Genomic DNA, 72,089 nt, shown 5'->3' with positions numbered 1-72,089 from the left:
TAATCGTTGTCAGGTCCTTCAGTCCGGACCAGATGTCAGCATCAGCAGTCGCTCCAGACTGCCCTGCATCACCGCCAGCGGGTGGGCTCGGAATTCTGAGCCTTTTCCTCGCACCCCCAGTTGCGGGAGAATGTGAAGGAGGAGATGTTGACAGGTCGCGTTCCGCTTGACTTGACAATTTTCTCACCAGCAGGTCTTTCAACCCCAGCAGACTTGTGTCTGCCGGAAAGAGAGATCCAAGGTAGGCTTTAAATCTAGGATCGAGCACGGTGGCCAAAATGTAGTGCTCTGATTTCAACAGATTGACCACCCGTGAATCCTTGTTAAGCGAATTAAGGGCTCCATCCACAAGTCCCACATGCCTAGCGGAATCGCTCCGTGTTAGCTCCTCCTTCAATGTCTCCAGCTTCTTCTGCAAAAGCCTGATGAGGGGAATGACCTGACTCAGGCTGGCAGTGTCTGAACTGACTTCACGTGTGGCAAGTTCAAAGGGCATCAGAACCTTGCACAACGTTGAAATCATTCTCCACTGCGCTTGAGACAGGTGCATTCCACCTCCTATATCGTGCTCAATTGTATAGGCTTGAATGGCCTTTTGCTGCTCCTCCAACCTCTGAAGCATATAGAGGGTTGAATTCCACCTCGTTACCACTTCTTGCTTCAGATGATGGCAGGGCAGGTTCAGTAGTTTTTGGTGGTGCTCCAGTCTTCTGTACGTGGTGCCTGTACGCCGAAAGTGTCCCGCAATTTTTCTGGCCACCGACAGCATCTCTTGCACGCCCCTGTCGTTTTTTAAAAAATTCTGCACCACCAAATTCAAGGTATGTGCAAAACATGGGACGTGCTGGAATTTGCCCATATTTAATGCACACACAATATTGCTGGCGTTGTCCGATGCCACAAATCCACAGGAGAGTCCAATTGGGGTAAGCCATTCCGCGATGATCTTCCTCAGTTGCCGTAAGAGGTTTTCAGCTGTGTGCGTATTCTGGAAACCGGTGATACAAAGCGTAGCCTGCCTAGGAAAGAGTTGGCGTTTGCGAGATGCTGCTACTGGTGCCGCCGCTGCTGTTCTTGCGGCGGGAGTCCATACATCTACCCAGTGGGCTGTCACAGTCATATAGTCCTGAGTCTGCCCTGCTCCACTTGTCCACATGTCCGTGGTTAAGTGGACATTGGGTACAACTGCATTTTTTAGGACACTGGTGAGTCTTTTTCTGACGTCCGTGTACATTCTCGGTATCGCCTGCCTAGAGAAGTGGAACCTAGATGGTATTTGGTAACGGGGGCACACTGCCTCAATAAATTGTCTAGTTCCCTGTGAACTAACGGCGGATACCGGACGCACGTCTAACACCAACATAGTTGTCAAGGCCTCAGTTATCCGCTTTGCAGCAGGATGACTGCTGTGATATTTCATCTTCCTCGCAAAGGACTGTTGAACAGTCAATTGCTTACTGGAAGTAGTACAAGTGGGCTTACAACTTCCCCTCTGGGATGACCATCGACTCCCAGCAGCAACAACAGCAGCGCCAGCAGCAGTAGGCGTTACACGCAAGGATGCATCGGAGGAATCCCAGGCAGGAGAGGACTCGTCAGAATTGCCAGTGACATTGCCTGCAGGACTATTGGCATTCCTGGGGAAGGAGGAAATTGACACTGAGGGAGTTGGTGGGGTGGTTTGCGTGAGCTTGGTTACAAGAGGAAGGGATTTACTGGTCAGTGGACTGCTTCCGCTTTCACCCAAAGTTTTTGAACTTGTCACTGACTTATTATGAATGCGCTGCAGGTGACGTATAAGGGAGGATGTTCCGAGGTGGTTAACGTCCTTACCCCTACTTATTACAGCTTGACAAAGGGAACACACGGCTTGACACCTGTTGTCCGCATTTCTGTTGAAATAGTTCCACACCGAAGAGCTGATTTTTTTGGTATTTTCACCAAGCATGTCAACGGCCATATTCCTCCCACGGACAACAGGTGTCTCCCCGGGTGCCTGACTTAAACAAACCACCTCACCATCAGAATCCTCCTGGTCAATTTCCTCCCCAGCGCCAGCAACACCCATATCCTCCTCATCCTGGTGTACTTCAACACTGACATCTTCAATCTGACTATCAGGAACTGGACTGCGGGTGCTCCTTCCAGCACTTGCAGGGGGCGTGCAAATAGTGGAAGGCGCATGCTCTTCACGTCCAGTGTTGGGAAGGTCAGGCATCGCAACCGACACAATTGGACTCTCCTTGTGGATTTGGGATTTCGAAGAACGCACAGTTCTTTGCGGTGCTACTGCTTTTGCCAGCTTGAGTCTTTTCATTTTTCTAGCGAGAGGCTGAGTGCCTCCATCCTCATGTGAAGCTGAACCACTAGCCATGAACATAGGCCAGGGCCTCAGCCGTTCCTTGCCACTCCGTGTGGTAAATGGCATATTGGCAAGTTTACGCTTCTCCTCCGACAATTTTATTTTAGGTTTTGGAGTCCTTTTTTTACTGATATTTGGTGTTTTGGATTTGACATGCTCTGTACTATGACATTGGGCATCGGCCTTGGCAGACGACGTTGCTGGCATTTCATCGTCTCGGCCATGACTAGTGGCAGCAGCTTCAGCACGAGGTGGAAGTGGATCTTGATCTTTCCCTAATTTTGGAACCTCAACATTTTTGTTCTCCATATTTTAATAGGCACAACTAAAAGGCACCTCAGGTAAACAATGGAGATGGATGGATACTAGTATACAATTATGGACGGACTGCCGAGTGCCGACACAGAGGTAGCTACAGCCGTGAACTACCGTACTGTGTCTGCTGCTAATATAGACTGGTTGATAAAGAGATGTCGTAGTATGTATGTATGAAGAAGAAAGAAAAAAAAACCACGGTTAGGTGGTATACAATTATGGACGGACTGCCGAGTGCCGACACAGAGGTAGCCACAGCCGTGAACTACCGTACTGTACTGTGTCTGCTGCTAATATAGACTGGTTGATAAAGAGATGTCGTAGTATGTATGTATGAAGAAGAAAGAAAAAAAAACCACGGGTAGGTGGTATACAATTATGGACGGACTGCCGAGTGCCGACACAGAGGTAGCCACAGCCGTGAACTACCGTACTGTACTGTGTCTGCTGCTAATATAGACTGGTTGATAAAGAGATGTAGTAGTATGTATGTATAAAGAAGAAAGAAAAAAAAACCACGGGTAGGTGGTATACAATTATGGACGGACTGCCGAGTGCCGACACAGAGGTAGCCACAGCCGTGAACTACCGTACTGTACTGTGTCTGCTGCTAATATAGACTGGTTGATAAAGAGATGTCGTAGTATGTATGTATGAAGAAGAAAGAAAAAAAACCACGGTTAGGTGGTATACAATTATGGACGGACTGCCGAGTGCCGACACAGAGGTAGCCACAGCCGTGAACTACCGTACTGTACTGTGTCTGCTGCTAATATAGACTGGTTGATAAAGAGATGTAGTAGTATGTATGTATAAAGAAGAAAGAAAAAAAAACCACGGGTAGGTGGTATACAATTATGGATGGACTGCCGAGTGCCGACACAGAGGTAGCTACAGCCGTGAACTACCGTACTGTGTCTGCTGCGACTGGATGATAAATAATGATATAAAAAATATATATATATCACTACTGCAGCCGGACAGGTATATATATTATATAATGACGGACCTGCTGGACACTGTCTGTCAGCAGAATGAGTTTTTTATAGAATAAAAAAAAAAACACCACACAAGTGAAGTCACACGACGAGTGTTTAACTTTTTCAGGCAATCACAATATAGTATACTACTAACTATACTGGTGGTCAGTGTGGTCAGGTCACTGGTCAGTCACACTGGCAGTGGCACTCCTGCAGCAAAAGTGTGCACTGTTTAATTTTAATATAATATGTACTCCTGGCTCCTGCTATAACCTATAACTGGCACTGCAGTGCTCCCCAGTCTCCCCCACAATTATAAGCTGTGTGAGCTGAGCACAGTCAGATATATAATATATACATAGATGATGCAGCACACTGGGCTGAGCAGTGCACACAGATATGGTATGTGACTGTCTTGTACTCCTGGCTCCTGCTATAACCTATAACTGGCACTGCAGTGCTCCCCAGTCTCCCCCACAATTATAAGCTGTGTGAGCTGAGCACAGTCAGATATATATACATAGATGATGCAGGCATGCAGCACACTGGGCTGAGCAGTGCACACAGATATGGTATGTGACTGAGTCACTGTGTGTACCGTTTTTTTCAGGCAGAGAACGGATATATTAAATAAAACAACTGCACTGCTGGTGGTCACTGTGGTCAGTCACTAAACTCTGCACTCTCTTCTACAGTATCAGCCTCAGGTCAATCTCTCTCTCTCTCTCCTAATCTAAATGGAGAGGACGCCAGCCACGTCCTCTCCCTATCAATCTCAATGCACGTGTGAAAATGGCGGCGACGCGCGGCTCCTTATATAGAATCCGAGTCTCGCGAGAATCCGACAGCGTCATGATGACGTTCGGGCGCGCTCGGGTTAACCGAGCAAGGCGGGAAGATCCGAGTCGCTCGGACCCGTGAAAAAAAACATGAAGTTCGTGCGGGTTCGGATTCAGAGAAACCGAACCCGCTCATCTCTAGTAATAACTAGACAGTCGTGCAGGTATAAAGGTTGACAGATGAAAGTCGGGAGGCTCTTGTCACTCACTGCTCGTGAATAGATGCTGTGTGCATGCGAACAACATCTATTCACAGGAGACAGAGGGGCTGGGAGCATGCCAGCAGCACTCAGTGATTAAAATAGGAGACGTGGCTTACGATTATGATTGAATCCTGTGAGGCCGCATCCGCTATTTGGGTGTGCACAGCTTTGGGAGGTATGTTTGAGTGCTCAATATTTACAAGTATCATTATGTAACCGTTCTTACTAGAGCTTAGTGGGCTCAGATCTCAGAGATCCGAACACCCCCCCTCCCCCGAACTTCTCAATCCGAGCCGGGAACTGAGTCCGGCTCGGGACTTCCCGCCAAACTCGTATCCCAGAAAGAGGCAAAATGTCATCATCACACTGTCAGATTCAGGCGGGTTTTGGATTCCATATAAGGAGCCACACGTCGCCGCCATTTTCACTCCGGACTTGGAGAGTGAGAGAGACAGACCTTTGTCTCACTGTGGGTGGTGGCATCGGGGGGGGATCAGTGTGTGCTCTTCAGGGGCGCTTTCCTTTGTGCTGTTAGGGGTGCTGTCCTGTCACTGTGGTGTCCTGTGCTGTTAGGGGTGCTGTAGCTGTACATGGGTGTTGCTGTCCTGTCACTGTGATGCAAAGGAGCACTGTCTTGAATGCTGTAAAAAATACAGGGGTGTTGTAAAGGTACACTGGCCCTGTCTTGTATGCTGTAAAGTTACAGGGGTGCTGTGAAAATAAAGGTACACTGGCATTGTCTTGTATGCTGTAAAATTACAGGGGTGCTGTGAAAATAAAGGTACACTGGCCCTGTCTTGTATGCTGTAAAGTTACAAGGGTGCTGTGAAAACAAATGTACACTGGCCCTGTCTTGTATGCTGTAAAATGCAGGAGTGCTGTGAAAATAAATGTACACTGGCTCTGTACTGTATGCAGTAAAAATACAGGGGTGCTATTGTTAAAATAAAGATACAGTGGGGGGGGGGGGGGCCTGGACGCTGCTCTGAGTGGATGTGTGGCACTAGAGCTCCAGACACTAAAAGATCAAAACTTGCCCATTCCTGCTGCTCCCTGTGCCTATATTACCTCTGCTGGCTCTACTCACAGCTCTGGGCAGCAATCCGAGTCCAGGAGACCCCGCCGGGTGCCCCTTCTGGCCGAATTACGATTGAGGCCTTCGCCTGGCTCTGAAGCCGGGGCCTCGAGTTAGCCGCCTCCCCGAAAACGAGCTCCGGGACCGGAGAGAGGCCGAAACGGGACTCCTGGCAGCCCCCCCCCCCGCCATCTGAACTCCCTCCCACAACATCTCCTACCTGCATTTGGCCCTCTGGCACCATCAGGCATGGGAGAGAGCCCTCTCTGCCTGCTGCAGCTGCATTTTCTTTAGAGGATCTCCTGCCTGTGCTCCCGGCGGCGGCCATCTTGGTACACCCGAACTGTGAGTACCTGATACCACACTGCACCAGACCTTGCCCTGAGGCCAGCGTTCCTCATTATTTGCACCTGCCGGCCTCTCACCCCGCCAGTGTGCTTGTGTGCTCACCCTCCTGTGACCATCCGCAGCTGCGCGCTCAGATAGTGCACTGCCTGTCCGGTGGTCCCTCTAAACCCCAGTACTGAGGCCCTTAGCTACAGCGCCTACCAGCCGGAAACACATAGCCGCTGTGGGGGTCTGGAGGCTGCTCCTCTCAATCCCTGCTGCCGCTGGTACTGGTGGTGGTGTGTCCCCGCTACCTTCCCCTCCCTACCATTGTGCCATTGGAACCGGATACTCTGCCCCGCTACTCGCGGTCCTCCTGTCCCTGCCGGAGTCTGCATACTTATTACCGCCCCCCGGGGAGTTCGGGGAAGGTAGACGACTGCCCATACCGGTTGCACCTCCCAAGCATTAACGGAGGACCGGAAGCTGGAGAGTGCTGTCCGTCCTTCGTCTCCTACCCTCACGGTGGACGCCTTCACCTCTATAGCAGTGTCGCTCCATACGGATTTCACTCATCAGCATCCCTGACCACACTTTCAAGCTATCTGCCCTACGGCCTTATCGGCTCCTGAAGCAGAAATTTCCATGATGTGAGTGCTGCACACTCCCTCCACCGCCACTTCTGCATCCTTAATCAACATGTACCATTTGCCATTGTGACTGAGTGCTCCTGTTTCACGTATACCCTCTGATTGATCCCGGTTCCGTTCGTACGCCTCCTCTTTGCTATTTGACAGTGTTCCTGACGACGAGAAATGCCTCCTAAAAAGAACAAGTACCTTGTGCCTCCCAAAATCTCCTTCCCCCCCAGAAGCCCCTTCAAATCTCCCCTCTACAGAGCGTCTCTTCACCGACCACTGTGCCGGATCCTGTGATGTCGGGAGTCCTGTCATCCGCTCTCACAGTCTCCGGAGTTGATTGTGAATCTGATGCTCCTCTGACCGTAAGGTCCCTCTGCCAGATCCTGTCTGCTTCCAAGTCTGAGCTCTCTAAAGACCTAACCTCGGCCATCCGTGAGGTCAAGACCGAGCTAGTGGCGATAGGGGACAGGACTGACCACTTGGAACGTAAAGTGGAAGAGCTTGTCGCATCCCATAACGAACTGATCTCCTCCCATGATCTCCAACAACAGGAGCTGGACCAATTTAAGTCAAAGCTAGCGGATATGGAGGACAGATTGCGACAAAATAACATCAAGATTAGGGGCATACTTGACTCTGTTACCAACTCCGAACTGGAGTCTTATGCCACTGCCCTATTCAAGAAAGCCCTCTCTGCTGCGGACTCTGCAGAACTTTTGATAGACCGCATCCACCGCCACCCCAGACCACGCTCTGTTTCGTCCGATTTACCTAAAGATACCCTCCTTCGAGTGCATTTCTTCCCCATTAAGGAACGCATCATGAGAGCTGCTAGAGAATCCAAAAACTCGGACACCCTAGGAAGCCTTCAGATATTTCAAGATTTCTCTGCTCACCATTGCAAAGAGGCATGCCTTTGCCCCTATTACCCTCGCCCTCAGGTCCCATGACATCGTGTACCGTTGGGGATTCCCTGTTAAATTGATAATCACCTACGAGGAATCCACTTACGTCATCTCCTCCCTTGACGCGGGGGTCAAATTGTTATCGGACTGGGACATCACAGTTCGGAAGCCGTCTGTGCCGACCCGCGCCACTGCTATCCGCCTGGACTGGTCAAACCCCTGAGCCCTGGGATCGCTAAGCTGGGTCTTTCAAATTTTCTTTAGCCCTCCGAGGCTATAGCCCTCCTCCCGTGCAAGATGAAAATTTAGTATTAATTACTTAATACAGGTTCTGGCGCTAAGACTTGTGCTGGTTCTCTAAGCTGCTACCAGGGTGAGAGATAGTCAGTCTCTCATATACTGAAAATACCAAAAAGAAAAGAAATATGATAGCGCTAACAATTTTAACTGAACACAGGTGTTTTCTTAAAAATATATCACATTTATTTGTTAATATTCAATATATAGTCATAAATGACTTAGCACATATAAAACCATATGTTTAAAAAGCCTCTTATAGCCAGTCTCTAGCCCACGACAATTGATGTTGATCAAGCACACCTTTTTGTGTTATTAGAGTCCCTGTGACCGGTCACAATATCAACAGGATCCTTTATACTGGTTTACAGACGTGTCCAATTTTATGGTATAGTTACCAATATTTCTGTGGATTAGCCGGGTATCCCACCTAGCGAAGGTCCAGAGGCTTATCTCCGTTCCGACACAGATGTATGATGGTTCTCCCTGTATTAATTTTCCACATCCATAGATGAAATGGGTCCAAAGGGACAACGTCTGACAAGGTGTCCTGATGGTGGCTTCGAATTGTCAAGGTGTAGACTGGTCTCCTAACGCGTTTCGCTGGCGTCTTGGCAGCTTTCTCAAAGGTGCTTATACTGGGCTTGTATGGCTCTTATATAGGGATATCAATTATCCACATAAACAACACCTGTTAAACTTTTATTGTAATCATGATCACAAAATAATCATATAAATACATCCATAGCAGCAGTAAGGCAAACAAACCTCCATGGTATTAATCTACATAAAAAACGAGGTGGATAAAGGACTAAAAAAGCAATTTTTTCCAACTGTCAGAGAAATTCCGATCACATGACCTATATCACATGGTATGACTCTTAATGACCATCGTGAATCCTATTGGTCAGAGCTATAAACAAATCAGTTGTCATAGTGATTGCTGATTTCCCCTCCCATCACGTGTATCTGCTGTCTAACGTCTCAGCTGTTCCCACTATTCGCTGTCATTGTTACTACCTAATAAGGACTTCCGTTTTTCGCGTCATCATACCACGTGACCTAACGCGGACTTCCGGGTTTGCCGCGTCACCAGATCACGGAGGCATGATAGATCTTTTACTTTTTCCCTTACAGTGACGTGTCGTATGAGCCGATCACGTGACTACGGGAGCTTAATGGCTCAATACTGAAGCTATTCGCTTCTCTCTGACCGTACGGAAAACGTCACTGTTTTGGGATCACATGATTTTGTTTACTTTTTCTTAAACGAACAGTAGCTTCACTTATATACCATTATCTCTTTTTTTTCCCTTCTAATAGATCAATTGCGTTTTTTTATTTCTTCTAGATAATTAAAGATTAATTAATGTAAATAAGAAAAAACAATCTTTTCTACAACATAAATGGTTCATAGTCATAAAAAACAAAAAATTAAAAAATTAATAAAAAATATGTATATAAAATAAATATAATAAAATAAAACAAAGAGGAGGAATATGCATAGGGATTGGATGGCAGTACTATGCCACACCTAGATCTTAGTTGAACAATTCGGGATTGAGGACAATGAAGGGAGATATATACATATATTTATGTCTGCATCATCATATACAAGCACATAATTTAGTATACCAATAAGCCAGAGCTATAATACATATAGGATCGTAGTTCGTACTGGTGATAAAAAAGGAGGAGGGGACGGAACAGGTCGGTATAAATCATAATATTGAATTCAACTCCAAAGCCTCATTTAGACCTTGAGGATGGAGTGAATTCAATTTAAAAGTCCAAAACACCTCTTGTTTACATAATTTACCAAACCTGTCTCCACCTCTTTCAGTTTGAATAATATGTTCGAGACCAATTAATTTTAATGTACTAGGATCTCCTTGATGGTAATCCAAGAAGTGTCTGGGTATACTATGATCTATCTTTTTATTTAAAATATTCCGACGGTGTTCCATGAATCTAATTTTTAGACTCCGTGTTGTTCTACCAATATATCTTAAATTACACCCACATTCTAGAAGGTAAATGACCCAACTTGTATCACAATTGATGAAGCTTTTTATTTCGCAGGTGTTCCCTTCCTTATCTATGTCTATAATTTTTGTTCGGTTCTTCACATGTTTACATGTTGTACACCGAGTTTTTCCACATTTAAAGAAACCATTGGGTTTTATGGACATCCAATCCCCTTCTGATTTTCTTTCATCTTTTTTTGATTGATTTTTCAACATGTTTGAACAAATGATTACTGAAACAAAATGTAAGAAATTTCAAAGAGATTTGGAGGATTATAGGAAAGGAGAAGTATATACGTTCAGTAAACAGAGGTTTATTAATAGGAACCAGAGAAATGGTAGATCTAGGATACCTTCAGTGAAAGAGAAAAAATGGAGGTATGAGAACCATTCAAAGTCACCTGCTGATATACAACGGCCAATAGGACAAAAATTCACCTCTAATCGTATACCACATTCAGAGGTAGATGATAGGAGGAGTCCAAATCGGCTAGAAAGATTTTCTAAACATCTAGCCGAAGCACAATCAGGAGCACGACCCAAAACATTCAATAAATTTGAAGAAAGAAGAGGAGAGAATAGAGAGGTTTTTTTAGATCAAAGAACAGCCAGGCAGAGGGAAAGGTTCCCAAGCAGAGAAAAGATACCCATTACACCAAAAAGAGGACGCAATTTAAGTGCAGAGGAAAGAGAGGGGGAAAAAAGGAGAAACGTAAGAGATTGAAAGGTTCAATTAAAAAATTAACTACTAATGTAATTTTCAACCTCTCATCTAGACCATTATCACAAAATGAGGTGTCTCTTCTGAACAAGGGCCTAAAATTTTCACCCACCACGGATCCAAATATTTTCGATCTGTTTGTGGAGTTAAATAGATACATTAGGTCCTTGTGCAGAAAACGATATTTCGCCAAAAAGACACTAGACAGGAATAACGATCCGGCAACTCCCATTCTTTTAGACTCTACAGATGAACCAGCTATACTAATGCTGATGGAGCTACAGAATGAGAGTACTAATTCCCCGGACATGACAACTAAAAAGATTTTTGACATAAATAAGTCCCTTTTTAAACGCAGGTCTGAATTTTTTCCCATAAATCATAAAAGTAGCTGCATTGAAAGTTTCTATAAATCTACTTTGGAGGACTTCAAAAAGATCTGTGGTAAAAATGAGAGTAAGATTAAGAAAAATCAAAATCTCAATAAATGGGAAAAAAAAGCACTAAATAATCTATTAAAAGATACTTCTCTTGTAGTGAAACAAGCCGATAAAGGCGGGAGTATAATTATACAGAATAGGGATGACTATATAAAAGAAGCCCTACGTCAATTAGAGGACAAGAAATTCTATGGAAAGTTATCTAAAGACCCTACGACAAATTATAAATTGGAGCTGCAATTATTACTAGAGAGGGCACAAGTGGAGGAAGTTATTTCTAAGGAGGAATTTATGTTTTTATTCCCACACCACCCGGTCACACCCATTTATTATCACCTTCCAAAAATCCACAAATCCCTCACAGCACCCCCTGGTCGCCCTATAATTTCAGGAATTAATTCCCTCACGTCCAATTTGTCTTTTTACGTTGATAGTCACCTGCAACCACGTGTGCCTCTGTTAAGATCCCATATCCGGGATACAACCCATTTTCTGAAACTTATTCAGTCTGTAGTGTGGAAACCGACTTACGCTTTCCTTACCCTGGACGTTCAGAGTCTATACACCAATATCCCACATACACTAGGGATAGAGGCTATTCAACAACAGTTAATGAGAGATGGAGATCTAACAGAGGCACACAGAAATTTCATAATAGACTGTATCACTTTTATCCTTAAGCACAATTACTTTCTGTTTTTGGATTGTTATTATTTACAGGTGATGGGTACGGCCATGGGGACCAGGTTTGCGCCGAGCTACGCCAACCTATATATGGGCTGGGTCGAAGACCAGCTCATTTGGGGGGGGGACCTCGGCGCACACCTGGTCCTCTATGGCCGATACATTGATGATTTATTTTTCATTTGGGATGGGGATTCTGTCACAGCTTCACAATTTGTCACTTCACTGAATGAAAACACCTTTAATTTATCTTTTACTCACACCTTCGATAGGAATAAAGTCAACTACTTGGACCTTATGTTGGAAATTGTGGATAACAAAATACAAACTACCAACTATATAAAAGAAACTAGCAGCAATGCTTATTTACATTTCAGTAGTGCACATTTTGCACCTTGGAAGGAGAACATCCCTAAGGGACAGCTGTTACGTATCAAACGCAACTGTTCCAAAAGGGAACTCTTTTCAGATCAAGCAGAGTCCATGATTGAATCATTCCATTCACGAGGATATCCTAAAAAATTACTTCTAAGAGCTTATGATGAAGTAAAAAAAGTAGATAGAGAATCTTTAATAAACAATGAGAAAAAGAAATTGAATACGTTCTCTAGCGATCTGGCATTTATTTCTAAATTTAATAATAAGTCAAGAGAAATCAAAGAGGCATTTAATCGTAATTATACCATCTTAAAACAAGACCCATTGTTAAAAAATGAACTCCCTCTTCATCCAAAGGTGATCTTTAAGAAGAATAGATCCCTTAAAACCATTTTAGCCCCAAGCATGTTGAAAAATCAATCAAAAAAAGATGAAAGAAAATCAGAAGGGGATTGGATGTCCATAAAACCCAATGGTTTCTTTAAATGTGGAAAAACTCGGTGTACAACATGTAAACATGTGAAGAACCGAACAAAAATTATAGACATAGATAAGGAAGGGAACACCTGCGAAATAAAAAGCTTCATCAATTGTGATACAAGTTGGGTCATTTACCTTCTAGAATGTGGGTGTAATTTAAGATATATTGGTAGAACAACACGGAGTCTAAAAATTAGATTCATGGAACACCGTCGGAATATTTTAAATAAAAAGATAGATCATAGTATACCCAGACACTTCTTGGATTACCATCAAGGAGATCCTAGTACATTAAAATTAATTGGTCTCGAACATATTATTCAAACTGAAAGAGGTGGAGACAGGTTTGGTAAATTATGTAAACAAGAGGTGTTTTGGACTTTTAAATTGAATTCACTCCATCCTCAAGGTCTAAATGAGGCTTTGGAGTTGAATTCAATATTATGATTTATACCGACCTGTTCCGTCCCCTCCTCCTTTTTTATCACCAGTACGAACTACGATCCTATATGTATTATAGCTCTGGCTTATTGGTATACTAAATTATGTGCTTGTATATGATGATGCAGACATAAATATATGTATATATCTCCCTTCATTGTCCTCAATCCCGAATTGTTCAACTAAGATCTAGGTGTGGCATAGTACTGCCATCCAATCCCTATGCATATTCCTCCTCTTTGTTTTATTTTATTATATTTATTTTATATACATATTTTTTATTAATTTTTTAATTTTTTGTTTTTTATGACTATGAACCATTTATGTTGTAGAAAAGATTGTTTTTTCTTATTTACATTAATTAATCTTTAATTATCTAGAAGAAATAAAAAAACGCAATTGATCTATTAGAAGGGAAAAAAAAGAGATAATGGTATATAAGTGAAGCTACTGTTCGTTTAAGAAAAAGTAAACAAAATCATGTGATCCCAAAACAGTGACGTTTTCCGTACGGTCAGAGAGAAGCGAATAGCTTCAGTATTGAGCCATTAAGCTCCCGTAGTCACGTGATCGGCTCATACGACACGTCACTGTAAGGGAAAAAGTAAAAGATCTATCATGCCTCCGTGATCTGGTGACGCGGCAAACCCGGAAGTCCGCGTTAGGTCACGTGGTATGATGACGCGAAAAACGGAAGTCCTTATTAGGTAGTAACAATGACAGCGAATAGTGGGAACAGCTGAGACGTTAGACAGCAGATACACGTGATGGGAGGGGAAATCAGCAATCACTATGACAACTGATTTGTTTATAGCTCTGACCAATAGGATTCACGATGGTCATTAAGAGTCATACCATGTGATATAGGTCATGTGATCGGAATTTCTCTGACAGTTGGAAAAAATTGCTTTTTTAGTCCTTTATCCACCTCGTTTTTTATGTAGATTAATACCATGGAGGTTTGTTTGCCTTACTGCTGCTATGGATGTATTTATATGATTATTTTGTGATCATGATTACAATAAAAGTTTAACAGGTGTTGTTTATGTGGATAATTGATATCCCTATATAAGAGCCATACAAGCCCAGTATAAGCACCTTTGAGAAAGCTGCCAAGACGCCAGCGAAACGCGTTAGGAGACCAGTCTACACCTTGACAATTCGAAGCCACCATCAGGACACCTTGTCAGACGTTGTCCCTTTGGACCCATTTCATCTATGGATGTGGAAAATTAATACAGGGAGAACCATCATACATCTGTGTCGGAACGGAGATAAGCCTCTGGACCTTCGCTAGGTGGGATACCCGGCTAATCCACAGAAATATTGGTAACTATACCATAAAATTGGACACGTCTGTAAACCAGTATAAAGGATCCTGTTGATATTGTGACCGGTCACAGGGACTCTAATAACACAAAAAGGTGTGCTTGATCAACATCAATTGTCGTGGGCTAGAGACTGGCTATAAGAGGCTTTTTAAACATATGGTTTTATATGTGCTAAGTCATTTATGACTATATATTGAATATTAACAAATAAATGTGATATATTTTTAAGAAAACACCTGTGTTCAGTTAAAATTGTTAGCGCTATCATATTTCTTTTCTTTTTGGTATAGCCCTCCTCCCCTCTACTAAGATGGGAAGATCACGCTGATATTACTGTTAGTTCAATTGTTGATTTTTATCAGGGTTTATGTGTTACAGGTTTACTCTTCCACTTGCCATTGTATGGCCGCTGTTTTGTACTGTTATTTGCTGTTGCCCTGTTTGTTTTATTGTTAAGGGGTGCTGTTGCAGGTGGATGATATGTTCAGATGAAACTTGTGCTTCAGCCCCCTATGCTCTCACTTGCGTCTCATTAGGTGACTTACTCTACATGTTTGCGTTGTGTTTTGATACTATGCTGAGGTGGCGGTGTCTGTTCCGTCAGCCCGCCCCTAACTTTTTGTACACTACTGCAAGTTCCCATATTTTTGTTTCTCCTCCCCTGTAGTAGTCATGCAGTTCCAATGTACCGGACCTTTTTTGTTTGTTCCCCCAACCCCCGGTTTAGACCCTTTTTACCAGTCCCCCTTTTGTCCCTCCCCCCCCCCCCCCCCCCTGAGCTCCAGATGCTCTTCCATCATTTATTTATTGTGGTGTTCTGATGTTTGGCATGTTCCCACTTACAATGCTCTGTATAGATTTCTGTCTCTTATTTCTGATATATGGCCCTCATTCCGAGTTGTTCGCTCGCAAGGCGAATGTAGCAGAGTTACACACGCTAAGCCGCCGCCTACTGGGAGTGAATCTTAGCTTCTTAAAATTGCGACCGACGTACGCGCAATATTGCGATTACAAACGAGTTAGCAGTTTCTGAGTAGCTTCAGACTTACTCTGCCTGTGCGATCAGTTCAGTGCTTTTCGTTCCTGGCTGACGTCATAAACACACCCAGCGTTCGCCCAGGCACTCCCACCGTTTCTCCGGCCACTCCTGCGTTTTTTCCGGAAACGGTAGCGTTTCCAGCCACACGCCCCTAAAACGCCGTGCATCCGCCCAGTAACACCCATTTCCTGTCAATCACAATGCGAACGTCGGAGCGATGAAAATGCCGTGAGTAAACTTACTTTCATCATAGTAAAGTTACTTGGCGCAGTCGCAGTGCGAACATTGCGCATGCGCACTAAGAGAATTCTCACTGCGATGCGATGAAAAACTCCGAGCGAACAACTCAGAATGAGGGCCTATACTTCCAATGTTGTACCTTCTTTCTCTTAATGTTAAGGGACGGAACTCACCCAATAAACGTAGATTGGCCCTCTCTTTCTTCCACCATCAAAAAGCTGATGTTGTCGCACAAGAAACAAGAAACCCATTTTACCTCTGCTAACCCTCCCCTTTTTAAAAACAGTAACTTCCCCGTAGGATATTATGCAAATGGCCCGTTCAAACGCAACGGAGTGGCTATCCTATTTAGTAAACATGTCTCCTTTGTCCTCCATTCACAGACCTCAGACAAGAGTGGCCGATACTTGATCCTTACTGGTTTGCTAGACGATAAACCCCCTACGCTAGTTTGCCTATACGCCCCTAACTCTAATCAAGTACCATTTTTACGCAAGCTGTTTCTCACAATACGCAAATCACTTCAGGGCTCTCTGGTTATACTGGGCGATTACAACTTAGTCCTAGACCCGAAACTAGACAAATCCCGCTACCCCTCCCACCCCATCCCATCCGCTCAATCCGGCCCCTCCTTAGCCTTTCGCAATTTGCTCACAGAATTTGATTTATATGATGTCTGGAGAACCCGAAACCCCTCGGGTCGGGAATACACGTTCCACTCCCTAGTGCACAACTCCTATTCCAGAATAGATCTGATTCTGTGCGACAAATGGTCTCTCCAGAGGACTAGGATTGTTGATATCCTTCCGATCACTTGGTCTGATCACGCCCTCGTTCTCTGGAAATGGAATCTCCATGACACCCGATACCCTTTGAGACCGTGGCGCCTCTATCCCTATCTCTTAAATAACCCTTTGTCCAAGAAACTTATTCTTGACTCTATAAATTCTTATCTAGCTACTAATTCCCCCCTGGACACCTCCACTATAAACCACTGGTGTGCCTTTAAAGCTGTCACTCGTGGCGCGGCTATCCAAGCTGGCGCCACCCTCAAAAAACAAGCCCTTCAACTACAGTCGAAACTAGAGGATGAATTGACCGATCTTGAATCAAGGAATACAGCCAATCCCTCTAGAACTCTTAAAAAAGAAATTTCTAATGTTCGCAGTCACCTCCAAAAACTACTCCTTGCTCGTACCCAAGCGGCACTGAATAGGTTGAGGCAGAAGTTTTATCTCCTAGGCAATAAATCTGGTAGACTGTTGGCCCGTAAATTACGAGCCCAACAGGCCAGAAATAAAATCAAATTCCTCTATTCTCCCTCCAGACGAAAGATCTTAAACCCTAAGGACATAACAGATCAATTTGCACAATATTACCCAAACTTTACAACTTGCAGGCTGACCCTTCAACCCCTCAACCTACCCCGCTCTCTATCTCTTCTTTTTTAAATAACCTTCTTTTCCCACTCTCACCCAAGACCAATTATCCACACTTAATGCCCCGTGGTCGATTGCTGAAATTTCGGCGGCTATTAATTCATCTCCTCGTAACAAGGTCCCTGGCCCGGATGGGTTCATTACTGATTTTTATACTGCATTTCATGATGTTCTTTCCCCCCATTTGACTGCCCTGTTCAATACATTCTCAGATCTAGGCACCCTCCCGTCAGAATTATTGGAAGCCCGTATAGTCACTATTCCCAAACCCGGCAAGGATCCAGCCTACGTCCATAATTATCGCCCTATAGCGCTGCTTAATTGCGACATCAAACTCTACGCTAAACTGATTGCAACACGTATAAACCAAATCCTTCCATTGCTGGTACACCCGGACCAAACTGGCTTTGTGCCAGGGAGACAAGCGTTGGATAATATGCGCAGAGTCTTCAACCTGATCAACTCACTCTCAAAAGATCAGGGCCTTCTCTTGCTATCCCTGGATGCCGAGAAGGCCTTCGATAGGCTGAACTGGGAATATATGCGTGAAGTCCTCCTTCGCTTTGGCTTTAGAGATCGTATTTTGACCTCTATCTTAGCGCTGTATAGCTCCCCCCACGGCCCGGGTTTTCAGCAATGGATTCCTTTCAGACTCCTTTTTAATTACAAATGGTACCAGACAAGGCTGCCCCCTTTCCCCTCTAATATTTGTCTTATCGATTGAACCCCTAGCCATTACAATCCGGGACAATCCCCAACTTCCAGCATTGCAACTTGGTTCCTCTCGCCACAAATCAAGTCTATTTGCAGACGATGTCCTTCTCTTTATTTCTGACCCCATCAATACTCTCCCTCTCTTACATTCTACTCTAGATGCATATGGCCTGGCTTCCTACTACAAGCTCAACACCACAAAGACAGATGCCTTACCTATTAACCTATCTCACTCCTTGCCAACCCTCCAATCTTCTTACCCATATAACTGGCAGAAGCATATGATAAAATACCTGGGCATCAACATCCCAACTCACACTCCTGATGTCTTCGCCTCAAATTTTTTTCCCCTAATAGAGACACTAGAAGCTCTAACGAACTCCTGGGTGTCGTATGAGGTCTCCTGGTTGGGCCGTATGGCCGCATTTAAAATGTCTCTCTTACCCAAACTAATAGACCTATTCCGCACAATCCTGTATAACTTTCCGCAGAAGGCCCTTCGAACCTGTTCTTCTATAATGTCTAGATATGTCTGGTCTTCAAAACCGCCCTCGCTAGCGCATTCTAGGATGGTTCTACCGAGAGCTCTGGGGGGTCTGTGTCTGCCTGACATCTCCCTATACCAGGAAACCTCTCTTCTGGCCTCCCTCAAGTACTATTTTAATGTCGGTGCTCGGGTGGGCTGGGTAGAACTTGAACAAGCTCGAGCTCATTCATTCCCTCTCACTGATCTATTTTGTATCCCCAAGACGATCCGACCAGCCCTCCCGGGCCTACTCCCATCCACACAAGCTGCGTTGAAAACCTGGGACAAGCTGTCGGTCACTCTTAAGTCCCCATTTTGTTGTATCACTCAGATCTCCATCACTACACTCACAAAGATGATACCCCATCTGAATCTCTCTAAGTGGAAACAAGCAGGCATGTCACGTTTAGGTGATATGCTCGACGGACTTTTTCTGCTGCCCTTCCCAACCCTCCAACTAAGGTTCTCCTTGCCCGCTTCCGAGCACTTTCATTACTTGCAACTCGCACATTGGTGGAGATCGGTTCCCAATGCCTTACTGACACCAGACACGACCTCACATCAGCTTTTTTCCCGTATTTCCTTACATAAATCTAGAGGTGACATCACGTTCTGGTATAGACTATTGATTACCCCTATTTCCCCATCCAAATCTAACGCACAATTAAAATGGGAATCAGATTTAGGTAGAGTGCTGTCTCCGACTGAATGGCGCCATATCTTTTTAGCTTCCCACTCCATGTCCCAACGCTTGAACCACACTGAGATGCACATAAAACTAATCCACAGACTATACCTGACCCCCGACCGTTTACACAGATTTTGGCCCTCCTGTAGTAATAAATGTTGGAGGCTATGTGGATCGATAGGTGACACTTTCCACATATTTTGGTCCTGCCCACATTTAACTAAATATTGGACTGAAGTCTTTGGCTTGATCAATAGGGTCCTTAATACCCACCTTACCCCAGACCCAGCCTTGGCATTATTTCATATTGTTCCCTCCTCTGTCATCCCCTCCGGCAGATACGTGTTAGGTCACATCTTAATCACTGCTCGCACTACCCTGGCCCAGCTTTGGAAGCAACCCACGTCTCCCACCTTACTAAAAGTTATCCACAAAACAAATCACCACTTCCTTATGGAGACTGAATATATCCCCTCCCCCAACGCCACTGCCTCTCCCAGGAAGGATTGGTCCCTGTGGCAGAAGTACGTTACTGTTGGCGAGGGCTCCCACTGCTTCCGCGACCCATCCCCAAGTGTTCATTCCCACTGTAGTTTAATTGAACAACCGGACAGTGAGTAACCAGTTGGCATGCCCACTTCCTATAATTCCTTCTCAAAATATCTTAGATCTGTACTACCCCCTTCTAAACCCAGGTTTTCACTAGGTTCTATGTACGCGCCTGCTCCATCTTTTTACCTCTCATGCTCCCATGTTCTCTAATATTGCATGTTCATCTGCAGGGTGTACCATGTCCCTTTTTCTTTGGATGTTTCTCTCGACTCCTATTTAGAATATGGATGTATATGCATTTTGAATTTACTGGATGCTCCCCAACCCTCCCCCTGTACGATGTTTCGCTTATCCCCCTTTTTTCTTTTTGTACCCCATAAAAACTGTTATTCTTTTCTCAATAAAAACTATTGATGATAAAAAAATAAAAAATAAAGATACACTGTATGCTGTCAAAAATACAGGGGTGTTGTAAAGGTACACTGGCCCTGCCTTGTATGCGGTAAAGTTACAGGGGTGCTGTGAAAATAAAGGTACACTGGCTCTGTCTTGTATGCTGTAAAAATTAAGGGGCACTGTTCTGTGTGCTGTAGTAATAATAAAGGGGTGCTGTCCTGTGAAATGGAGAACAAAATTTTGGAGGAAAAAATAGTGAAAGATCAGGAACCACTTCCAGTTCCTTGTACTAGTGCTGAAACTGCTGCTGCCACCAGTCATGATATTGATGATGCAATTCCATCAACGTCGTTTGCTAAGGCCAATGCCCAATGTCATAGAGGGCATGTAAAATCCAAGAAGCAAAAATTAATAAACACAAAAAAAAAGAAATTAGCTGATGAGAAACATAAAATTTGCAATATGCCATTCACGACACGAAGTGGCAAGGAAAGGCTAAGGCTTTGGCCTATGTTCATGACTGGTGGTTCAGATTTTCATGAAGATGGAAGCCTTCCTCCCTCCCGAAAAATTAACAAAATTAAGCTTGTTAAAGCACAAGAAAAAAACAACTGTGCATTCAGAGATATCACAAATCCCCAAGGAGAGTCCAAGTGTGTCCGCGGTTGCAATGTCTAGCCCTGACCTTCCCAAGACTATATGGGAGGAGGAGGCTTCTACCACCATGGGCATGCTCTCTGCAAGTGCTGGGAGGAGCACCGCCAGTCCAGTTGCTGAGATTGAGGATGTCACTGTAGAAGTACACCAGGATGAAGAGGATATTGGTGTAGCTGGTGCTGAAGAGGAAGTTGACAATGAGGATTCTGATTGTGATGTGGTTTGTTTGAATAAGGCACCAGTGGAGACAGTTGTTGTCCATGGGATGAAAAAGCACATTGTCATGCCTGGGCAAAATACCAAAAAAGCCACCTCTTCGGTGTGAAATTATTTCTCCACAAATCCGGATAACAGGTGTCAAACCATGTGTTGCCTTTGTCAGTCCATAATAAGTAGGAGTAAGGATATTAATCACCTACTGTAGGAACATTCTCCCTTATACGTCACCTGCAGCGCATTCATCATAAGTCGTTGTCAAGTTCAGAAACTTTGGGTAAGAGCTTAAGCAGTCCACTGACACCCAGAAATCCATTTTTCCTGTTGTATCCAAGCTTCTGCAATCCAAACCACCAACTCCCTCAACTTAATTTTCCTCCACAGTCAGGAACGTAAGTAGTGCTGCAGGCTATGTCACTCTCCTATCCGGAATTCCTCCGGAGGATCCTTGAGTGCTACGCCTACTGCTGCCGCTGCTGTTGTTACTGCTGGGAGTCAATCGTCATCCCAGAGAGGAAGTCGGAAGACCACTTGTACTACTTTAACTAAGCAATTGACTGTCCAACAGTCCTTTGCAAGGAAGATGAAATATGACAGCAGTCACCCTGTTGCAAAGCATATTACTTAGGCTATAACAACTATGCTGGTGTTAGACGTGCATCTTGTATCCACCATTAGTGCGGTGGGATTTAGACAGATGATGGACGTACTGTGTCCCCAGTCCCAAATTCCATCTAGATTCCACTTCACTAGACAAGCGATTCCCTGTACAGGGACATTAAGAAAAGTGTCCTAAAAAATGCAGTTGTAGCCACTGTCCACTTAACCATGGACATGTGGACAAATGGAGCAGGGTAAACTAAGGACTGCATGACTGTGACAACCCACTGGGTATTGCCTCCCGCAGCAGCAACAACAACGGCACCAGCATCTCACAAACGCCAACTCGTTCCTAGGCAGGCTACGCTATGTATCACCGGTTTCCATAAGAGGCACACCGATGACAACCTCTTACAGAAACTGAGGGACATCATCACACAATAGCTTATCCCAATTAGACTCTCCAGGGGATTTGTGATATCTGACAACTCAACCAGTATTGTGCATGCATTACATCTGTGCAAATTCCAGCATGTCCCATATCTTGCACATAAAATTAAATTGGTGGTGCAGAATTTTTTTTTAAATGACAGGAGTATGCAGGAGATGCTGTCAGTGGCCCGAAAAATTGCGGGCCACTTTCGACATTCAGCGACTGCGTGCCGATGATGGGAGCGCCAGCAAACATTCTTGAACCTGCCATGCCATCACCTGAAGCAAGAGGTAGTAACGAGGTGGAATTCAACACTCTATATGCTTCAGAGGATGGAGGAGCAGCAAAAGGCCAGTCAAGCCTATACATCCACATATGATATAGGCAAAGGAGGGGGAATGCACCTGACTCAAGCGCAGTGGAGAATGATTTCCGTCTTGTGCAGTTCAGACACTGCCAGTTTGAGTCAGGTCATTCCCCTCATCAGGCTTTTGCAGAAGCAGCTGGAGAAATTGAAGGAGGAGCTAAGATAGAGCAGTTCCGCTAAGTATGTGGGACTTGTGGATGGAACCCTTCATTCGCTTTGCCAGGGCTCAAGGGTGGTCAATCTGTTGAAATCAAAGCACTATATTTTGGCCACCGTGCTCAATCCTAGGTTTAAAGCCTGCGTTGTATCTCTCTTTCCGACCGACACAAGTCTGCAGAGGTGCAAAGACCTGCTGGTGAGAAAATTGTCAACTCAAGCGGAACGTGACCCGTCAACAGCTCCTCCTACATTTTCTCCTGCAACTGGGGCTGCAAGGAAAATAATAAAATTTCCTAGTCCACTCGCTGGCGGTGATGCAGGGCAGTCAGGAGCAAGTGTTGACATCTGGACTGAACTGAAGGAGCTGCCAACAATTACTGACATGTCTACTGTCACTGTATATGATGCTGTCATCATTAAAGAATGGTGGAGAATTATATGTGTGACAGCATCCAAGTAGGCATGTCAGACACTCCGTATGTATACTGGCAGGAAAAAGATGCAATTTTTATAGGCACTTGCACAAACTGGCTTTGTTTTACCTAAGTTTCCGTTCCCCCCTCCCCCCCCCCCCTCCAGTGTGTACCCCGAAAGAGTGTTTAGTGCAGCCGGGAAGCTTGTCAGCCATCGGCGTAGTAGGTTACTTCCACTGGAGAAGATGTTATAAATTATACATTTCTCCAGGAAGACCTTTACCAGCAATTGCCTCCAAAAAGTACACAGGGACCTGTGATGGTGGATTCCAGTGGGGACAAATTAATACTCTGTGAGGATCAGGATGTAAACACTGAAGGGGTGAGGAATCGAAGGATGAGGACGATATCTTGCCTCTGAAGAGCCAGTTTGTGCAAGGAGAGATTAATTATGATTTTTTTTGGTGGGGGCCCAAACAAACCAATCATTTCAGACACAGTTGTGTGGCAGACCCTGTCGCTGAAATGATTGGTTTGTTAAAGTGTGCATGTCCTGTTTATACAACATAAGGGCGGGAGGTCCCAAGGACAATTCCATCTTGCACCTCTTTTTTTTTCTTTGCCTGCTGTGCTCCTTGGGGCCTGGTTTTTAAAACTGCCATCTGGGGTGTATATAGTACTCATTGCTGTATATGTGTTCTGGTGGAAGGTTCTAACGGATCTTATTTTGTGTTTGTATTAGTTGGCGTATGAATCTCTTTCTGTGTTCTTTGGTTTCATGTAGTTCTCCAGTAAAGAAGCATGCAACACTCACTGTGTCCTGGTTACATAAAAAACTCTTATTGAAATATAAGTCACAGATTAAACACCATCCTGTCTGCCACTGCAGTGCCACTCCTAGATGGGCCACGTGTTTGTGCCGCCCACTTGTGTCGCTTAGTCATCCAACTACCTCGGTGCAACCTTTTGGCCTACAAATAATATTGTGAGGTGTGAGGTTTTCAGAATAGACTGGAAATGAGTAGAAATTAATGTTATTGAGGTTAATAATACTGTGAGAACAAAAAAAAAAACCAAATTGTGTGTTTTTGTGTTTTCTGTGTTTTTATGGGTTTTTAAAAAAAAATCCAGATCCAAAACCAAAACCCAAAAAGATCAAAACCAAGAACGGAGATCCAGATCCAAAACCAAAACACAAAACCCGAAAAGTGTCCTGCACACATCTCTAATTCTTACATAGGACTTGATTCATGTTTGATCAGTAAGTAAAGCAGGCTTTTTCAACCAGTGTGCCATGACACACTAGTGTGCCGTGACCAATTGCAAGGGGTGCCGCGGAGCCAGAGCAGCTTCCTGCACCTTCAGAGTGAACTGTTGCCCCGGGCTCTTCTTAGAGGATCAGTCATGCTCCGGCTGTGACCTCTGCCTTGAAGACGCGGCGGTGTGATATCATAGGTCCCGGCCGTCACGTCTACCACCCAGCCAGCCCACTTGCCTACATACACATCTTCCAGTTCCCACCTGCATACACAGCTTTCCTTGCCCACCCACATCCACCCCTGCCCGACCACCCGCTGCTCAGTATTCGCAGCACTCCACTATGAAAACCCCCCGCCGCAGAGGGACAGGGAGGAGGACAGCTGACCGGTAGGGGCTAATATTTGTTATTTTATTTCTCCTGTGGGGAACAATAGGATTTTAATAGGATGTATGTGGGGAGAATAAGGATTTATATGGATTTATGGGGGGAACAATGTGAATAATTAATGTGGGGAGCAATAGGATTTATGTGGGGAGAAATGTGATTGATTTATGTGTGAGCAACATGATTTATGTGGGGAGCAATAGGATTTATGTAGGGAGCAACATGATTTATGTGGGGAGTAACTGTGTAGGCCAATGTATGTGTGGATTTTTTTTACTGTGAGGGCCAATGTGTGTTTTTTGTTTTTTTCTGTGGGGAACTGATGGTGTGCCTTGGGAATTTTAAAATATTGGCCCTCATTCCGAGTTGATCGCTCGCTAGCTGCTTTTAGCAGCATTGCAAACGCTAGGCCGCCACCCTCAGGGAGTGTATCTTAGCTTAGCAAAACAGCGAACGAAAGATTAGCAGAACTGCTCGAAAATCTTTCCTGCAGTTTCTGAGTAGCTCCAGACCTATTCCTAGATTGCGATCACCTCAGTCCGTTTAGTTCCTGCTTTGACGTCACAAACACGCCCTGCGTTCGGCCAGCCACTCCCCCGTTTCCCCAGCCACTCCTGCGTTTTAGCCTGACACGCCTGCATTGTTTAGCACACTCCCGGAAAACGCTCAGTTTCCGCCCAGAAACACCCACTTCCTGTCAATCACACACCGATCAGCAGAGCGACTGAAAAGCGTTGCTCGCCCCTGTGTAAAATTGCTTTGTTTTGTGTGAAATTACTTCGCGCGTGCGCCCTGCGGCCCATACGCATGCACAGAACAGCTTTTTTTTAACCTGATCGCTATGCTGCGAAAAACGGCAGCGAGCGAACAACTCGGAATGACTCCCATTGTTCAGTGTGCCGCGAATAAAAAAAGGTTGAAAATCACTGAAGTAAAGCAAAAAGCAAGCAACTGGGTAAAACCTTGTTGCACTAGCAGGCAGGGAAGATGTAACATGTGCAGATACTTAGATCTGGGTGTGTTCAAACTAAAATCTAAATTGTAATGTAGCATTTGTGGGCTACATGCAAAACCAGCCAGTATTTACCTTGCACAGAAAAAAATATAAATGTATTTGCTCCTTTTGCATTGCAACATGTTTTGTTCCAGACACAAAGGCCCTCATTCCGAGTTGTTCGCTCGCAAGCTGCTTTTAGCAGCTTTGCACACGCTAAGCCGCCGCCTACTGGGAGTGAATCTTAGCTTATCAAAATTGCGAGCGAATGATTAGCAATATTGCGAATAGACACTTCTTAGCAGTTTCTGAGTAGCTCCACACTTACTCGGCATCTGCGATCAGTTCAGTCAGTTTTGTTCCTGGTTTGACTTTACAAACACACCCAGCGTTCGCCCAGACACTCCTCCGTTTCTCCAGCCACTCCCGCGTTTTTCCCAGAAACGGTAGCGTTTTTCGCACACACCCATAAAACGGCCTGTTTCCGCCCAGAAACACCCACTTCCTGTCAATCACACTCCGATCACCAGAACGAAGAAAAAACCTCGTAATGCTGTGAGTAAAATACCTAACTGCATAGCAAATTTACTTGGCGCAGTCGCACTGCGGACATTGCGCATGTGCATTAGCGACTAATCGCTCTGTTGCGACAAAAAAATAACGAGCGAACAACTCGGAATGACCCCCAAAGTTACTTGCTTTTTTGCTTTGCTAACAAACATGAATAAGGCTCATATAGGGGGTCATTCCGAGTTGTTCGCTCGCTAGCACTTTTTAGCAGTCATGTAAACGCTAAGCAGCTGCTCTCTGGTAAGTGTATTTTAGCTTAGCAGAAGTACGAACGAAAGGATCGCAGAGTGCCTACAAAAAAAAAATTGTGCAGTTTTAGAGTAGCTCCAGATCTACTCCTAGCTTGCGATCACTCTTCAGACTGTTCAGTTCCGGATTTGACGTCAAAAACATGCCCTGCGTTCGCCCAGCCACGCCTGCGTTTTTCCTGCCATGCCTGCGTTTTTCCGAACACTCCCTGAAAATGATCAGTTGACACCCAGAAACGCCCACTTCACGTCAATCACTCTGCGGTCAGCAGTGCGACTGAAATGCATCGCTAGACCTTGTGTGATACTACATCAGCCGTTGTGAAAGTACGTCACGCGTGCGCATTGCGCCGCATACCCATGCGCAGAAGTGCCTTTTTTTGCTTCATCGCAGCGCAGCGAACATTTTCAGCTAGCGATTAACTCAGAATGACCCCCATAGTACAGTACAAAAGAGTTATAAGATGGACATGAGAACATTAGTGTAACCTGTAGAAAGTCAAACGATTCTTATAAAAGATTTTGGTGGACATTTACTAAGCAGTGATAAGAGCGGAGAAGTGAGCTAGTGGAGTAGTTGCCCATGGCAACCAATCAGCACTGAAGTAACATCTGTAATTTGCATACTATAAAATGATACAGCGCTGCTGATTGGTTGATGGGGCCACTTCTCCACTGGCTCACTTCTCCGCTCTTATCACTGCTTAGTAAATGTCCTCCTAAGTCTACGTAAAGATGATCATTCAGACTTGTACTGCAGAATTACAGATACCCATAGCAGGCAACATGCAGTCAATTTTGTTTTATTGGAGAAAGTGCAAAAATATAGGTTAAACAAGCTTGTTCTAAACTGAAATGAAAACAATGTAAGTGCTGTGGGCATTCCTAGATTAGTTTTATCTGTTGTTTTCTGAGAGATAACATTTCATACACCCACTCTGGTCAGCGGTTTATGTTTACTGCATCTCCAATAAATATTGCCAAGTGGAACTGTGAGATATGTACTTCTCTTAGTTAATGGAAAGCAGTGGCAAACGCAGGATTTCTAGAGGGGTTTTTTCAAAAACAATCCACAATCACCCGCTCTGCAGAACATTGGAGCAAGTGCGGGAGTTTGGGCAAGTGGTAGAAGGACCTAATACAGTGGCGTAACTAAAAAATTTTCTCCCCCAAGCCAAAAAATTCTTCGGCGCCCCCCCCCTCCTTCATGCTCCATAATTGGGAGCAAGAAAGGGATAAATATGCGCGCGCCGAAGGCGCGCGCGGCAAAATAAGGGGTGTGGTTTCGTTGGAATGGGCGTGGTTTCGCATAAAGGGGCGTGGCATTGCAGGAAAAGACTACCTTATACCCCAGTTCTGCAACCTGCACGCCCATACGTTGGCCACCACAGGAAAGAAAAATAATCCTGATTCATGCCCCTTACATTATTTGTCATTTTTCCTCATTATAGTAATGCCCAGTATACATTATGCCACATACTGCAATGCCCTTAGACATTATTCCACACACAATAATGCACGACACAATATGCACACACTGTAATGCCCCCGACACATTATGCCACACACCGTAATGCCCGTGACACATTATGCCACACACCGTAATGCCTGTGACACATTATGACAGGAATCGCAATGCCCGTTATACATTATGCTACACACTGCAATGCCCCTGATACATTATAGCACATACAATGTCTGTGACACATTATGACACACACCGCAATGTCCGTGATACATTATACCACAATGCCCGTGATATAGTATACCATACACCGTAATGCCTGTGACACATACCACAATGCCCTGCCCGTTACACCCTATGGCACACACCGCAATGCCCGTTATGTATAATGCCACACTGCAATGACCCTGAGACATTATACCACATACCACAATGCCCGTGATATAGTATACCACACACCGTAATGCCTGACACATTATGACACACACCGCAATGTCCGTGATACATTATGCCACACACTGCAATGACCCTGAGACATTATACCACATATCACAATGCCCGCGATATAGTATACCATACACCGTAATGCCTGTGACACATTATGACACACACCGCAATGTCCGTGATACATTATGCCACACACCGTAATGCCCATTACACATTAAGTCCTACAGTAAGGCTTCTAATTACTTTTCAATTACCTGCTCGTTGTCAGGGGTTTCATGCACTGGGTGTCATGCTCGTTGCCAGGGGTTTCATGCTCTTGGTTCCATGCACGGTGCCAGGGGTTTTCATGCTCAGGGTGTCATGCTCGTTGCCAGGGGTTTCATGCACTGGGTGTCATGCTCGTTGCCAGGTGTTTCATGCACTGTGTGTCATGCTCGTTGCCAGGTGTTTCATGCACTGTGTGTCATGCTCGTCGCTAGGGCTGTGCTCCCAGTGCCACATATGTCCCCAGTGCCAGATATTCCCCCACGGTGCCAGGTACTCACATGCCCCAGTGCCAAATATAGCCCCCCCCATGTGCCAGGTACACATATACCCCCCCAGTGCCACATATGCCCCCAGTGCCAGATATTCCCCCCCAGTGCCACATATGCCCCCAGTGCCAGATATGCCCCCAGTGCCATATATTCCCCCCCAGTGCCAAATATGCCCCCAGTGACAGATATGCCCCCCCCCAGTGCCATATATGCCCCCCCCCAGTGCCAGATATCCCCCCCCCCAGTGCCATATATGCCCCCGGTGCCAGATATTCCCCCCCTCCAGTGCCATATATGCCCCTAGTGCCAGATATTCCCCCCCAGTGCCATATATGCCCCCAGTGCCAGATAATGCCCCAGTGCCAGATATCCCCCCCCTGCCAGATATTCCCCCCCCAGTGCCATATATGCCCCCAGTGCCAGATAATGCTCCAGTGCCAGATATCCCCCCCCTGCCAGTTATTCCCCCCCAGTGTCATATATGCCCCCAGTGCCAGATAATGCCCCAGTGCCAGGTATCCCCCCCCCCCCTGCCAGTTGTTCCCCCCCAGTGTCATATATGCCCCCAGTGCCAGATAATGCCCCAGTGCCGCCGCCGCCGCTTTTTGGAGGGACACGGAGGGTACAGCCTCTCCTGTGTCCCTCCTGCTGCATCATCTCCGGCGGCCGCGGGTCTAATAGGGGGAAGTGCCGTCCGTGAGCCAATTAGAGCTCACGGACGGCACTTCTCCCTATCAGACCCGCGGCCGCCGGAGATGATGCAGCAGGAGGGACACAGGAGAGACTGTCCCTCCGTGTCCCTCCAACAAGCGGCGGAGGGAAGGAGAAAGCAGACTGACATGCGGACGCTCGTCCGCATGTCAGTCTGCTGTAAATCAGTGGCGCCCCCGCAGCCCCTCGCCCCCAAGCCACCGCGAGGACTGCGGGGGCAGTAGTTACGCCACTGACCTAATACCAACCCTGGACATTAATGTACACATTGGTCTTTTTATACACTGGATATCGTGTTGAATACAATATTAATATTTAACACTATAGTTGGTCTATTTTAAAAGCTGTGTCAAACCTATTTAACTAATATAAATAAAATAAGTGGTCAGGTAAAGGTTAAACATCCCATAATGAATAAATACACAAACATTAGAGAACCAGTAGGACAGTGGTTTCCAAACTTTTTTGACTCACAACGTCCTAGAATATCAGAATTTTTTTCACGGCACCCCTAGGCCAAAAATTTCTTATTGAGAAATTTAGAAAGAAATATTACATTAAGTAGATCGCGTTTATAATATGTCATCATTAGGGTCAGTTGTGTGGTGAGGGACAAGATTTGCTTCTGTTTGGCCACATATTTTATAACTGGTAGCCACCAGCACTGGTTTTGCCTATTATATCATACATGCCTACCTGACCCTCTCCATGAGGGAGAAAATGCTCTGTTCCTGGACTTTTCTGGTAATGTATGATTGCCATCACCTGTGGTGAGCTAGTTAATTGATAAGAAAGGTGTTCCACCACAGGTGATGGCAATCATACATTACCTGGAAAGTCCAGGAACAGAATATTTTCTCCCTCATGGAGAGGGTCAGGTAGGCAAGTATGTATTATATTGACCATGAATAATTTGAATTGGTCCTGGACCATAAACCCAGGGCGCCCCTGCAAGTGTCCCGAGGCACCCCAGGGAGCCACGGCACACAGTTTGGGAAACTGCAGTAGGAGACAGAACTGTACTTTCTAAGCACACATTCTTCCACCTCATGATAAGGTGCCTGTCTCTTCTTCCTGGTAGCTACTCTTTGGTCCACTGCAGTGACTGAGGGTTCAGATCCACACACACAGAAAATTGGTAGAAGCAGCAGCTACCAATGGGCATGTGCAGCAGCTCTGTCCCTTAAACTGCAGGTTGTGTCGACAGCTCTCGTAATTGTATTATATTCTATTGCTATTGTAGTCATAATCTGAGTCATTGGCCAAGAGGAGGGGGGTTTCCAGGCAACTGGAAAAAACCCCTGCGCTTACCTATGGAAAGAAAGGGGACTGGTCAGGGATTCAGTGGTTCCTAGAACGTGTGACATAGGCCCTCATTCCGAGTTGTTCGCTCGCAAGCTGCTTTTAGCAGCTTTGCACACGCTAAGCCGCCGCCTACTGGGAGTGAATCTTAGCATAGTAAAATTGCGAACGAAAGATTCTCAAAATTGCGATTACACACCTCTTAGCAGTTTCTGAGTAGCTTCAAACTTACTCGGCATCTGCGATCAGTTCAGTGCTTGTCGTTCCTGGTTTGACGTCACAAACACACCCAGCGTTCGCCCAGACACTCCCCCGTTTCTCCGGCCACTCCCGCGTTTTTCCCGGAAACAGTAGCGTTTTTTCACACACTCCCATAAAACGGCATGTTTCCGCCCAGAAACACCCACTTCCTGTCAATCACATTACGATCACCAGAACGAAGAAAAAACCGTGAGTAAAATTCCTAACTGCATAACAAATTTACTTGGCGCAGTCGCACTGCGGACATTGCGCATGCGCATTCGCGACTAATCGCTCCGTTGCGAAAAAAAAATAACGAGCGAACAACTCAGAATGACCCCCATAGTTACATACACGTGTAGTAGACATACTTGCCTACTTTTGAAAAAGCATTTCGGGGAGATGTGAAAGTAACACCTACAGGGCTCCCAGTGTGAGATTTAATGCGCCCCCCCCCCCCCCCCATGACATTAAAAATAAATGCAAAAAACAAAACAAAAACATTGTGCTTACCGGCAAGGGTGTGTGGCCTAATTTTAATGGGCGTGACCTCACTATAATGGGCGTGGCCTCATCTGAAAAGACTACCTCACACCCCAGTATTTGACCCTGCACCAACAGATCACGCCCACCATAGGAAAAAAAAATTCTACCATGTTAAGCCCCACACAATAATGCCCCCTGCACCATATTATGCCACACACCGCAATGCTCTTGATACATTAAATCCCCACATTACGGCAGGCAAGAGTCCCCATTTTATAAATTACGGCAGGCAAGAGTCCCCATTTTACACATTACGGCAGGCAAGAGTCCCCATTTTACACATTACGGCAGGCAAGAGTCCCCATTTTATACATTATGGTAGGCAAGAGTCCCCATTTTACACATTACGGCAGGCAAGTGTCCCAATTTTACACATTACGGCAGGCAAGAGTCCCCATTTTACACATCACGGCAGGCAAGTGTCCCCATTTTATACATTATGGCAGGCAAGAGTCCTCATTTTACACATTACGGCAGGCAAGAGTCCCCATTTTATACATCACGGCAGCCAAGTGTCCCCATTTTATACATCACGGCAGGCAAGTGTCCCCATTTTATACATCACGACAGGCAAGAGTCCCCATTTTACACATTACGGCAGGCAAGAGTCCCTATTTTATACATCATGGCAGGCAAGAGTCCCCATTTTATACCTCACGGCAGGCAAGTGTCCCATTTTTACACATTATGGCAGGCAAGTGTCCCCTTTTTACACATTATGGCAGGCAAGTGTCCCCTTTTTACACATTATGGTAGGTGTCCCCATTGTACAGAGAAAGAAAGAAAGAAAGAAAGAAAGAAAGAAAGAAAGAAAGAAAGAAAGAGAAAGAAAGAAAAGAAATACTTACAGAGGTGATTCCTGCTCTTCGACCCGCCTCACCAGTCGCTCCTCGCGCCGGCCGCCTCTCCCTTTTCTTAGCTTGGCTCCCCCTCCTCCACAGTACTCCGCTCGTGGGGGGGGGGGGGAGTTTCGTGAGATGATGCGGTTACATCGTGACATCACGACGCAACCGCGTCATTCCGCAAAACCCCGCCCCCTCGAGCTGGGTACTCAGGGAGAGGGAGGAGCGGGATGCCAGGGAGCCACAGTCAGTGCCGCGGCGGGCTCCCCGTGTGATTGCACGGCTCGCCCGCCCCTGAAACGGCCCTGAGCACCTATCAGTGCGGACGCGTACTGCTACATCTGAGAGGCGTGTCATAAAAATGACTTACATCCAAATGTATATGAGCCCTAAAGTTAGTAAGATCTACTTGTTAAAGAAAAGACTCTTATATTTTGCAGAATTTGTTTGTGTATTGTGCTTTACAAGAGGTTCTATATACTGTAAGTGGCCACGAGAAACTTTATTTAAAATGCATGTAGCCATAGAAATCATTGTGCATTATATAACCAATGCAGGGAAATGGCACTGATGTTCCCATTTGAATGTATGTATCTGTGATTTATTCCCCCCCCCCCAAGAATATAACAGCTGCGAAATGGGGTTGAGGTGCAATCAGGGAGATTTCTGGACTATTCAGGGAGTCGGGGAGATTGCTTCTATTTCAGGGAGTCTCCTGCAGAATGAGGGAGCGTAGGCAAGTATGTTTATACCAACAGAATAATGGCCCTCATTCCGAGTCGTTCGCTCGGTATTTTTCATTGCATCGCAGTGAAATTCCGCTTAGTGCGCATGCGCAATATTCGCACTGCGACTGCGCCAAGTATCTTTGCTATGAAGATAGTATTTTTACTCACGGCTTTTTCATCGCTCCGGCGATCGTAATGTGATTGACAGGAAATGGGTGTTACTGGGCGGAAACAGGCCGTTTTATGGGAGTGTGGCTGAAAACGCTACCGTTTCCGGAAAAAACGCAGGAGTGGCCGGAGAAACGGGGGAGTGGTTGGGCGAACGCTGGGTGTGTTTGTGACGTCAAACCAGGAACGACAAGCACTGAACTGATCGCACAGGCAGAGTAAGTCTGGAGCTACTCTAAAACTGCTAAGTAGTTTGTGAGCGCAATATTGCGAATACATCGGTCGCAATTTTAAGATGCTAAGATACACTCCCAGTAGGCGGCGGCTTAGCGTGTGTAACTCTGCTAAATTCGCCTTGCGACCGATCAACTCGGAATGAGGGCCAATGTGCAAAAAGGTGGCAAACTACATGTAGTTCCCTGAGGACTGACAGGGTCTCTGTGACCTGGACTGTGGGTCCTACACTTGATTAAGATTGCAGCCACATGCCCCTGGTCGCTCCGGGATGCAAACACACTGCCCACAACTCTGTTTGACCCCCCCCCCCTCTACTGTCTGGATTCAGTTAAAGCAGGAAGGTGCGCAGGGGAGACATGGCCAACCCGGCTGCTCTGATTGGGTGGTCTGCTGAGCGGGAGGCATCCGGGACTCCAGCGGCCGAGGGGTTAAAAGGAGCAGTGTCTGGCGGGAAAAAGTGTTCTGAGGCGGGACAGCGGATGGAGAGCGTGGGACAACTCCAACGGAAGCGCGGCAGCAGTGTCTCTCAGCTGCGCAGTGGAAACCTCCATACCAGCGGTAGAGGAAGCCAAACCCCGCGAGCGACTAGAGGTATCCAGCGGCACATTCAACCACATTGCTCCCAGCCACCCACAGACCCTGAGTGCCACAGAACACGGGAGCGGGTCCCGGCCGCGGCAAGCGGAGACCGTCAGCAGCGGCATGGAGCCGTCGGCAGCAGCAGAGAAATCCCAGCCGGAGATAGACATTTGCGGGGAAGAAAGTGAGCCCACGCGGCCCAGCACACACACGTCAGCCACCATCGGGAAAGGGGGGAATGCAGAACCGCCTGTATGGGAGTACACAGTTGCCTTATTCCCCAAGTAAGGAAAGGCCTGGACAGCCGTGGGAAAGTACAAACTCAGAGCAAGGGGAGATTCCATAAGGGGCTACCCAGAGGACAGACAGTGACTGCCCATGCAAGGCGCTGTATAATTGAACCCAGACTCCCTAGAGTAAATGCATCACGCTTAGGTGATCACTGAAGTAGTCTTTATTGTAGAGTCCGGGAGAGACAGAGGACATTAGTGTCAAGCATAGCACCATGTACTCTTTCCCCTTTACCTACTGTCACCCACCAGCCTTAAAGGAGACAGTCTGATAATTACAAGACTTGTTAACTGTAAGCTTTCACCGCCCCGTGCCACCGTATACTCGCCAGATAACACCCGATTGCCCATAAGACTGAGGATACTCCAATTAAAGTGCCAACGTAACTCAAAGGAGCCCTTTTGTCTCCCCTTGGACAGCCGCACTCACATTAAGGAGGTTTATTTAACAAAGTATTAAGAGACAGCACTAATCTCACAAGCGTTTAGCTCCATGGAGTGAGTCCCCTTAAGAGACTTCCAGGCTGAGACATGAACTTGCGTTTCTTTCCTTGAGGTGCACCTAAAGAGATCCGATACATATACAGTATATGCATATATATACACATATAGTCACATGTGATTACTGCAACAGGGTATTATTCGTCCTCAGCCCAGGTAGCTAAATTTGAATTGTATTATTATTCATATCTCTATCATAATTCATGACCCATTGTTTGATATTTAATTATTGGTACCTGAGGTGATACAGACATGCCGCTGAGTCATTATCGTTGTATGATGTAAAGTGATATTTACTTAACCTGCAGCAGTTAAATTGAGTTTTAAGGTGCAGTCACAGAAATAACCGATGGGTTGGCCCGGCACTCCTGAAAAAGTAAAGCAAAATTGTTGTTATTCACTACAGTCAATAGTCTCTACTAGTGATGTGCACCGGAAATTTTTCGGGTTTTGTGTTTTGGTTTTGGATTCGGTTCCGCGGCCGTGTTTTGGATTCGGACGCGTTTTGGCAAAACATCCCTGAAATTTTTTTGTCGTATTCGGGTGTGTTTTGGATTTGGGTGTTTTTTTTCAAAAACAGCTTAAATCATAGAATTTGGGGGCCATTTTGATCCCATAGTATTATTAACCTCAATAACCATAATTTCCACTCATTTCCAGTCTATTCTGAACACCTCACACCTCACAATATTATTTTTAGTCCTAAAATTTGCACCGAGGTCGCTGGATGACTAATCTAAGCGACCCAAGTGGGCGGCACAAACACCTGGCCCATCTAGAAGTGGCACTGCAGTGTCAGACAGGATGGCACTTAAAAAAATTGTCCCCAAACATCACATGATGCAAAGATAAATTAAAGTAAAAAGAGGTGCAAGATGGAATTGTCCTTAGGCCCTGCCACCCACCCTTATGTTGTATAAACAGGACATGCACACTTTAACAAACCCATCATTTCAGCAACAGGGTCTGCCACACTACTGTGGCTGAAATGACTGGTTGGTTTGGGCCCCCACCAAAAAAGAAGCAATCAATCTCTCCTTGCACAAACTGGCTCTACAGAGGCAAGATGTCCACCTCCTCCTCATCGTCCGATTCCTCACCCCTTTCACTGTGTACATCCCTCTCCTCACAGATTATTAATTCGTCCCCACTGGAATCCACCATCTCAGATCCCTGTGTACTTTCTGGAGGCAATTGCTGGTGAATGTCTCCACGGAGGAATTGATTATAATTAATTTTGATGATCATCACCGTCTCCATATTTTCTGGAAGTAACCTTGTACGCCGATTGCTGACAAGGTGAGCGGCTGCACTAAACACTCTTTCGGAGTACACACTGGAGGTGGGGCAATTTAGGTAAAATAAAGCCAGTTTGTGCAAGGGCCTCCAAATTGCCTCTTTTTCCTGCCAGTATACGTACAGACTGTCTGACATGCCTACTTGGATGCAGTCACTCATATAATCCTCCACCATTCTTTCAATGGTGACAGAATCATATGCAGTGACAGTAGACGACATGTCAGTAATCGTTGGTAGGTCCTTCAGTCCGGACCAGATGTCAGCACTCGCTCCAGACTGCCCTGCATCACCGCCAGCGGGTGGGCTCGGAATTCTTAGCCTTTTTCTCGCAGCCCCAGTTGCGGGAGAATGTGAAGGAGGAGCTGTTGACGGGTCACGTTCCGCTTGACTTGACAAGTGTCTCACCAGCAGGTCTTTGCACCTCTGCAGACTTGTGTCTGCCGGAAAGAGAGATACAACATAGGCTTTAAACCTAGGATCGAGCACGGTGGCCAAAATGTAGTGCTCTGATTTCAACAGCTTGACCACCCGTGAATCCTGGTTAAGCGAATTAAGGGCTCCATCCACAAGTCCGTTTTAGCTCCCCCTTCAATCTCTCCAGCTTCTTCTGCAAAAGCCTGATGAGGGAAATGACCTGACTCAGGCTGGCAGTGTCTTAACGGACTTCACGTGTGGCAAGTTCAAAGGGTTGCAGAACCTTGCACAACATTGAAATCATTCTCCACTGCGCTTGAGTCAGGTGCATTCCCCCTCCTTTGCCTATATCGTAGGCAGATGTATAGGCTTGAATGGCCTTTTGCTGCTCCTCCATCCTCTGAAGCATATAGAGGGTTGAATTCCACCTCGTTACCACCTTTTGCTTCAGATGATGGCGGGGCAGGTTCAGGAGTGTTTGCTGGTGCTCCAGTCTTCGTCACGCGGTGGCTGAATGCCGAAAGTGGCCCACAATTCTTCGGGCCACCAACAGCATCTCTTGCACGCCCCTGTCGTTTTAAAAAAAATTCTGCACCATTAAATTCAATGTATGTGCAAAACATGGGACGTGCTGGAATTTGCCCACATGTAATGCACGCACAATATTGCTGGCGTTGTCCGATGTCACAAATCCCCAGGAGAGTCCAATTGGGGTAAGCCATTCTACGATGATGTTCCTCAGTTTCCGTAAGTGGTTGTCAGCTGTGTGCCTCTTATGGAAAGCGGTGATACAAAGCGTAGCCTGCCTAGGAACGAGTTGGCGTTTGCGAGATGCTGCTACTGGTGTCGCTGCTCCTGTTCTTGCTGGGGGAGGCAAGACATCTACCCAGTGGGCTGTCACAGTCATATAGTCCTGAGTCTGCCCTGCTCCACTTGTCCACATGTCCGTGGTTAAGTGGACATTGGGTACAACTGCATTTTTTAGGACACTGGTGACTCTTTTTCTGACGTCTGTGTACATTCTCGGTATCGCCTGCCTAAAGAAATGGAACCTAGATGGTATTTGGTACCGGGAACACAGTACCTCAAGCAATTCTCTAGTTCCCTGTGAATTAACGGTGGATACAGGACACACATTTAACACCACCGAAGCTGCCAAGACCTGAGTTATCCGCTTTGCAGCAGGATGACTGCTGTGATATTTCATCTTCCTCGCAAAGGACTGTTGGACAGTCAATTGCTTACTGGAAGTAGTACAAGTTATCTTCCGACTTCCCCTCTGGGATGATGATCGACTCCCAGCAGCAACAACAGCAGCGCCAGCAGCAGTAGGCGTTACACTCAAGGATGCATCGGAGTAATCCCAGACAGGAGAGGACTCGTCAGACTTGCCAGTGACGTGGTCAGTGGACTGCTTCCGCTGTCATCCAAAGTTTTTGAACTTGTCACTGACTTATGATGAATGCACTGCAGGTGATGTATAAGGGAGGATGTTCCGAGGTGGTTAACGTCCTTACCCCTACTTATTACAGCTTGACAAAGGCAACACACGGCTTGACACCTGTTGTCCGCATTTCTGTTAAAATAATTCCACACCGAAGAGGTGATTTTTTTTTGTAATTTGACCAGGCATGTCAATGGCCATATTCGTCCCACGGACAACAGGTGTCTCCCCGGGTGCCTGACTTAAACAAACCACCTCACCATCAGAATCCTCCTTGTCAATTTCCTCCTCAGCACCAGCAACACCCATATCCTCATCCTGGTGTACTTCAACAGTGACATCTTCAATTTGACTATCAGGAACTGGACTGCGGGTGCTCCTTCCAGCACTTGCAGGGGGTGTGCAAATGGTGGAAGTCGCCACCTCTTCCCGTCCAGTGTTGGGAAGGTCAGGCATCGCAACCGACACAATTGGACTCTCCTTGGGGATTTGTGATTTAGAAGAACGCAAGTTCTTTGCTGTGCTTTTGCCAGCTTAAGTCTTTTCATTTTTATAGTGGGAGGATGAGTGCTTCCGTCCTCATGTGAAGCTGACCCACTAGTCATGAGGAACATAGGAGAGGGCCTCAGCCGTTCCTTGCCACTCCGTGTCGTAAATGGCATATTGGCAAGTTTACGCTTCTCCTCAGACGATTTTAATTTTGATTTTTGGGTCATTTTACTGAACTTTTGTTTTTTGGATTTTATATGCTCTCTACTATGACTTTGGGCATCGGCCTTGGCAGACGACGTTGATGGCATTTCATCGTCTCGGCCATGACTAGTGGCAGCAGCTTCAGCACGAGGTGGAAGTGGATCTTGATCTTTCCCTATTTTACCCTCCACATTTTTGTTCTCCATCTTTTAATGTGTGAAATTATATGCCAGTAATATATCAATAGCAATGGCCTACTGTACCGTACTGCTATATATATATATATACTGGTCGTCAGCAAAACTCTGCACTGTCCTCCTACTATATACTGCGCACAACTACAATGCAGCACAGATATGGATAGTATACTTGACAATAGTGATGTGCACCGGAAATTTTTCGGGCTTTGTGTTTTGGTTTTGGATTCGGTTCCGCGGCCGTGTTTTGGATTCGGACGCGTTTTGGCAAAACCTCCCTGAAAATTTTTTGTCGGATTCGGGTGTGTTTTGGATTCGGGTGTTTTTTTACAAAAACCCCTCAAAAACAGCTTAAATCATAGAATTTGGGGGTCATTTTGATTCCATAGTATTATTAACCTCAATAACCATAATTTCCACTCATTTTCAGTCTATTCTGAACACCTCACATCTCACAATATTATTTGTAGTCCTAAAATTTGCACAGAGGTCGCTGGATGACTAAGCTAAGCGACCCAAGTGGCCGACACAAACACCTGGCCCATCTAGGAGTGGCACTGCAGTGTCAGACAGGATGGCACTGAAATAAAATAGTCCCCAAACAGCACATGATGCAAAGAAAAAAAGAGGCGCAATGAGGTAGCTGTGTGACTAAGCTAAGCGACCCAAGTGGCCGACACAAACACCTGGCCCATCTAGGAGTGGCACTGCAGTGTCAGACAGGATGGCATTTCAAAAAAATAGTCCCCAAACAGCACATGATGCAAAGAAAAAAAGAGGTGCACCAAGGTTGCTGGATGGCTAAGCTAAGCAACACAAGTGGCCGACACAAACACCTGGCCCATCTAGGAGTGGCACTGCAGTGTCAGACAGGATGGCACTTCAAAAAAATAGTCCCCAAACAGCACATGATGCAAAGAAAAAAAGAGGCGCAATGAGGTAGCTGTGTGACTAAGCTAAGCGACCCAAGTGGCCGACACAAACACCTGACCCATCTAGGAGTGGCACTGCAGTGTCAGACAGGATGGCACTTCAAAAAAATAGTCCCCAAACAGCACATGATGCAAAGAAAAAAAGAGGTGCAAAAGGGCGCTGGATGGCTAAGCTAAGCGACACAAGTGGCCGACACAAACACCTGGCCCATCTAGGAGTGGCACTGCAGTGTCAGGCAGGATGGCACTGCAAAAAAATAGTCCCCAAACAGCACATGATGCAAAGAAAAATGAAAGAAAAAAGAGGTGCAAGATGGAATTGTCCTTGGGGCCTCCCACCCACCCTTATGTTGTATAAACAGGACATGCACACTTTAACAAACCCATCATTTCAGCGACAGGGTCTTCCACACAACTGTGACTGAAATGACTGGTTGGTTTGGGCCCCCACCAAAAAAGAAGCAATCAATCTCTCCTTGCACAAACTGGCTCTACAGAGGCAAGATGTCCACCTCCTCCTCATCGTCCGATTCCTCACCCCTTTCACTGTGTACATCCCCCTCCTAACAGATTATTAATTCGTCCCCACTGGAATCCACCATCTCAGGTCCCTGTGTACTTTCTGGAGGCAATTGCTGGTGAATGTCTCCACGGAGGAATTGATTATAATTCATTTAGATGAACATCATCTTCTCCACATTTTCTGGAAGTAACCTCGTACGCCGTTTGCTGACAAGGTGAGCGGCTGCACTAAACACTCTTTCGGAGTGCACACTGGAGGGTGGGCAACTTAGATAAAATAAAGCCAGTTTCTGCAAGGGCCTCCAAATTGCCTCTTTTTCCTGCCAGTAAACGTACGGACTGTCTGACGTGCCTACTTGGATGCGGTCACTCATATAATCCTCCACCATTCTTTCAAAGGTGAGAGAATCATATGCAGTGACAGTAGACGACATGTCAGTAATCATTGGCAGGTCCTTCAGTCCGGACCAGATGTCAGCACTCGCTCCAGACTGCCCTGCATCACCGCCAGCGGGTGGGCTCGGAATTCTTAGCCTTTTCCTCGCACCCCCAGTTGCGGGAGAATGTGAAGGAGGAGCTGTTGACGGGTCACGTTCCGCTTGACTTGACAATTTTCTCACCAGCAGGTCTTTGAACCTCTGCAGACTTGTGTCTGCCGGAAAGAGAGATACAACGTAGGTTTTAAATCTAGGATCGAGCACGGTGGGCAAAATGTAGTGCTCTGATTTCAACAGATTGACCACCCGTGAATCCTGGTTAAGCGAATTAAGGGCTCCATCCACAAGTCCCACATGCCTAGCGGAATCGCTCTGTTTTAGCTCCTCCTTCAATGTCTCCAGCTTCTTCTGCAAAGCCGGATGAGGGGAATGACCTGACTCAGGCTAGCAGTATCTGAACTGACTTCACGTGTGGCAAGTTCAAAGGGTTGCAGAACCTTGCACAACGTTGAAATCATTCTCCACTGCGCTTGAGTCAGGAGCATTCCCCCTCCTTTGCCTATATCGTAGGCAGATGTATAGGCTTGAATGGCCTTTTGCTGCTCCTCCATCCTCTGAAGCATATAGAGGGTTGAATTCCACCTCGTTACCACCTCTTGCTTCAGATGATGGCAGGGCAGGTTCAGGAGTGTTTGCTGGTGCTCCAGTCTTCGGCACGCGGTGGCTGAATGCCGAAAGTGGCCTGCAATTCTTCGGACCACCGACAGCATCTCTTGCACGCCCCTGTCGTTTTTTAAATAATTCTGCACCACCAAATTCAATGTATGTGCAAAACATGGGACGTGCTGGAATTTGCCCAGATGTAATGCACGCACAATATTGCTGGCGTTGTCCGATGTCACAAATCCCCAGGAGAGTCCATTTGGGGTAAGCCATTCTGCGATGATGTTCCTCAGTTTCCGTAAGAGGTTGTCAGCTGTGTGCCTCTTCTGGAAAGTGGTGATACAAAGCGTAGCCTGCCTAGGAACGAGTTGGCGTTTGCGAGATGCTGCTACTGGTGCCGCCGCTGCTGTTCTTGCTGCGGGAGGCAATACATCTACCCATTGGGCTGTCACAGTCATATAGTCCTGAGTCTGCCCTGCTCCACTTGTCCACATGTCCGTGGTTAAGTGGACATTGGGTACAACTGCATTTTTTAGGACACTGGTGACTCTTTTTCTGACGTCTGTGTACATTCTCGGTATCGCCTGCCTAAAGAAATGGAACCTAGATGGTATTTGGTACCGGGGACACAGTACCTCAAGCAATTCTCTAGTTCCCTGTGAATTAACGGTGGATATCGGACACACATTTATTACCACCGAAGCTGCCAAGACCTGAGTTATCCGCTTTGCAGCAGGATGACTGCTGTGATATTTCATCTTCCTCGCAAAGGCTGTTGGACAGTCAATTGCTTACTGGAAGTAGTACAAGTTGTCTTCCGACTTCCCCTCTGAGATGATGATCGACTCCCAGCAGCAACAACAGCAGCGCCAGTAGCAGTAGGCGTTACACTCAAGGATGCATCGGAGTAATCCCAGGCAGGAGAGGACTCGTCAGACTTGCCAGTGACGTGGTCAGTGGACTGCTTCCGCTGTCATCCAAAGTTTTTGAACTTGTCACTGACTTATGATGAATGCACTGCAGGTGATGTATAGAGATGAGCGCCGGAAATTTTTCGGGTTTTGTGTTTTGGTTTCGGTTCCGCGGCCGTGTTTTGGGTTCGACCGCGTTTTGGCAAAACCTCACCGAATTTTTTTTGTCGGATTCGGGTGTGTTTTGGATTCGGGTGTTTTTTTAAAAAAACACTAAAAAACAGCTTAAATCATAGAATTTGGGGGTCATTTTGATCCCAAAGTATTATTAAGCTCAAAAACCATAATTTACACTCATTTTCAGTCTATTCTGAATACCTCACACCTCACAATATTATTTTTAGTCCTAAAATTTGCACCTAGGTCGCTGGATGACTAAGCTAAGCGACCCTAGTGGCCGACACAAACACCGGGCCCATCTAGGAGTGGCACTGCAGTGTCACGCAGGATGTCCCTTCCAAAAAACCCTCCCCAAACAGCACATGACGCAAAGAAAAAAAGAGGCGCAATGAGGTAGCTGTGTGAGTAAGATAAGCGACCCTAGTGGCCGACACAAACACCGGGCCCATCTAGGAGTGTCACTGCAGTGTCACGCAGGATGGCCCTTCCAAAAAACCCTCCCCAAACAGCACATGACGCAAAGAAAAAAAGAGGCGCAATGAGGTAGCTGTGTGAGTAAGATAAGCGACCCTAGTGGCCGACACAAACACCGGGCCCATCTAGGAGTGGCACTGCAGTGTCACGCAGGATGGCCCTTCCAAAAAACCCTCCCCAAACAGCACATGACGCAAAGAAAAAAAGAGGCGCAATGAGGTAGCTGTGTGAGTAAGATAAGCGACCCTAGTGGCCGACACAAACACCGGGCCCATCTAGGAGTGGCACTGCAGTGTCACGCAGGATGGCCCTTCCAAAAAACCCTCCCCAAACAGCACATGACGCAAAGAAAAAAAGAGGCGCAATTAGGTAGCTGTGTGAGTAAGATAAGCGACCCTAGTGGCCGACACAAACACCGGGCCCATCTAGGAGTGGCACTGCAGTGTCACGCAGGATGTCCCTTCCAAAAAACCCTCCCCAAACAGCACATGACGCAAAGAAAAAAAGAGGCGCAATGAGGTAGCTGTGTGAGTAAGATAAGCGACCCTAGTGGCCGACACAAACACCGGGCCCATCTAGGAGTGGCACTGCAGTGTCACGCAGGATGGCCCTTCCAAAAAACATTCCACAAACAGCACATGACGCAAAGAAAAATTAAAGAAAAAAGAGGTGCAAGATGGAATTGTCCTTGGGCCCTCCCACCCACCCTTATGTTGTATAAACAGGACATGCACACTTTAACCAACCCATCATTTCAGTGACAGGGTCTGCCACACGACTGTGACTGAAATGACGGGTTGGTTTGGACCCCCACCAAAAAAGAAGCAATTAATTTCTCCTTGCACAAACTGGCTCTACAGAGGCAAGATGTCCACCTCATCATCATCCTCCGATATATCACCGTGTACATCCCCCTCCTCACAGATTATCAATTCGTCCCCACTGGAATCCACCATCTCAGCTCCCTGTGTACTTTGTGGAGGCAATTGCTGCTGGTCAATGTCTCCACGGAGGAATTGATTATAATTCATTTTAATGAACATCATCTTCTCCACATTTTCTGGATGTAACCTCGTACGCCGATTGCTGACAAGGTGAGCGGCGGCACTAAACACTCTTTCGGAGTACACACTTGTGGGAGGGCAACTTAGGTAGAATAAAGCCAGTTTGTGCAAGGGCCTCCAAATTGCCTCTTTTTCCTGCCAGTATAAGTACGGACTGTGTGACGTGCCTACTTGGATGCGGTCACTCATATAATCCTCCACCATTCTTTCAATGTTGAGAGAATCATATGCAGTGACAGTAGACGACATGTCCGTAATCGTTGTCAGGTCCTTCAGTCCGGACCAGATGTCAGCATCAGCAGTCGCTCCAGACTGCCCTGCATCACCGCCAGCGGGTGGGCTCGGAATTCTGAGACTTTTCCTCGCACCCCCAGTTGCGGGAGAATGTGAAGGAGGAGATGTTGACAGGTCGCGTTCCGCTTGACTTGACAATTTTCTCACCAGCAGGTCTTTCAACCCCAGCAGACTTGTGTCTGCCGGAAAGAGAGATCCAAGGTAGGCTTTAAATCTAGGATCGAGCACGGTGGCCAAAATGTAGTGCTCTGATTTCAACAGATTGACCACCCGTGAATCCTTGTTAAGCGAATTAAGGGCTCCATCCACAAGTCCCACATGCCTAGCGGAATCGCTCCGTGTTAGCTCCTCCTTCAATGTCTCCAGCTTCTTCTGCAAAAGCCTGATGAGGGGAATGACCTGACTCAGGCTGGCAGTGTCTGAACTGACTTCACGTGTGGCAAGTTCAAAGGGCATCAGAACCTTGCACAACGTTGAAATCATTCTCCACTGCGCTTGAGACAGGTGCATTCCACCTCCTATATCGTGCTCAATTGTATAGGCTTGAATGGCCTTTTGCTGCTCCTCCAACCTCTGAAGCATATAGAGGGTTGAATTCCACCTCGTTACCACTTCTTGCTTCAGATGATGGCAGGGCAGGTTCAGTAGTTTTTGGTGGTGCTCCAGTCTTCTGTACGTGGTGCCTGTACGCCGAAAGTGTCCCGCAATTCTTCTGGCCACCGACAGCATCTCTTGCACGCCCCTGTCGTTTTTTAAATAATTCTGCACCACCAAATTCAAGGTATGTGCAAAACATGGGACGTGCTGGAATTTGCCCATATTTAATGCACACACAATATTGCTGGCGTTGTCCGATGCCACAAATCCACAGGAGAGTCCAATTGGGGTAAGCCATTGCGCGATGATCTTCCTCAGTTGCCGTAAGAGGTTTTCAGCTGTGTGCGTATTCTGGAAACCGGTGATACAAAGCGTAGCCTGCCTAGGAAAGAGTTGGCGTTTGCGAGATGCTGCTACTGGTGCCGCCGCTGCTGTTCTTGCGGCGGGAGTCCATACATCTACCCAGTGGGCTGTCACAGTCATATAGTCCTGACCCTGCCCTGCTCCACTTGTCCACATGTCCGTGGTTAAGTGGACATTGGGTATAGCTGCATTTTTTAGGACACTGGTGACTCTTTTTCTGAGGTCTGTGTACATTTTCGGTATCGCCTGCCTAGAGAAATGGAACCTAGATGGTATTTGGTACCGGGGACACAGTACCTCCAACAAGTCTCTAGTTGGCTCTGCAGTAATGATGGATACCGGAACCACGTTTCTCACCACCCAGGATGCCAAGGCCTCAGTTATCCGCTTTGCAGTAGGATGACTGCTGTGATATTTCATCTTCCTCGCAAAGGACTGTTGGACAGTCAATTGCTTGGTGGAAGTAGTAAAAGTGGTCTTACGACTTCCCCTCTGGGATGACCATCGACTCCCAGCAGCAACAACAGCAGCGCCAGCAGCAGTAGGCGTTACACGCAAGGATGCATCGGAGGAATCCCAGGCAGGAGAGGAATCGTCAGAATTGCCAGTGAAATGGCCTGCAGGACTATTGGCATTCCTGGGGAAGGAGGAAATTGACACTGAGGGAGTTGGTGGGGTGGTTTGCGTGAGCTTGGTTACAAGAGGAAGGGATTTACTGGTCAGTGGACTGCTTCCGCTGTCACCCAAAGTTTTTGAACTTGTCACTGACTTATTATGAATGCGCTGCAGGTGACGTATAAGGGAGGATGTTCCGAGGTGGTTAACGTCCTTACCCCTACTTATTACAGCTTGACAAAGGCAACACACGGCTTGACACCTGTTGTCCGCATTTCTGTTGAAATACTTCCACACCGAAGAGCTGATTTTTTTGGTATTTTCACTAGGCATGTCAGTGGCCATATTCCTCCCACGGACAACAGGTGTCTCCCCGGGTGCCTGACTTAAACAAACCACCTCACCATCAGAATCCTCCTGGTCAATTTCCTCCCCAGCGCCAGCAACACCCATATCCTCCTCATCCTGGTGTACTTCAACACTGACATCTTCAATCTGACTATCAGGAACTGGACTGCGGGTGCTCCTTCCAGCACTTGCAGGGGGCGTGCAAATGGTGGAAGGCGCATGCTCTTCACGTCCAGTGTTGGGAAGGTCAGGCATCGCAACCGACACAATTGGAGTCGGACTCTCCTTGTGGATTTGGGATTTCGAAGAACGCACAGTTCTTTGCGGTGCTACTGCTTTTGCCAGCTTGAGTCTTTTCATTTTTCTAGCGAGAGGCTGAGTGCTTCCATCCTCATGTGAAGCTGAACCACTAGCCATGAACATAGGCCAGGGCCTCAGCCGTTCCTTGCCACTCTGTGTGGTAAATGGCATATTGGCAAGTTTACGCTTCTCCTCCGACAATTTTATTTTAGGTTTTGGAGTCCTTTTTTTACTGATATTTGGTGTTTTGGATTTGACATGCTCTGTACTATGACATTGGGCATCGGCCTTGGCAGACGATGTTGCTGGCATTTCATCGTCTCGGCCATGACTAGTGGCAGCAGCTTCAGCACGAGGTGGAAGTGGATCTTGATCTTTCCCTAATTTTGGAACCTCAACATTTTTGTTCTCCATATTTTAATAGGCACAACTAAAAGGCACCTCAGGTAAACAATGGAGATGGATGGATACTAGTATACTTATGGATGGACTGCCGAGTGCCGACACAGAGGTAGCTACAGCCGTGGACTAACGTACTGTGTCTGCTGCTAATATAGACTGGATGATAATGATATGAAATCAATATATATATGTATGTATATATAATATCACTAGTACTGCAGCCGGACAGGTAGATAATATATTTATTAGGTAATGATGACTGATGACGGACCTGCTGGACACTGTCAGCTCAGCAGCACCGCAGACTGCTACAGTAAGCTACTATACTATAGTAGTATGTACAAAGAAGAAAGAAAAAAAAAACCACGGGTAGGTGGTATACAATTATGGATGGACTGCCGAGTGCCGACACAGAGGTAGCTACAGCCGTGGACTAACGTACTGTGTCTGCTGCTAATATAGACTGGATGATAATGATATGAAATCAATATATATATGTATGTATATATAATATCACTAGTACTGCAGCCGGACAGGTAGATAATATATTTATTAGGTAATGATGACTGATGACGGACCTGCTGGACACTGTCAGCTCAGCAGCACCGCAGACTGCTACAGTAAGCTACTATACTATAGTAGTATGTACAAAGAAGAAAGAAAAAAAAAAAACACGGGTAGGTGGTATACAATTATGGATGGACTGCCGAGTGCCGACACAGAGGTAGCTACAGCCGTGGACTAACGTACTGTGTCTGCTGCTAATATAGACTGGATGATTGATAATGAGATGAAATCAATATATATATGTATGTATATATAATATCACTAGTACTGCAGCCGGACAGGTAGATAATATATTTATTAGGTAATGATGACTGATGACGGACCTGCTGGACACTGTCAGCTCAGCAGCACCGCAGACTGCTACTGTAAGCTACTATACTATAGTAGTATGTACAAAGAAGAAAGAAAAAAAAAACCACGGGTAGGTGGTATACAATTATGGATGGACTGCCGAGTGCCGACACAGAGGTAGCTACAGCCGTGGACTAACGTACTGTGTCTGCTGCTAATATAGACTGGATGATTGATAATGAGATGAAATCAATATATATATGTATGTATATATAATATCACTAGTACTGCAGCCGGACAGTTAGATAATATATTTATTAGGTAATGATGACTGATGACGGACCTGCTGGACACTGTCAGCTCAGCAGCACCGCAGACTGCTACAGTAAGCTACTATACTCTATAGTAGTATGTACAAAGAAGAAAGAAAAAAAAAAACCACGGGTAGGTGGTATACAATTATGGATGGACTGCCGAGTGCCGACACAGAGGTAGCTACAGCCGTGGACTACCGTACTGTGTCTGCTGTTAATATAGACTGGATGATAATGAGATGAAATCAATATATATATATGTATGTATATATAATATCACTAGTACTGCAGCCGGACAGGTAGATAATATATTTATTAGGTAATGATGACTGATGACGGACCTGCTGGACACTGTCAGCTCAGCAGCACCGCAGACTGCTACAGTAAGCTACTATACTATAGTAGTATGTACAAAGAAGAAAGAAAAAAAAAAAACCACGGGTAGGTGGTATACAATTATGGATGGACTTCCGAGTGCCGACACAGAGGTAGCTACAGCCGTGGACTAACGTACTGTGTCTGCTGCTAATATAGACTGGATGATTGATAATGAGATGAAATCAATATATATATGTATGTATATATAATATCACTAGTACTGCAGCCGGACAGGTAGATAATATATTTATTAGGTAATGATGACTGATGACGGACCTGCTGGACACTGTCAGCTCAGCAGCACCGCAGACTGCTACAGTAAGCTACTATACTCTATAGTAGTATGTACAAAGAAGAAAGAAAAAAAAAAACACGGGTAGGTGGTATACAATTATGGATGGACTGCCGAGTGCCGACACAGAGGTAGCTACAGCCGTGGACTAACGTACTGTGTCTGCTGCTAATATAGAGTCTAGACTGGATGATAAATTATTGATAATGAGATGAAATCAATATAATATCACTAGTACTGCAGCCGGACAGGTACTATATATATTTATTATGTAATGACTGATGACGGACCTGCTGGACACTGTCAGGTCAGCACAGCACCGCAGACTGCTACAGTAAGCTACTATAGTAGTATGTATAAAGAAGAATGAAAAAAAAAAACCACGGGTAGGCGGTATACAATATTATATATATATATATATATATATATTATATACAATTATATATATATATATATATATATATATATATATTAAACTGGTGGTGATTGATTATTAAACTGGTGGTCACTTCAGGTCACGTTGCAACTTGCAACTAGTACTCCGAGGCCTAAGCAGACAATCACAAAATATATTATTATACTGGTGGTCAGTGTGGTCACAACAATGGCAGTGTGGCACTGACTCTGGCAGCAAAAGTGTGCACTGTACGTTATATGTACTCCTGAGTCCTGCTCTCAGACTCTAACTGCTCCCCACTGTCAGTGTCTCCCCCACAAGTCAGATAATACACTTACAGTCACACTATCTATTATCTAATCTAGTATAAATATCACTTCAGCAAGTAGTATAGTAGTATACAGTATAGTAGTACTCCTCCTAATAATGCTCCCCAAAATACTGTGTCTCTCTCTTCTCTAAACGGAGAGGACGCCAGCCACGTCCTCTCCCTATAACTCTCAATGCACGTGTGAAAATGGCGGCGACGCGCGGCTCCTTATATAGAATCCGAGTCTCGCGATAGAATCCGAGCCTCGCGAGAATCCGACAGCGTGATGATGACGTTCGGGCGCGCTCGGGTTAGCCGAGCAAGGCGGGAAGATCCGAGCCTGCTCGGACCCGTGTAAAAAACCTGAAGTTCGGGCGGGTTCGGATTCAGAGGAACCGAACCCGCTCATCTCTAGTGATGTATAAGGGAGGATGTTCCGAGGTGGTTAACGTCCTTACCCCTACTTATTACAGCTTGACAAAGGCAACACACGGCTTGACACCTGTTGTCCGCATTTATGTTAAAATAATTCCACACCGAAGAGGTGATTTTTTTTGTAATTTGACCAGGCATGTCAATGGCCATATTCGTCCCACGGACAACAGGTGTCTCCCCGGGTGCCTGACTTAAACAAACCACCTCACCATCAGAATCCTCCTTGTCAATTTCCTCCTCAGCACCAGCAACACCCATATCCTCATCCTGGTGTACTTCAACAGTGACATCTTCAATTTGAGACTGCGGGTGCTCCTTCCAGCAATTGCAGGGGGCGTGCAAATGGTGGAAGGCGCCACCTCTTCCCGTCCAGTGTTGGGAAGGTCAGGCATCGCAACCGACACAATTGGACTCTCCTTGGGGATTTGTGATTTAGAAGAACGCAAGTTCTTTGCTGTGCTTTTGCCAGCTTAAGTCTTTTCATTTTTATAGTGGGAGGATGAGTGCTTCCGTCCTCATGTGAAGCTGACCCACTAGTCATGAGGAACATAGGAGAGGGCCTCAGCCGTTCCTTGCCACTCCGTGTCGTAAATGGCATATTGGCAAGTTTACGCTTCTCCTCAGACGATTTTAATTTTGATTTTTGGGTCATTTTACTGAACTTTTGTTTTTTGGATTTTACATGCTCTCTACTATGACTTTGGGCATCGGCCTTGGCATACGACGTTGATGGAATTTCATCGTCTCGGCCATGACTAGTGGCAGCAGCTTCAGCACGAGGTGGAAGTGGATCTTGATCTTTCCCTATTTTACCCTCCACATTTTTGTTCTCCATCTTTTGTGTGGAATTATATGCCAGTAATATATCAATAGCAATGGCCTACTGTACCGTACTGCTATATATATATATACTGGTGGTCAGCAAAACTCTGCACTGTCCTCCTACTATATACTGCGCACAACTACAATGCAGCACAGATATGGATAGTATACTTGACAATAGTGATGTGCACCGGAAATTTTTCGGGTTTTGTGTTTTGGTTTTGGATTCGGTTCCGCGGCCGTGTTTTGGATTCGGACGCGTTTTGGCAAATCCTCCCTGAAATTTTTTTGTCGGATTCGGGTGTGTTTTGGATTCGGGTGTTTTTTTACAAAAACCCCTCACAAACAGCTTAAATCATAGAATTTTGGGGTCATTTTGATTCCATAGTATTATTAACCTCAATAACCATAATTTCCACTCATTTTCAGTCTATTCTGAACACCTCACACCTCACAATATTATTTGTAGTCCTAAAATTTGCACCGAGGTCGCTGGATGACTAAGCTAAGCGACCCAAGTGGCCGACACAAACACCTGGCCCATCTAGGAGTGGCACTGCAGTGTCAGACAGGATGGCACTTGAAAAAAATAGTCCCCAAACAGCACATGATGCAAAGAAAAAAAAGAGGTGCACCAAGGTCGCTGGATGGCTAAGCTAAGCGACACAAGTGGCCGACACAAACACCTGGCCCATCTAGGAGTGGCACTGCAGTGTCAGGCAGGATGGCACTTCAAAAAAAAAGTCCCCAAACATCACATGATGCAAAGAAAAATGAAAGAAAAAAGAGGTGCAAGATGGAATTGTCCTTGGGCCCTCCCACCCACCCTTATGTTGTATAAACAGGACATGCACACTTTAACAAACCCATCTTTTCAGCGACAGGGTCTGCCACACAACTGTGACTGAAATGACTGGTTGGTTTGGGCCCCCACCAAAAAAGAAGCAATCAATCTCTCCTTGCACAAACTGGCTCTACAGAGGCAAGATGTCCACCTCCTCCTCATCGTCCGATTCCTCACCCCTTTCACTGTGTACATCCCCCTCCTCACAGATTATTAATTCGTCCCCACTGGAATCCACCATCTCAGATCCCTGTGTACTTTCTGGAGGCAATTGCTGGTGAATGTCTCCACGGAGGAATTGATTATAATTCATTTTGATGAACATCATCTTCTCCACATTATCTGGAAGTAACCTCGTACGCCGATTGCTGACAAGGTGAGCGGCTGCACTAAACACTCTTTCGGAGTACACACTGGAGGGTGGGCAACTTAGGTAAAATAAAGCCAGTTTCTACAAGGGCCTCCAAATTGCCTCTTTTTCCTGCCAGTAAACGTACGGACTGTCTGACGTGCCTACTTGGATGCGGTCACTCATATAATCCTCCACCATTCTTTCAATGGTGAGAGAATCATATGCAGTGACAGTAGACGACATGTCAGTAATCGTTGGCAGGTCCTTCAGTCCGGACCAGATGTCAGCACTCGCTCCAGACTGCCCTGCATCACCGCCAGCGGGTGGGCTCGGAATTCTTAGCCTTTTCCTCGCACCCCCAGTTGCGGGAGAATGTGAAGGAGGAGCTGTTGACGGGTCACGTTCCGCTTGACTTGACAATTTTCTCACCAGCAGGTCTTTGAACCTCTGCAGACTTGTGTCTGCCGGAAAGAGAGATACAACGTAGGTTTTAAATCTAGGATCGAGCACGGTGTATAAAATGTAGTGCTCTGATTTCAACAGATTGACCACCCGTGAATCCTGGTTAAGCGAATTAAGGGCTCCATCCACAAGTCCCACATGCCTAGCGGAATCGCTCTGTTTTAGCCCCTCCTTCAATGTCTCCAGCTTCTTCTGCAAAAGCCTGATGAGGGGAATGACCTCACTCAGGCTGGCAGTATCTGAACTGACTTCACGTGTGGCAAGTTCAAAGGGTTGCAGAACCTTGCACAACGTTGAAATCATTCTCCACTGCGCTTGAGTCAGGTGCATTCCCCCTCCTTTGCCTATATCGTAGGCAGATGTATAGGCTTGAATGGCCTTTTGCTGCTCCTCCATCCTCTGAAGCATATAGAGGGTTGAATTCCACCTCGTTACCACCTTTTGCTTCAGATGATGGCGGGGCAGGTTCAGGAGTGTTTGCTGATGCTCCAGTCTTCGTCACGCGGTGGCTGAATGCCGAAAGTGGCCCACAATTCTTCGGGCCACCGACAGCATCTCTTGCACGCCCCTGTCGTTTTAAAAAAAATTCTGCACCACCAAATTCAATGTATGTGCAAAACATGGGACGTGCTGGAATTTGCCCACATGTAATGCGCGCACAATATTGCTGGCGTTGTCCGATGTCACAAATCCCCAGGAGAGTCCAATTGGGGTAAGCCATTCTACGATGATGTTCCTCAGTTTCCGTAAGTGGTTGTCAGCTGTGTGCCTCTTATGGAAAGCAGTGATACAAAGCGTAGCCTGCCTAGGAACGAGTTGGCGTTTGCGAGATGCTGCTACTGGTGTCGCTGCTCCTGTTCTTGCTGGGGGAGGCAATACATCTACCCAGTGGGCTGTCACAGTCATATAGTCCTGAGTCTGCCCTGCTCCACTTGTCCACATGTCCGTGGTTAAGTGGACATTGGGTACAACTGCATTTTTTAGGACACTGGTGACTCTTTTTCTGACGTCTGTGTACATTCTCGGTATCGCCTGCCTAAAGAAATGGAACCTAGATGGTATTTGGTACCGGGGACACAGTACCTCAAGCAATTCTCTAGTTCCCTGTGAATAAACGGTGGATACCGGACACACATTTAACACCACCGAAGCTGCCAAGACCTGAGTTATCCGCTTTGCAGCAGGATGACTGCTGTGATATTTCATCTTCCTCGCAAAGGACTGTTGGACAGTCAATTGCTTACTGGAAGAAGTACAAGTTGTCTTCCGACTTCCCCTCTGGGATGATGATCGACTCCCAGCAGCAACAACAGCAGCGCCAGCAGCAGTAGGCGTTACACTCAAGGATGCATCGGAGTAATCCCAGGCAGGAGAGGACTCGTCAGACTTGCCAGTGACGTGGTCAGTGGACTGCTTCCGCTGTCATCCAAAGTTTTTGAACTTGTCACTGACTTATGATGAATGCACTGCAGGTGATGTATAAGGGAGGATGTTCCGAGGTGGTTAACGTCCTTACCCCTACTTATTACAGCTTGACAAAGGCAACACACGGCTTGACACCTGTTGTCCGCATTTCTGTTAAAATAATTCCACACCGAAGAGGTGATTTTTTTTTGTAATTTGACCAGGCATGTCAATGGCCATATTCGTCCCACGGACAACAGGTGTCTCCCCGGGTGCCTGACTTAAACAAACCACCTCACCATCAGAATCCTCCTTGTCAATTTCCTCCTCAGCACCAGCAACACCCATATCCTCATCCTGGTGTACTTCAACAGTGACATCTTCAATTTGACTATCAGGAACTGGACTGCGGGTGCTCCTTCCAGCACTTGCAGGGGGCGTACAAATGGTGGAAGGCGCCACCTCTTCCCGTCCAGTGTTGGGAAGGTCAGGCATCGCAACCGACACAATTGGACTCTCCTTGGGGATTTGTGATTTAGAAGAACGCAAGTTCTTTGCTGTGCTTTTGCCAGCTTAAGTCTTTTCATTTTTATAGTGGGAGGATGAGTGCTTCCGTCCTCATGTGAAGCTGACCCACTAGTCATGAGGAACATAGGAGAGGGCCTCAGCCGTTCCTTGCCACTCCGTGTCGTAAATGGCATATTGGCAAGTTTACGCTTCTCCTCAGACGATTTTAATTTTGATTTTTGGGTCATTTTACTGAACTTTTGTTTTTTGGATTTTACATGCTCTCTACTATGACTTTGGGCATCGGCCTTGGCAGACGACGTTGATGGCATTTCATCGTCTCGGCCATGACTAGTGGCAGCAGCTTCAGCACGAGGTGGAAGTGGATCTTGATCTTTCCCTATTTTACCCTCCACATTTTTGTTCTCCATCTTTTAATGTGTGGAATTATATGCCAGTAATATATCAATAGCAATGGCCTACTGTACCGTACTGCTATATATATATACTGGTGGTCAGCAAAACTCTGCACTGTCCTCCTACTATATACTGCGCACAACTACAATGCAGCACAGATATGGATAGTATACTTGACAATAGTGATGTGCACCGGAAATTTTTCGGGTTTTGTGTTTTGGTTTTGGATTCGGTTCCGCAGCCGTGTTTTGGATCGGACGCGTTTTGGCAAAACCTCCCTGAAATTTTTTTGTCGTATTCGGGTCTGTTTTGGATTCGGATGTATTTTTACAAAAACCCCTCAAAAACAGCTTAAATCATAGAATTTGGGGGTCATTTTAATTCCATAGTATTATTAACCTCAATAACCATAATTTCCACTCATTTTCAGTCTATTCTGAACACCTCACACTTCACAATATTATTTGTAGTGATGTGCACCGGAAATTTTTCGGGTTTTGTGTTTTGGTTTTGGGTTCGGTTCCGCGGCCGTGTTTTGGGTTCGGACGCGTTTTGGCAAAACCTCACCGGAAATTTTTTGTCGGATTCGGGTGTGTTTTGGATTCTGGTGTTTTTTTTCAAAAAACACTAAAAAACAGCTTAAATCATAGAATTTGGGGGTCATTTTGATCCCATAGTATTATTAACCTCAATAACCATAATTTCCACTCATTTTCAGTCTATTCTGAACACCTCACACCTCACAATATTATTTTTAGTCCTAAAATTTGCACCGAGGTCGCTGGATGGCTAAGCTAAGCGACACAAGTGGCCGACACAAACACCTGGCCCATCTAGGAGTGGCACTGCAGTGTCAGACAGGATGGCACTTGAAAAAAATAGTCCCCAAACAGCACATGATGCAAAGAAAAAAAGAGGCGCACCAAGGTCGCTGTGCGACTAAGCTAAGCGACACAAGTGGCCGACACAAACACCTGGCCCATCTAGGAGTGACACTGCAGTGTCAGGCAGGATGGCCCTTCAAAAAAATACTCCCCAAACAGCACATGATGCAAAGAAAAATGAAAGAAAAAAAGAGGTGCAAGATGGAATTGTCCTTGGGCCCTCCCACCCACCCTTATGTTGTATAAACAGGACATGCACACTTTAACGAACCCATCATTTCAGCGACAGGGTCTGCCACACGACTGTGACTGAAATGACTGGTTGGTTTGGGCCCCCACCAAAAAAGAAGCAATCAATCTCTCCTTGCACAAACTGGCTCTACAGAGGCAAGATGTCCACCTCATCATCATCGTCCGATTCATCACCCCTTTCACTGTGTACATCCCCCTCCTCACAGATTATTAATTCGTCCCCACTGGAATCCACCATCTCAGGTCCCCGTGTACTTTCTGGAGGCAATTGCTGCTGGTGAATGTCTCCACGGAGGAATTGATTATAATTCATTTTAATGAACATCATCTTCTCCACATTTTCTGGAAGTAACCTCGTACGCCGATTGCTGACAAGGTGAGCGGCTGCACTAAACACTCTTTCGGAGTACACACTGGAGGGAGGGCAACTTAGGTAGAATAAAGCCAGTTTCTGCAAGGGCCTCCAAATTGTCTCTTTTTCCTGCCAGTATACGTACGGACTGTCTGACGTGCCTACTTGGATGTGGTCACTCATATAATCCTCCACCATTCTTTCAATGGTGAGAGAATCATATGCAGTGACAGTAGACGACATGTCAGTAATCGTTGGCAGGTCCTTCAGTCCGGACCAGATGTCAGCACTCGCTCCAGACTGCCCTGCATCACCGCCAGCGGGTGGGCTCGGAATTCTTAGCCTTTTCCTCGCACCCCCAGTTGCGGGAGAATGTGAAGGAGGAGCTGTTGACGGGTCACGTTCCGCTTGACTTGACAATTTTCTCACCAGCAGGTCTTTGAACCCCTGCAGACTTGTGTCTGCCGGAAAGAGAGATACAACGTAGGTTTTAAATCTAGGATCGAGCACGGTGGCCAAAATGTAGTGCTCTGATTTCAACAGATTGACCACCCGTGAATCCTGGTTAAGCGAATGAAGGGCTCCATCCACAAGTCCCACATGCCTAGCGGAATCACTCTGTTTTAGCTCCTCCTTCAATGTCTCCAGCTTCTTCTGCAAAAGCCTGATGAGGGGAATGACCTGACTCAGGCTGGCAGTGTCTGAACTGACTTCACGTGTGGCAAGTTCAATGGGTTGCAGAACCTTGCACAACGTTGAAATCATTCTCCACTGCGCTTGAGACAGGTGCATTCCACCTCCTTTGCCTATATCATGGCCAGATGTATAGGCTTGAATGGCCTTTTGCTGCTCCTCCATCCTCTGAAGCATATAGAGGGTTGAATTCCACCTCGTTACCACCTCTTGCTTCAGATGATGGCAGGGCAGGTTCAGGTATTTTTGGTGGTGCTCCAGTCTTCTGTACGCGGTGCCTGAACGCCGAAAGTGGCCCGCAATTCTTCGGGCCACCGACAGCATCTCTTGCACGCCCCTGTCGTTTTTTAAATAATTCTGCACCCCCAAATTCAAGGTATGTGCAAAACATGGGACGTGCTGGAATTTGCCCAGATGTAATGCACGCACAATATTGCTGGCGTTGTCCGATGTCACAAATCCCCAGGAGAGTCCAATTGGGGTAAGCCATTCTGCGATGATCTTCCTCAATTGCCGTAAGAGGTTTTCAGCTGTGTGCGTATTCTGGAAAGCGGTGATACAAAGCGTAGCCTGCCTAGGAACGAGTTGGCATTTGCGAGATGCTGCTACTGGTGCCGCCGCTGCTGTTCTTGCTGCGGGAGGCAATACATCTACCCAGTGGGCTGTCACAGTCATATAGTCCTGAGTCTGCACTGCTCCACTTGTCCACATGTCCGTGGTTAAGTGGACATTGGGTACAACTGCATTTTTTAGGACACTGGTGAGTCTTTTTCTGAGGTCTGTGTACATTTTCGGTATCGCCTGCCTAGAGAAATGGAACCTAGATGGTATTTGGTACCGGGGACACAGTACCTCAATCAAGTCTCTAGTTGGCTCTGAATTAACGATGGATACCGGAACCACGTTTCTCACCGCCCAGGCTGCCAAGGCCTCAGTTATCCGCTTTGCAGCAGGATGACTGCTGTGATATTTCATCTTCCTCGCAAAGGACTGTTGGACAGTCAGTTGCTTACTGGAAGTAGTACAAGGGGTCTTCCAACTTCCCCTCTGGGATGACGATCGACTCCCAGCAGCAACAACAGCAGCGCCAGCAGCAGTAGGCGTTACACTCAAGGATGCATCGGAGGAATCCCAGGCAGGAGAGGACTCGTCAGACTTGCCAGTGACATGGCCTGCAGGACTATTGGCTTTCCTGGGTAAGGAGGAAATTGACACTGAGGGAGTTGGTGGTGTGGTTTGCAGGAGCTTGCTTACAAGAGGAAGGGATTTACTGGTCAGTGGACTGCTTCCGCTGTCGCCCAAAGTTTTTGAACTTGTCACTGACTTATGATGAATGCGCTGCAGGTGACGTATAAGGGAGGATGTTCCGAGGTGGTTAACGTCCTTACCCCTACTTATTACTACTTATTACAGCTTGACAAAGGCAACACACGGCTTGACACCTGTTGTCCGCATTTGTGTTGAAATAATTCCACACCGAATGTATTTTGACCAGGTATGTCAATGGCCATATTCCTCCCACGGACAACAGGTATCTCCCCGGGTGCCTGACTTAAACAAACCACCTCACCATCAGAATCCTCCTTGTCAATTTCCTCCCCAGCGCCAGCAACACCCATATCCTCATCCTGGTGTACTTCAACACTGACATCTTCAATTTGACTATCAGGAACTGGACTGCGGGTGCTCCTTCCAGCACTTGCAGGGGGCGTGCAAATGGTGGAAGGCGCAAGCTCTTCCCGTCCAGTGTTGGGAAGGTCAGGCAATGCAACCGACACAATTGGACTATCCTTGGGGATTTGTGATTTCGAAGAACGCACAGTTCTTTGCTGTGCTTTTGCCAGCTTAAGTCTTTTCTTTTTTCTAGCGAGAGGATAAGTGCTTCCATCCTCATGTGAAGCTGAACCACTAGCCATGAACATAGGCCAGGGCCTCAGCCGTTCCTTGCCACTCCGTGTCGTAAATGGCATATTGGCAAGTTTACGCTTCTCCTCAGAAGCTTTTAATTTTGATTTTTGAGGCATTTTACTGATCTTTTGTGTTTTGGATTTTACATGCTCTGTACTATGACATTGGGCATCGGCCTTGGCAGACGACGTTGATGGCATTTCATCGTCTCGGCCATGACTAGTGGCAGCAGCTTCAGCACGAGGTGGAAGTGGATCTTGATCTTTCCCTATTTTTTTAACCTCCACATTTTTGTTCTCCATATTTTAATGCACACAACTAAAAGGCACCACAGGTATACAATGTAGATGGATGGATAGTATACTTTATGGATGACGAGTGACGACACAGAGGTAGGTACAGCAGTGGCCTACCGTACTGCTATATACATTATAATGGACCTGGTGGACACTGTCAGCAGACTGCTAAACTACTAGTATAAAAAAAAAGCCACCACAGGTATATAATGTAGATGGATGGATAGTATACTTTATGGATGACGAGTGACGACACAGAGGTAGGTACAGCAGTGGCCTACCGTACTGCTATATACAGTATAATGGACCTGGTGGACACTCAGCAGACTGCTAAACTACTAGTATAAAAAAAAGCCACCAAAGGTATACAATGTAGATGGATGGATAGTATACTTTATGGATGACGAGTGACGACACAGAGGTAGGTACAGCAGTGGCCTACTGTACTGCTATATACAGTATAATGGACCTGGTGGACACTCAGCAGACTGCTAAACTACTAGTATAAAAAAAAAGCTACCACAGGTATACAATGTAGATGGATGGATAATATACTTAATGGATGACGAGTGATGACACAGAGGTAGGTACAGCAGTGGCCTACCGTACTGCTATATACAGTATAATGGACCTGGTGGACACTGTCAGCAGACTGCTAAACTACTAGTATAAAAAAAAGCCACCACAGGTATACAATGTAGATGGATGGACAGTATACTTTATGGATGACGAGTGACGACACAGAGGTAGGTACAGCAGTGGCCTACCGTACTGCTATATACAGTATAATGGACCTGGTGGACACTGTCAGCAGACTGCTAAACTACTAGTATAAATAAAAAGCTACCACAGGTATACAATGTAGATGGATGGATAGTATACTTTATGGATGACGAGTGACGACACAGAGGTAGGTACAGCAGTGGCCTACCGTACTGCTATATACAGTATAATGGACCTGGTGGACACTGTCAGCAGACTGCTAAACTACTAGTATATAAAAAAAGCCACCACAGGTATACAATGTAGATGGATGGACAGTATACTTTATGGATGACGAGTGACGACACAGAGGTAGGTACAGCAGTGGCCTACCGTACTGCTATATACAGTATAATGGACCTGGTGGACACTGTCAGCAGACTGCTAAACTACTAGTATAAAAAAAAGCCACCACAGGTATACAATGTAGATGGATGGATAGTATACTTTATGGATGACGAGTGACGACACAGAGGTAGGTACAGCAGTGGCCTACCGTACTGCTATATACAGTATAATGGACCTGGTGGACACTCAGCAAACTGCTAAACTACTAGTATAAAAAAAAAAAGCCACAGGAGTGTTTTTCAGGCAGACAAACGTATACTGGTGGTCACTGTCAGCAAAACTCTGCACTGTACTCCTGCTATAGCTGCTCCCCAGTCCCCACAATTAAGCAGTGTGAGCACTCAGCACAGATATATCATGCAGCACACTGAGCACAGATATGGTATGGAGCGTTTTTTTCAGGCAGAGAAGAGAACGGATAAAAAACTGGTGGTCACTATCAGCAAAACTCTGCACTGTACTCCTCCTAACAGCTACTCCCCAATCCTCCCCACAATAGTAAAATAAACAAGCAAAGCAATCAGATCAACTGTCTCGTATATAAACGGAAGGACGCCAGCCACGTCCTCTCCCTATCAATCTCAATGCACGTGTGAAAATGGCGGCGACGCGCGGCTGCTTATATAGAATCCGAATCTCGTTAGAATCCGACAGCGGGATGATGACGTTCGGGCGCGCTCGGGTTAGCCGAGCCATACGGGAGAATCCGAGTATGGCTCGGACCCGTGTAAAAAGGGTGAAGTTCGGGGGGGTTCGGTTTCCGAGAAACCGAACCCGCTCATCACTAATTGTTTTTAGTCCTAAAATTTGCACCGAGGTCGCTGGATGACTAAGCTAAGCGACCCAAGTGGCCGACACAAACACCTGGCCCATCTAGGAGTGGCACTGCAGTGTCAGACAGGATGGCACTTCAAAAAAATAGTCCCCAAACAGCACATGATGCAAAGAAAAAAAAGAGGTGCACCAAGGTCGCTGGATGGCTAAGCTAAGCGACACAAGTGGCCGACACAAACACCTGGCCCATCTAGGAGTGGCACTGCAGTGTCAGGCAGAATGGCACTTCAAAAAATAGTCCCCAAACAGCACATGATGCAAAGAAAAATTAAAGAAAAAAGAGGTGCAAGATGGAATTGTCCTTGTGCCCTCCCACCCACCCTTATGTTGTATAAACAGGACATGCACACTTTAACAAACCCATCATTTCAGCGACAGGGTCTGCCACACAACTGTGACTGAAATGACTGGTTGGTTTGGGCCCCCACCAAAAAAGAAGCAATCAATCTCTCCTTGCACAAACTGATTGTGCAAGGAGAAATTGATTATAATTCATTTTGATGAACATCATCCTCTCCACATTTTCTGGAAGTAATCTCGTACGCCGATTGCTGACAAGGTGAGCGGCTGCACTAAACACTCTTTCGGAGTACACACTGGAGGGTGGGCAACTTAGGTAAAAAAAAAGCCAGTTTCTGCAATGGCCTCCAAATTGCCTCTTTTTCCTGCCAGTAAACGTACGGACTGTCTGACATGCCTATTTGGATGCGGTCACTCATATAATCCTCCACCATTCTTTCAATGGTGAGAGAATCATATGCAGTGACAGTAGACGACATGTCAGTAATCGTTGGCAGGTCCTTCAGTCCGGACCAGATGTCAGCACTCGCTCCAGACTGCCCTGCATCACTGCCAGCGGGTGGGCTCGGAATTCTTAGCCTTTTCCTCGCACCCCCAGTTGCGGGAGAATGTGAAGGAGGAGCTGTTGACGGGTCACGTTCCGCTTGACTTGACAATTTTCTCACCAGCAGGTCTTTGAACCTCTGCAGACTTGTGTCTGCCGGAAAGAGAGATACAACGTAGGTTTTAAATCTAGGATCGAGCACGGTGGCCAAAATGTAGTGCTCTGATTTCAACAGATTGACCACCCGTGAATCCTGGTTAAGCGAATTAAGGGCTCCATCCACAAGTCCCACATGCCTAGCGGAATCGCTCTGTTTTGGCTCCTCCTTCAATGTCTCCAGCTTCTTCTGCAAAAGCCTGATGAGGGGAATGACCTGACTCAGGCTGGCAGTATCTGAACTGACTTCACGTGTGGCAAGTTCAAAGGGTTGCAGAACCTTGCACAACGTTGAAATCATTCTCCACTGCACTTGAGTCAGGTGCATTCCCCCTCCTTTGCCTATATCGTAGGCAGATGTATAGGCTTGAATGGCCTTTTGCCGCTCCTCCATCCTCTGAAGCATATAGAGGGTTGAATTCCACCTCGTTACCACCTCTTGCTTCAGATGATGGCAGGGCAGGTTCAGGAGTGTTTGCTGGTGCTCCAGTCTTCGGCACGCGGTGGCTGAATGCCGAAAGTGGCCCGCAATTCTTCGGACCACCGACAGCATCTCTTGCACGCCCCTGACGTTTTTTAAATAATTCTGCACCACCAAATTCAATGTATGTGCAAAACATGGGACGTGCTGGAATTTGCCCAATATTGCTGGCGTTGTCCGATGTCACAAATCCCCAGGAGAGTCCATTTGGGGTAAGCCATTCTGCGATGATTATCCTCAGTTTCCGTAAGAGATTGTCAGCTGTGTGCCTCTTCTGGAAAGTGGTGATACAAAGCGTAGCCTGCCTAGGAACGAGTTGGCGTTTGTGAAATGCTGCTACTGGTGCCGCCGCTGCTGTTCTTGCTGCGGTAGGCAATACATCTACCCAGTGGGCTGTCACAGTCATATAGTCCTGAGTCTGCCCTGCTCCACTTGTCCACATGTCCGTGGTTAAGTGGACATTGGGTACAACTGCATTTTTTAGGACACTGGTGACTCTTTTTCTGAGGTCTGTGTACATTTTCGGTATCGCCTGCCTAGAGAAATGGAACCTAGATGGTATTTGGTACAGGGGACACAGTATCTCAATCAAGTCTGTAGTTGCCTGTGAATTAACAGTGGATAACGGAAACACGTTTCTCACCGCCCAGGCTACCAAGGCCTGAGTTATCCGCTTTGCAGCAGGATGACTGCTGTGATATTTCATCTTCCTTACAAAGGACTGTTGTACTATTTCCAGTAAGCAATTGACTGTCCAAGTGGTCTTCCGACTTCCCCTCTGGGATGACGATCGACTCCCAGCAGCAACAACAGCAGCGCCAGCAGCAGGAGGCGTTACACTCAAGGATGCATCAGAGGAATCCCAGGCAGGAGAGGACTCGTCAGACTTGACAGTGACATGGCCTGCAGGACTATTGGCTTTCCTGTGTAAGGAGGAAATTGACACTGAGGGAGTTGGTGGTGTGGTTTGCAGGAGCTGAGTTACAAGAGGAAGGGATTTAGTTGTCAGTGGACTGCTTCCGCTGTCATCCAAAGTTTTTGATCTTGCCACTGACTTATGATGAATGCACTGCAGGTGATGTATAAGGGAGGATGTTCCGGGGTGGTTAACGTCCTTACCCCTACTTATTACAGCTTGACAAAGTCAACACACGGCTTGACACCTGTTGTCCGCATTTGTGTTAAAATAATTCCACACCGAAGAGGTGATTTTTTTTTGTAATTTGACCAGGCATGTCAATGGCCATATTCGTCCCATGGACAACAGGTGTCTCCCCGGGTGCCTGACTTAAACAAACCACCTCACCATCAGAATCCTCCTTGTCAATTTCCTCCTCAACGCCAGCAACACCCATATCCTCATCCTGGTGTACTTCAAGAGTGACATCTTCAATTTGACTATCAGGAACTGGACTGCGGGTGCTCCTTCCAGCACTTGCAGGTGGCGTGCAAATGGTGGAAGGCGCCACCTTTTCCCGTCCAGTGTTGGGAAGGTCAGGCATCGCAGCCAACACAATTGGACTCTCCTTTGGGATTTGTGATTTAGAAGAACGCACAGTTCTTTCCTGTGCTTTTGCCAGCTTAAGTGTTTTCATTTTTCTAGCGAGAGGATGAATGCTTCCATCCTCATGTGAAGCTGAACCACTAGCCATGAACATAGGCCAGGGCCTCAGCCGTTCCTTGCCACTCCGTGTCGTAAATGGCATATTGGCAAGTTTACGCTTCTCCTCAGACGCTTTTAATTTTGATTTTTGGGTCATTTTACTGAACTTTTGTTTTTTGGATTTGACATGCTCTCTACTATGACATTGGGCATCGGCCTTGGCAGACGACGTTGATGGCATTTCATCGTCTCGGCCATGACTAGTGGTAGCAGCTTCAGCACGAGGTGGAAATGGATCTTGATCTTTCCCTATTTTACCCTCCACATTTTTGTTCTCCATTTTTTAATGTGTGGAATTATATGCCAGTATCAATAGCAATGGCCTACTACTATATATACTGCGCACAACTGAAATGCACCACAGGTATGGATGGATAGTATACTTGACGACACAGAGGTAGGTAGAGCAGTGGCCTACTGTACCGTACTGCTATATATTATATACTGGTGGTCAGCAAACTGTGCAAAACTTAAATGCACCACAGGTATGGATGGATAGTATACTTGACGACACAGAGGTAGGTAGAGCAGTGGCCTACTGTAACGTACTGCTATATATTATATACTGGTGGTCAGCAAACTGTGCAAAACTGAAATGCACCACAGGTATGGATGGATAGTATACTTGACGACACAGAGGTAGGTAGAGCAGTGGCCTACTGTACCGTACTGCTATATATTATGTACTGGTGGTCAGCAAACTGTGCAAAACTTAAATGCACCACAGGTATGGATGGATAGTATACTTGACGACACAGAGGTAGGTAGAGCAGTGGCCTACTGTACCGTACTGCTATATATTATATACTGGTGGTCAGCAAACTGTGCAAAACTGAAATGCACCACAGGTATGGATGTAGTATACTTGACGACACAGAGGTAGGTAGAGCAGTGGCCTACTGTACCGTACTCCTATATATTATATACTGGTGGTCAGCAAAATTATGCACTGTACTCCTACTATATACTACAATGCAGCACAGATATGGAGCGTTTTTCAGGCAGAGAACGTATAATACTGGTGGTCACTGGTCAGCAAAACTCTGCACTGTACTCCTCCTATATAATACTGCTGGTCCCCAGTCCCCACAATAAAGCAATGTGAGCACAGATATATGCAGCACACTGAGCACAGATATGGAGCGTTTTTCAGGCAGACAACGTATAATACTGGTGGTCACTGGTCAGCAAAACTCTGCACTGTACTCCTCCTATATAATATACTGCTGGTCCCCAGTCCCCACAATAAAGCAGTGTGAGCACAGATATATGCAGCACACTGAGCACAGATATGGAGCGTTTTTCAGGCAGACAACGTATAATACTGGTGGTCACTGGTCAGCAAAACTCTGCACTGTACTCCTCCTATATAATATACTGGTGGTCCCCAGTACCCACAATAAAGCAGTGTGAGCACAGATATATGAAGCACACTGAGCACAGATATGGAGCGTTTTTCAGGCAGACAACATATACTGGTGGTCACTGGTCAGCAAAACTCTGCACTGTACTCCTCCTATATAATATACTGGTGGTCCCCAGTCCCCACAATAAAGCAGTGTGAGCACACATATATGCAGCACACTGAGCACAGATATGGAGCGTTTTTCAGGCAGACAACGTATACTGGTGGTGGTCACTGGTCAGCAAAACTCTGCACTGTACTCCTCCTATATAATACTGCTGGTCCCCAGTCCCCACAATAAAGCAGTGTGAGCACAGATATATGCAGCACACTGAGCACAGATATGGAGCGTTTTTTCAGGCAGACAACGTATAATACTGGTGGTCACTGGTCAGCAAAACTCTGCACCGTACTCCTCCTATAATACTGCTGGTCCCCAGAATAAAGATATGCAGCCCCCTGAAACAAAGTGAGAGGATGCCAGTCACGTCCTCTCACTATCATTTCCAATGCACGAATGAAAAATGGCGGCGATGCGCGGCTCCTTATATAGAATCCGAATCTCGCGAGAATCCGACAGCGGGATGATGACGTTCGGGCGCGCTCGGGTTAACCGAGCCATACGGGAGAATCCGAGTATGCCTCGGACCCGTGTAAAATGGGTGAAGTTCGGGGGGGTTCAGTTTCCGAGGAACCGAACCCGCTCATCTCTACTTGACAACACAGAGGTAGAGCATTGGACTACTGTACCATACTGCTATATATATATACACTGGTGGTCAGCAAAATTGTGCACTGTCCTCCTGCTATATACTGCGCACAACTACAATGCAGAACAGATATGGATAGTATATTTGATGACATAGAGGAGAAGCAATGGACTACTGTACCGTACTGCTATATATATATATACTGGTGGTCAGCAAAATTCTGCACTGTCCTCCTACTATATACTGCGCACAACTACAATGCAGCACATATATGGATAGTATACTTGACGAAACAGAGGTAGAGCAATGGACTACTGTACCGTACTGCTATATATATATATATATATATATACTGGTGGTCAGAAAAATTCTGCACTGTCCTCCTACTATATACTGCGCACAACTACAATGCAGCACAGATATGGATAGTATACTTGACGACACACAGGTAGAACAATGGACTATTGTACCGTACTGCTATATATATATATATATACTGGTGGTCAGCAAAATTCTGCACTGTCCTCCTACTATAAACTGCGCACAACTACAATGCAGCACAGATATGGATAGTATACTTGACGACACAGAAGTAGAGCAATGGACTACTGTATCGTACTGCTATATATATATATATATATATATATATATACTGGTGGTCAGCAAAATTCTGCACTGTCCTCCTACAATGCAGCACAGATATGGAGCGTTTTCAAGCAGAGAACGTAGATATTTGCAGCACACTGAGCACAGATATTTGCAGCACACTGAGCACAGATATTTGCAGCACAGTGAACACAGAAACTGAGAGAACACAGCCACGTCCTCTCGCTATCATCTCCAAAGCACGAGTGAAAATGGCGGCGACGCACGGCTCCTTATATAGAATACGAATCTCATGAGAATACGACAGCAGGATGATGACGTTCGGGCGCGCTCGGGTTAACCGAGCAAGGCGGGAAGATCCGAGGCTGCCTCGGAACCGTGTAAAATAGGTGAAGTTCGGGGGGGTTCGTGTCTCGAGGAACCAAACCCGCTCATCTCTAGTCTCTACAATCTGCATTTATGTGAATTGACCTTACCTCTGCCAGCTTAATAAATTATTTTAAAGCTAAAGGACGATTTCCATTGCGATCATCAGCGATGCATCTGATAGAGAAGATCGAGGCTGAGACTACCAGGTAGGGAGATACTCACTCACCCAACTACGCTCACATTCCCGTACTTGCCCCTGGTACGACATTACATGTACAGTAGTTTAATTTGGACCACATGGCCTGCCTGGTAGTGATATCACTTTTTATAGCAACAATATTAACACAAGGTCCCAAAGGTCAAAGCGCAACAAAAAAACAAAAAACATTACACTGTTCAACACTTAAGTCACGTAATCGGTCAGGCAGAGATGTACCTCACTGCCGGTAACCTCAGAGTACCATGTGTAAAACGTGGCACTGGTGCTCCCGAACTGTGCATCTCATGTGGAACGCAAAACTGGATACAGGTTGAGTATCCCATATCCAAATATTCCGAAATACGGAATTTTCCGAAATACGGACTTTTTTGAGTGAGAGTGAGATAGTGAAACCTTTGTTTTTTGATGGCTCAATGTACACAAACATTGTTTAATACGCAAAGTTATTAATAATATTGTATTAAATGACCTTCAGGCTGTGTATATAAGGTGTATATGAAACATAAATGAAATGTGTGTATGTATGTACACACATATTGTTTAATGCACAAAGTTATAAAAAATATTGGCTAAAATTACCTTCAGGCTGTGTGTTTAGGGTGTATATGTAACATAAATGCATTCTGTGCTTAGATTTAGGTCCCATCATCATAAGATCTCATTATGGTATCTAATTATTCCAAAATACGGAAAAATCCAATATCCAAAATACCTCTGGTCCCAAGCATTTTGGATAAGGGATACTCAACCTGTATATGCAGCTAGCTCCTCCTGTGGAATGCAACAACTTCTAATTAGAGATGTGCGGCTGGCACTTTTCGTGTTTTGTATTTTGGTTCTAATTCCATTTTCGTGTTTTTGTTTTGGCTTGTTTTTGCCAAAACCACCCTTTCGGGTTTGGTTTTGGATCTGGATGATTTAAAAAAAAACAAAACATAAAAACAGCTAAAATCACAGAATTTTGGGGTAATTTTGCTCCTACAGTATTATTAACCTCAATAACAATCATTTCCGCTCATTTCCAGTCTATTCTGAACACCTCACATCTCATAATATTGTTTTTAGGCCTAAAAGTTACACCAAGGTGGCTGTATGACTAAGCTAAACGACACAAGTGTGCAGCACAAACACCTGGCCCATCTAGGAGTGGCACTGCAGTTACAGACAGGATGGCACACAAAAAAACTAGTCCCCTAACAGCACATGATGCAAAGAAGAAAAAGAGGTGCAATGAGGTAGCTGGATGGCCAAGCTAAGTGACACAAGTGTGCGGCACAAAACACCTGGCCCATCTAGGAGTGGCACTGCAGTTGCAGACAGGATTGCACACAAAAAACTAGTCCCCAAACAGCACATGATGCAAAGAAGAAAAAGAGGTGCAAGATGGAATTGTCCTTGGGCCCTCCCACCCACCCTTATGTTGTATAAACAGGACATGCACACTTTAAAAAACCTATCATTTCAGTGACAGGGTCTGCCACACAACTGTGGCTGAAATGACTGGTTTGTTTGGGACCCCACCAAAAAAGAAGCAATCAATCTCCCCTTGCACAAACTGGCTCTACAGAGGCAAGATGTCCACCTCATCATCATCCTCCGATTCCTCACCCCTTTCACCGTGTACATCTTCCTCACTGAGTATTAATTCGTCCCCACTGGAATCCACCATCACAGGTTCCTGTGTACTGTCTGGAGGCAATTGCTGGTACAGGTCTTCCCGGAAGACTTTATAATTCATTTTGATGAACATCATCTTCTCCACATTTTGTGGAAGTAACCTCCTACGCCCATCGCTGACAAGGTTACCGGTTACACTAAACACTCTTTCGGAGTACACACTGGAGGGGGGGGGGGCAACTTAGGTAAAATAAAGCCAGTTTGAGCAAGGGCCTCCAAATTGCCTCTTTTTCCTGCCAGTATACGTACGGACTGTCTGACATGCCTTCTTGGATGCTGTCACTCATATAATCTTCCACCATTCTTTCAATGGTGACAGAATCATATGCAGTGACAGTAGACATGTTAGTAATCGTTGGCAGGTCCTTCAGTCCGGATCAGATGTCAGCTTTCGCTCCTGACTTCCCTGCATCACCGCCAGCGGGTGGGCTAGGAAATGTTATCCTTTTCCTTGCAGCCCCAGTGGCGGGAGAAATTGAAGGAGGAGCTGTTGACGTGTCACGTTCCGCTTGAGTTGACAATTTACTAACCAGCAGGTTTTTGCACCTCTGCATACTTGTGTCTGCTGGAAAGAGAGATACAACGTAGGCTTTAAACCTAGGATCGAGCATGGTGGCCAAACTGTAGTGCTCTGATTTCAAAAGACTGACCACCCTTGAATCCTGGCAAAGCGAATGAAGGGCTCCATCCACAAGTCCCACATACTTTGCGGAATCGCTCCGTCTTAGCTCCTCCATCAATTTATCCAGCTGCTTCTGCAAAAGCCTGATGAGGGGAATGACCTGACTCAAGCTGGCAGTGTCTGAACTGACTTCACGTGTGGCAAGTTCGAAGGGTTGGAGAACCTTGCACAAGACGGAAATCATTCTCCACTGCGCTTGAGTCAGGTGCATTCCCCCTCCTTTGCCTATATCATAGGTGGATGTATAGGCTTAAATGGCCGTTTGCTGCTCCTCCATCCTCTGAATCATATAGAGTGTTGAATTTAACCTCGTTACCACCTCTTGCTTCAGTTGATGGCGGGGCAGGTTCAGGAGTGTTTGCTGGCGCTCCAGTCTTCGGCACACAGTGGCAGAATGACGAAAGTGGCCCGCAATTTTACGGGCCACCAACAGCATCTCCTGCACACCCCTCTTATTTTAAAAAAAATTCTGCACCACCAAATTAATTGTATGTGCAAAACATGGGACATGCAGGAATTTGCCCAGTTGTAATGCACGCATAATATTGGTGGTGTTGTTCGATATCACAAATCCCCAGGAGAGTCCAATTGGGGTAAGCCATTCAGCGATGATGTTCCTCAGTTTCCGTAAGAGGTTGTCAGCTGTGTGCCTCTTATGGAAAGCGGTGATACATAGCGTAGCCTGCCTAGGAATGAGTTGGCGTTTGAAAGATGCTGCTACTGGTGCCACTGCGGGAGGCCATACATCTACCCAGTGGGCTCTTACAGTCGTATAGTCTTAGTCTGCCCTGTTCCACTTGTCCACATGTCCGTGGTTAAGTGAACACTGGATACAACCGCATTTTTTAGGACACTGGTGACTTTTTTTCTGACGTCTGTGTAGATTCTCGGTATCGCCTGCCTAGAGAAGTGGTACCTAGATGGGATTTGATACCGGGGACACAGTACCTCAAACAAATCTTTAAGTGACTCTGAACTAATGGTGGATACCGGACGCACCTCTAACACCAACATAGCTGTCAAGGCCTCAGTTATCCGCTTTGCAAAAGGATGACTGCTGTCATATTTCATCTTCCTCACAAAGGACTGTTGGACAGTTAATTGCTTACTGGAAGTAGTACAAGTGGTCTTCCGACTTCCCCTCTGGGATGACGATCGACTCTCAGCAGCAACAACAGCAGCGGCAGCAACAGCAGGGGTACCACTCAAGGATCCTATGGAGGAATCCCGGTTAGGAGAGGACTCCTCAGTCTTGACAGTGACATGGCCTGCAGGACTACGGACGTTCCTGACTGAGGAGGAAGTTGACGTTGAGGGAGTTGGTGGTGTGGCTTGCAGGAGCTTGGGTACAGGAGGAAGAAGGGATTTAGGTGTCAGTGGACTGCTTATGCTCTTACCCAAAGTTTCTGAACTTGACAGTGACTTCTGATGAATGCGCAGCAGGTGACGTATAAGGGAGGATGTTCCTAGGCGGTTAAGATCCTTACCTCTACTTATTACAGATTGACAGAGGCAACAGATGGCTTGACACCTGTTGTCCGTATTTGAGGAGAAATAATTCCACAATGAAGAGGTGGCTTTTTTGGAAGTTTGCCCAGGCATCACAATGGGCTTCTTCGTCCCAAGGAAACAGGTGTCTCCCCCGGTGCCTGACTTAAACAAACCACATAACCATATCCTCATCCTGGTGTACTTCAACAGTGACATCTTCAGATTGAATATCAGGAACTGGACTGTGGGTGCTCCTTCCAGCACTTGCAGGGGGCGTACAAATGGTGGAAGGAGCCACCTTTTCATGTCCAGTGTTGGGAAGGTCAGGCATCACTTGGACTCTTCTTGGGGATTTGTGATACCATCTCAGAGCGCATAGTTCTTTTCTGTGCTCTTTCCGGCTTATCTCTTTTAATTTTTCTAGCGGGAGGATGAGGGCTTCCATCGTCATGAACATAGGCCAGGGCCTCAGCCGTTCCTTGCCACTGCGTGGCGTAAATGGCATATTGGCAAGTTTACGTTTCTCCTCAGATGATTACATTTCTTTTTTTGGTTCTTTTTACTGAACTTTGGCTTTCACA

The sequence above is a fragment of the Pseudophryne corroboree genome, chromosome 1 (genome assembly GCF_028390025.1).
Source record: "Pseudophryne corroboree isolate aPseCor3 chromosome 1, aPseCor3.hap2, whole genome shotgun sequence".
Taxonomy (NCBI): Eukaryota; Metazoa; Chordata; class Amphibia; order Anura; family Myobatrachidae; genus Pseudophryne; species Pseudophryne corroboree.
Note: the sequence above shows the minus strand (reverse complement) of the source record.